Source organism: Beta vulgaris, chromosome 9 (genome assembly GCF_026745355.1).
Source record: "Beta vulgaris subsp. vulgaris cultivar EL10 chromosome 9, EL10.2, whole genome shotgun sequence".
NCBI lineage: Eukaryota > Viridiplantae > Streptophyta > Magnoliopsida > Caryophyllales > Amaranthaceae > Beta > Beta vulgaris.
The window spans coordinates 19,314,620-19,386,708 of record NC_079210.1 but is presented as its reverse complement, the minus strand read 5'-3'; the positions used below and the strand labels follow the sequence as shown (position 1 = coordinate 19,386,708).

General features: G+C 38.4%; 3 protein-coding genes and 2 long non-coding RNA genes across 5 annotated transcripts in view; 4 read left to right on the top strand and 1 right to left on the bottom strand.

The window, feature by feature from the left end:
- LOC125493153 (uncharacterized) overlaps nt 1–375 on the top strand; it is a 1,363-nt gene extending 988 nt beyond the window's left edge. The window contains exon 2 of the long non-coding RNA XR_007269623.2: nt 1–375. This exon is cut by the window's left edge and continues 42 nt beyond it. This is a non-coding gene — a long non-coding RNA (uncharacterized LOC125493153).
- An 11,405-nt stretch (nt 376–11,780) lies between these two features.
- On the bottom strand, nt 11,781–33,799 carry LOC104903328 (uncharacterized). Its single transcript, XM_010691344.4, has 3 exons — nt 32,770–33,799; nt 12,148–12,672; nt 11,781–12,065 (listed from the first exon to the last, which is right to left on the bottom strand). The coding sequence occupies exons 1-3, from the start codon at nt 33,535–33,537 to the stop codon at nt 11,952–11,954; spliced, it is 1,407 nt and encodes a 468-aa protein (XP_010689646.2). The 5' UTR covers nt 33,538–33,799; the 3' UTR covers nt 11,781–11,951.
- LOC125493150 (uncharacterized) lies at nt 25,234–31,596 on the top strand. The gene is made up of 3 exons (XR_008967486.1): nt 25,234–28,806; nt 28,976–30,526; nt 31,252–31,596. It is a non-coding gene; the product is annotated as an uncharacterized LOC125493150 (long non-coding RNA).
- An 11,902-nt stretch (nt 33,800–45,701) lies between the features above and the next one.
- On the top strand, nt 45,702–50,666 carry LOC104903326 (hypothetical protein). Its single transcript, XM_010691343.4, has 3 exons — nt 45,702–46,875; nt 48,858–49,391; nt 49,617–50,666. The coding sequence occupies exons 1-3, from the start codon at nt 46,108–46,110 to the stop codon at nt 49,725–49,727; spliced, it is 1,413 nt and encodes a 470-aa protein (XP_010689645.2). The 5' UTR covers nt 45,702–46,107; the 3' UTR covers nt 49,728–50,666.
- A 1,454-nt stretch (nt 50,667–52,120) lies between these two features.
- LOC130590171 (uncharacterized) lies at nt 52,121–52,942 on the top strand. Its single transcript, XM_057392191.1, has one exon. The coding sequence runs from the start codon at nt 52,121–52,123 to the stop codon at nt 52,940–52,942; it is 822 nt and encodes a 273-aa protein (XP_057248174.1).
- Nucleotides 52,943–72,089: the final 19,147 nt, after the last annotated feature.

The window sequence follows — 72,089 nt, the reverse complement described above, 5'->3', positions numbered from 1 at the left end:
TTGCAGCTTTTGGAGATCTTTTATGCACAGAGTTTTGGGAACAGATTGCCAGACATGATGCATTGACTATTTGGCTTAAATTACGATTCAGTTAGGCTTCGATTTTGCTATTGTCATAGTTGGTCAGGCTTAGTTTTTTGTAAGTAGGGGTCGCTCGCACATGATAGGCCTATCCATTGTGAACCCTTCCTATAAGGTGTCACCTGAGAAAGGCGTTTATGCATATTATGCTTTCTTGCCAGGACTGGTTATGTTAAAACCTTTTAGGTTATTATGTTTGGGGGATGGGAATTATTGTTGGCCATCTTTGGATAATATTTTGGATTGTGTACAGTTGTCACGATCATATAAATAAATATATCTTTCTTGAATAAATTTATAATTTCTTTATTTTATTTATCTTAATTTTCTTGTATTATTATGCAAAATAAATAAATAAATAATATTAAAAAGTACGTTTCATTATTAAAAGTCATTATATGATTCGGTGCATCTAAAAACCTATTTTATGAAATTTGACAGTTGCATCTAAATATAATTAGGAACAACATGTATTAATGTCCCTAAATATGTTTAAAACCTACGAATGTAATCGCCTCTAAATATATTTAGATGCAACAGAAGTGGTTGCCTTAATTAATAATCTGCGGCAAAATTTATAGTTGCATCTAAAAGTTAGAAGCAACCTATAATTAGTGACTGGCTTATGGCCGCCTCTAAATGTGAGTGGCATTAGCAGCACTTCAAGTTTTGTGCCTCAAAAAGATAGCATTAGGGGCAACCAACAATTAGCAACAGGCATATGGTTGCTTCTAAACATAAGTGTCTTCAACAACACCATAACATGTCTGCCTCTAAAAGGTGGCATTAGGGGCAACCACAAATTAGCGACAGGCATATGGTTGCCTCTAAACATAAGTGTCTTCAACGACACCCTAACATGTCTGCCTCTAAAAGGTGGCATTAGGGGCAACCACCAATTAGCGACAGGCATATACTTGCCTCTAAACATAAGTGTCTTCAACGACACCATAACGTATCTGCCTCTAAAAGGTGGCATTAGGGGCAACCACCAATTAGCAACGGACTAATTAGAGGCAGCGATAAGATTGCTTCTAAACACCTTTAGAGGCTATAAACATACATTTAGATGCAACTTTTGATTGGCTCTATATGTAACTTTTGTTGTTTGTAAATAACATTAAGTACAAGGTAAAGAAGTAATATAGAGAGGAAGTAGAATTGTATTATATGAATTTTGCTTGGCCAACTACCAAAGTACATGTATACATATCTATCTTTCTTCTTTAAGCCAAAGCACCTGTGTTAAAATCAATTAACCACAAGGTTTTCTTGACGACTCATATGTGATACTTCTTCAAGGTATTTGAGTTCCATATCCGTTGAATAGGACGTCCATTCGTGTTCTGGAGAAACGTAACACTTCGCACTTCTTGGACGATTTGATAGGGCCCTTACCAATTTGGTGTCAGCTTTCCCAATTCTTTGGCTCTTCCGACGGCTTGTATCTTCCTTAGGACCGAATCCCCCACTTTGAAGGTCGTCTTGCGACTCTCTTGTTAAAATCCCGACCATTCGAAACTTGTACAATTGCATTATTAGCAGTGCATTACCCTGGACCTCTGGTACTTGGTCTAGGGCTGTGCGTAGCGCAGCCCAGTTGGCTTTTTCTGTGTACATCATGACTCTCAAAGTAGTCATTACTTGGCTGGCCTTATGATTGAAAGTAAAAGTCTCCTATTTTTGGCCGCTTGCCTTTAGGAGATTGACGTTTCTCTTTTTAGAGATTATCAATGGAATGTCGTTCATCATGTAACGAATCTTATAGATCTGTAACATGTTTTGTCGCTCTCCTTATGGAAGCAATGTGCGTCAAGGAAATTAACATTTTCCTATTTTGCTGATATTGTGGACGTTTTTGCCTTTATTTACTTTGTTACTTAGTTAAAGTTACTTATTAGACCACTAAGCTGGCCGGTGGTAAGATGCCCCTAAGTAAATAACTTTAAGTATAAGGTAAAGAAGTAATATAGAGAGAAAGTAGAATTGTATTATATGAATTTTGCTTGGCCAACTACCAAGGTACATGTATACATATCTATCTTTCTTCTTTGTGCCAAAGCACTTGGGTTAAAATCAATTAACCACAAGGTTTTCTTGACGACTCAGATGTGATACTTCTTCAAGGTATTTGAGTTTCATGTCCGCTGAATAGGACGTTCATTCATGTCTTGGAGACAAAAAGTAGCACTTCGCACTTCTTGGACGATTTGATAGGGCCCTTACCAATTTGGTGTCAGCTTTCCCAATTCTTTGGCTCTTCTGACGGCTTCCATCTTCCTTAGGATCAAATCCCCCACTTCGAGCGGTCGTCTTGCGACTCTCTTGTTAAAATCCCGAGCCATTCGAAACTTGTACAATTGCATTATTATTAGTCGTGCATTACCCTGGACCTCTGTTACTTGGTCCAGGGCTGCGCGTAAGGCAGCCCAGTTGGCTTTTTCTGTGTACATCATGACTCTCAACGTAGGTTCTTCTATTTTGATGGGTAATACAGCTTTAGTGTCATAGACGAGCATGAAAGGGGTCTCTCTAGTAGAATTCTTGGTTTTAGTTTTGATGGACCATAATACAAACTGCAACTCTTCCACCCATAGCTCTTTAGCATTGTCAAGCTTCTTTTTTATATCGGTCGACAAGATTTTGTTGAATGCTTCTACCTGCCAATTGACCTGTGGGTGAGGTACAACCGCATAGTGAGCTTTAATCTCTCTTTCTACCAACCAATCTTTGAGTTTTGGAGTCACAAATTATGGTCCATTGTCAAAGACGATAGACTGCGGCATGTCGAGTCTTGTTATAATGTTTTTCCAAATGAAAACATTGACATCATTTGTTGTGATTCCCCGCATAGCTTCAGCCTCAACCCATTTAGTGAAGTATTCTACAGCTACAACCACAAACTTCTCCTATGCAGCTGCCATGGGGAAAGGTCCCAGGATATTCATGCTCCATTTGGCAAAAGGAAGTGGGAACAAAACTGGAGTCAAATAATTGGATGGCTTCTGGTGAATATGACCATGCGTCTTCCTTTAAGGTAAGCTAGTAATACGTGGTCCTTAAGGCTTTTTCCCCCAATGCTCTTCCTCCAATGCAAGAAGCACAAGCTCCTTCATGAAGCTCCTTCAATACATCCAATCCATCCTCTCTGGTGATGCACTTGAGAAGAGGACGGTTGAATGCTTTTTTGTATAGAGTCTCATCCCACAGCTCAAACCATTTGTCTCTCGTTTTCACATACTTAGCTTCTACAGGATCAGAAGGTAACCGACCTGTTTTCTTGAATTCTATAATAGGCTCCATCAAAAATGTCCCCCGGCTAAGGAACATCATTTGCTCTTGATCAATGCTTTTTTTCGATTTTACCTCCCAAAATACTGTTCTTGGTGCATCACACTCAGCCAAAGCTGGCCAATGTTGAGAGGATGTCTCCTTGGTGACTTTCTGACCTTGGAACTTGGTCAAGAACGAATCGCTTCAAGGGTTCAATCTCATCCTTGATTAGACGCATATATATTTGCTCATATATGTCTCCTTACTTTCAAATTCTCCACTGACTTGACTGAAGACCAAAAGAGAGTCCGACTTAGACTCAATCTCTAGAGCTCCAGCTGCTTAGCACATTTTTATTCCAGCCAAAAACGCTTCATACTCCGCTTCCTTAGTGGATGCTTGAAATTGGAACCTTAGTGCATACTCAAAATTATCTCCCTGTGGAGACTGACAAATTATTCATGCGCCACACCCATTGATGGTAGACGATCGATCCACCATGAGCATCTAATGCTTCCTTCCTTCAGCTGGATCTATTATAGATTTTATAGTTGGCCGAGTAAGCTCAACTATAAAATCCACCAAAGCCTTCCCCTTGATCGCCTTTCTGGGTTCTAAAGTTATGTCAAACATGTCCAACTCTACCGCCCATTTAAGCATTCGCCTTGAGGCGTCTATATTTTGTAGAACTTGCTTCAGAGGTTGGTCAGTACAGAGTAGTATAATGTGGGCCAAAAAGTACGGCCTCAATTTCCTACTAGCCATAACAAGCGACAAGCCAAACTTCTCTACCAGCGGATACCTACACTTCGCGTCTTTGAGCACATGACTCACAAAGTACACTAGAATGTTTATGAATTCCCTTTCATCTAGCAACACATCACTTACGGCTTTAGGCGAGACCGCCAGGTATACAAACAATTTTTCCCCCTCGGCTGGACTGACTAAGTGAGGCAATTGATAGAGGTGATCTTTGACTTGGACAGGAATTGTTCAAAGGCTGCTAACTACCCTGTTAGACGTTGTACTTCCTTAATCTTGGTCAAAGATGTCATATTCAAAATCGCCTACATCTTTTTAGGATTAGCTTCTATCCCCTTGATCGACCAAGAACCCTAAGAATTTCCCACCTACCACCCCGAAGACACATTTCTTGGGATTTAGTTTCAATTTGAATTTTCAAAGGGTTTCAAAGGTTTCCCTTAATATGACCTTGCTCATGCCGACTTTTTACTATCATATCGTCGATATAAGCTTCCATTGTTCTTCCCAACTGCGACTAAAAAAACTGTATTGATTAGCCGCTAAAAGGTGGCTGGTGCATTTTGAAGACCAAAAGGCATCCTCAGCCAGCCATAAAGCCATTTCTCTGTGATGAATGACATATTGTCTTGATCTTCCGGCCACATAGGGATTTGGTAGAACCCAGAGTAGGCATCCATGAAACTCATTAAAGCATGGTTGGCCGTGGAGTCTAGTAACCAGTCTAACTTAGGCAAAGGGAAGTTGTCCTTAGGACATGCCTTGTTAATCCAGGCACATTCTCCATGTGTCGTTGGGCTTGGATACCATGACAACATTTGAATCCGGGTAATGAGTCTCCCAAATGAACTTATTCAATAATTTATGCACTTCTTGGTCAAAGGACTGATTCCTGGCCGGGCCAAGGTGCATCTTCTTCTGACGAACCAGTTTTTTGATCGATATTCAGCTTGTGAGCTGCCACTTTAGGATCAATGCCCGACATTTCTTGAACGTTGTAGGCATAACACATCTTCGAACTCCTTCAACAGCCCTACTAGCTCACCCTTCAAACCTGAAGCAAGAGCAAACCCAATCTTCATTGTCCTTTCCGGACGATCATTGTTCAAACAGACATCCTCTGGTTTTTCTCCAAGCTCTAGAAGCTCAACTGGAGCGTCCATGATAGTCATTACTTCTTCTAACGAAGGTGTTTCATCTTTGACGGACATGTATTTTCTTTCTTGCCTGGTAAGAGGCTAAACGGTTTGCTTGGGGAAGCAAATTGCATCTGAGGTTATTCAACCACAATCCTCAAAGGTTCCACTTGGCTTTTTACATACTTAGTCGCTTTGCTTTCACCAGCTATCTTTGCCTGATCTGGCTTCTCCCCTTTCCATGATGAGGGTCTCAAAGTTATGAGATAGCATTCTCTGGCCGCCTGTTGGTCTTCATATAAAGACTCAATTTTGTCACCATCACTTTCAAACTTCATAAGTATGAGATGGGTGACTATCACAGCCTTGATATGATTCAATGTTGGCCGTCCGAGTATGACGTTATAGGCAGTCAAATCTCTGACGAACAAGAACTTAACAAATAATGTCTAAGACGCCTTCTTCTCTCCAACTCGAATTGATAATGTAATTGTTCCCATTGAATGTGTTACTCCTCCCCCAGACTCGATAATTGGGTGATGGACTGGGACTAAGTTACTTTCATCAAATTTAAATATGGAAACAATCAGCACTTATGATGTCCGTTGAACTTCCGGTATCAATAAAAATCCTTCATACTTTAGATTCGCTATTTTCATCTCCACCGTTAGGGGATCGTCATGGGGGTTTTTCAACTTTTGTAGATCCAACTCGATGACTACCACTTTAGGGAATGGATCAACCTCTAGCTGATTGGTTAGCAAAACTAAGCCAAGTTCCCAAAGTTAGTTCTTATGGCCTCTATTGGTCGGTTCCCCAGCAACAAATCCTCCTGATATTACGAGAACCCACATCCTCGTTAATACTTTCGTTTTCCTTCTTTGTGTTTTGACGATCATCTTTCTTCTAAAACTTACTTCCCCCTTGAGGCAAGTATGAATTCATCTTTCCTTTCCGAGCCTAGTCCTCCAAGGCTCCCTTGAGGTGCTTACACTCGTTAGTCTCATGGTCGCAATCCTTGTGAAAGTGGCAATACTTGCTTTTATCCCTGTTTCTTTAGGGAGTCTTCATCTCTGTCGGGGCCTTAGACTCATGCTAACTTTTGACCTCCATAAGAGTGGAGTATTGATCCTTGCTGAAGGCTATGGGTCTACCGAAGTTTCAGACTCTCTTCTTTTGCTTCGTCAGATTGAAGTTGTAGTCGAAGTCAGAGCCCATGTCTCGGCCTTTTTAGGGTTGTTTTTCTTTGGCGGAATTGCTTCTTCAACATTTTGGTCTTCGGGTGCTTTGCTTCTGCATAGACTTCAGTAGCATGAATGAATGCCTCAGCCTCTCTAAGAGCCTCATCTAAAGTAGCGATCTTCTTCTTCACAAGATCGCATATAAAGCTTCCCGGCCTTAATCCTCTGATGAAGACGTCAAAAGCCACTCCAACATTGAGATTCTGAATTTGTAAAGCCTCCAAATTAAATTTCTTAACAAAAATTCTCAAAGCTTCTTTTTGGTCCTTGGATAATCTTACCCAAGTGCATGCTAGTCTTTTGTTCTTGCCGATTTGCCACAAAGTGACTAGTGAAGAGGTAGCTAAGTTCTGTCACATTGTTCACTCAGTTAGGGAAATAATGTTAAACCACTTATGAGCCACACCTTTTAGGGTGGCAGGAAAATTTTTATACCATGTGGCATCATCCACAGCCTGGACATACATATAGTGCTTGTATGCAAATAAGTGATCATCCAGATCAGTGGTTCCATCGAAGGGGTCTATTGTAGGAAGCTTAACCTTTGGGAAAGGGGGTACCTCCATGATTCTGGCCAAAAATGGAGTCGGCCAGTTAATCTTGAGAGCTCCGACTGTCCCTCAGTGGGTGCTCCCTACGATATTCCTTTAGTATCGGGTTAGAGGAGGTATTTGCGACCCCTGGTCGCCTGTACACCATAGGTTGTAACACTGTTTTTTCCTGCCTTGGCCGAACAGCAGAAGGTCTCAAACTTGTCCCCTCGTTTTTGGATGGCAACCTCAACGTGGGATCCCTCAGATATGGGGTGGATCCTGTGGCCGGACGTTGTAAGGCTGCGGTCTTATTCACCTCCAGATACTCTCGAGCATCTATTTCCATCCGATGCCCGCTTGGATGAGCGTTATCTTGAGTTCTAACTAACAGCTTCTTGTCCCTCTTTTGTCGCTGCTCGCTAACCTCTAGCTGCCTTTCTTTGGTTGGCCTCTTAGACAGTTTATGACGAACAAGCCGACTTGGACCTGAACGACCTTCATGCAAATACTCTTTAAGAGGGTTAGCAGCAGCTGAATATGGGTTACTTGAAAAAGCAGCATATTGCTCCTGATTTTCTCCTGAACGACCTCAACCATCTTAGTCTTAAAATCATTCAGGATGTTTTCTAGATGGGCAACAATCACAGGACGCTCAAGGTTCTGCTGGACGACAAGCTCTCGACTTCGTCCAAGAATATTGACAAGAGTCAGAGGCTTATCCCTTCCTCGAGGTGGTCTTTCATCATCCATCGTGTCTTCTACTCGAACATCAAAACTTCCATATCTTGCTATATTAGATGAGTCACAGTCAGTCGTCGTTGCGTCTCCCCACAGACAGCGCCAAATTATACGTAGTCCTCGAACAAGTAAATATACAACTATTCCAACACAGGTTGTTCTATGAAGACTTGTGCAACGATATCCTGGTAAAATGATCTCGATCCTGAGCTTCGTTCCCGAACTTGCAAAAAGGGACCCACCTTGGAGGTTTGGGTGGTGGCTCCCCCTCCGATGCTTAAGTCATGTATAAGTTGTAATAAGGGAAAGTTTAGAGAGAGGAAGTAGAGAGAGAATTGTGACAAAGTAATAGTACACTGCATGCTCTGAAAAAACATACCTTTCTCCTAATTTCAAAAGGACTATTTATAGTGTTTGGAGTGATTATTGTACCTTGAGGTTACCCTAATTTAAGGTCACTTGATTGGCTAACGAATGGGAGCATGACACGTGGCAAGCAATGATTGGGAGGTACACATCATTCCATCATATGCAGATGTCTTTTGAGCTCCTAGGCCTGAGTGCATGTCAGGCTAAGAAGATGGGCTGGTACTTTCCTTGAATAGGGATTTGTACTTCAGCTAGCTCCTTTTTGCCTTGTACTCTTTATTTGTAGGCAGGAGACACATGGACGCTCCAGATGAGTCCACGTGTCCGGTGGAGAGCCGTTGATTTCCAGGGTACAATAGTTACTATACAAACATTGCATCCTTTAAAGAACAAAGAAAGTATTTTTTTTATATTAGAGTTGTAAAACAATTATTATTGTTATATAATTACTAATGAATTTTATTGTTATGGAAATTGCTTTTGCTTAGGGCCAGCCCTGGGGCGGGGCAGGTAGGGCTCCCGCCCAGGGACCAAAAATTTTGGTCATTAAATCAGCCTTGTTTCAAAAAAAAAGTTAAAACATTAATTTCCTCTTTATCTCCTCTTTCATCTTTTAATACGGATATCTCTGATTCTCTTTCCAAATCATTAATTAATTTCCTAATAAAATTTTCATCAAATCCCTTAATATTAGGGCTTTCCATATTCTTTATTTTCCCGAACTTTTCTCCTTGAATATTTTTCATGTGAACATAAATTATGTTGCTTTTACCTCCTTGATATCTCACGTTTCAGGTTTCACCCATAGATTTATTCTCGTTAGTTTTCAATTCTCAAAAAAATTGCAACTGCTGAATTTTGGTACATGTTTTGAAGCTATTAATTTATCTTTTTTTTGAGTAAGACTCCTATTTCCATATCCTTATTCTTGTTCTTGTCATATGTTTAACTATGATAACTGATTGAAGATATTTATTTTACATCCAATTTCAATTTCGTTTTTTAATTACTGATTTGTATAAGTAATGATATTCAAATGTTTGATGTCCATTTTGGCATTGGGTGATATTAAGCTTCTAATCTAATTCTAAATTTTAAATTTATGATTTTATTTAACTATTGATTAGAATTAAAATTTCTGATTACTTGTAATTGGTCAATAGTGATGCTGTGATAGTGATCAAGGAGTAATATATATGCTCTGATGCTAAAGGCGTTGATGTGCAGCAAAAAAGCAAATTGCAACTTGTAGTTTTTGTGACATTTCTTGTTTTAATTTTTTTAATAGTTATGCATTCATGATACATGCTTGGTTAATCGTTTTAATTTCTTTGTATACTTAGATGTCTTATAATTACATTTTATGTCTTAGTTGTATTTGTGTCATATGGAGTAGTTTCTTTCACATATGCTCTCAAAAAGTGATGTTAATGTGGCCTTCAAAATAGAAGTACGCATAAGCAATCAAGCAAATTGTATTTTTCCGAATTCCCATAGGTATCCCTCAAGACATGTACTTTGTTATTGATTTTTTTGGTTTGCATTCAATACACATTTTTTTTTGTTCTATTTAATTTCTGATTTAAATTATTTTTCTCTAATATTAAGTAAATACTTCTATTAGAATTTTTATATTGTACTCCATGTATCATTAAAACTCTAACTTGTGTTAAGGGCCTATTTTTATTATTTTGTCCCGGGCCTAATAATATTCAGGAACGGTCCTGCTTTTGCTTTAATGTACTACCACAAAATACAAACTCATTACTAGAAACCGTCAAAGTAAAATTATCATGTATTTTTTTCCTTTCAGTAAAAAAGGATCAAACTAAATTTGGTGACCAATATAAGAAGTTTCTTTATTTTAGAAAAAACATTAATCTATGTTTGCTATAAAGAATATTAACAAGGATAATCTATTTTCTTGGTTCATTATTTTATCCCAATATCAAATATTATTGTACATGTAGTCTGCAATGCTAATTGTGATGTCCACTAATATATTGGATTGATAGACTTTAAGACACATCACTAGTGGAAAAAGAAGGAAGGGTTGCAGTTAAAACAGGCCCAAGGGCTGCGTTTTTTTGCTAGCAACCCTTTCCGTAGCAGCCCTTCATTAAAAGTGAAGGGTTTCTTTTTTAAATCGCAACCCTTCACAACGAAGGGCTGCGGTTGAGGCCCAAAAACGCGACCCTTCCAATATGGAAGGGCTGCGATTTTGGGCGTCAAACGCAGCCCTTCGTTGTACAAAGGGTTGCGGTTTTGACAATAACCGCAGCCCTTTTGACACAAAAAAAAAATTGGCCTCCTAAAAATTAGGAGTTTTAGAGTTTCATGATACAATAATATCTGCTAATCTTGCACAAATAAAGATTACAACTGGAAGAATAATGAAAATTAATCTGAATCCATGCTCATATATAAACGGAAAAAGTGTTGAAATGAAAAAAAAAACGAACGAAAATAGAAAAAAAAGGGAACGAAAATAAAATAAAAATGAACAAAAATGAACAAAAATGAACAAAAAATGAAAAAAATAAACAAAAATAAACAAAAATGAAAAAAAACACTAAAATTATAGATCTAAAGTGGTAATATGTCAACGAACGAACGGAAATAGAAAAAAAAAAAGGGAACGAAAATTGAAAAAAATGAACAAAAATGAAAAAAATGAAAAAAATAAACAAAAATGAAAAAAAAAACCCTAAAATTATAGATTTGAAGTTGCTGGCAACGAACGAACGGAAATAGAAAATAAAAGGAACGAAAATAGAACAAAAATGAACGAAAATAAGAAAAATAAACAAAAATAAACAAAAATGAAAAAAAAAACCCCTAAAATTATAGATCTGAAGTTGCTATCAACGAACGGAGTTCGACCAACAAACAAAAGACAAGGCGCGGCAAGGCGGAGTTCGACCAACAGAGAAGGAACGGCGCAGCAAGGCGGCGCAGGTCAACGACGAACGACGAACGGATGGTGAAACTTTGAGAACGACGAACGAAGAAGGAACGAATGACGAACGAACGACGATCGACGAATTGAAGATTGAGCCGTGAAGATCCGTGAGGGAGTAAAGGACGGAGGTTTTTTTTTTTGAAGAGAAGAGGAGAGAGAGAGAGAGAAAAAAAATGGGCCAGCAGAAGAGTAAATGAGGGTGAGAGAGAAGGAAGAAGGAAGGACATTAGAGAGGAGAGAGAATGAGGGAGAGGAGAATGAGCCCGCTTAATATGGTAAGCCTGCGCTTAATTCTTTTCAAAATTATTTTAAAAAAAATCCCATAAAGGGCTACGTTTTTTTAAAAAACGCACGCCCTTTATCACATAATGGGCTGCGTTTTTTAAAAAACGCAGCCCTATAAGCCATAAAGGTCTGCGTTTTTTTAAAAAACACAACCCTTCACTAAAAGGACTTCGGTTTTCTTTAGAAACACAGACCTTCATAAAAGAAGGGCTTCGTTTTAAAGAAAACGCAGCCCTTCCAGCGCATCCCTTCCTTTTTTTTCCCTAGTGCATTAAGTTTTTTTCCCGATTCGCGGGTCTTCAACATGAACATTTGTTTCTCTCTTTTCTGGATTTACTTTACAAAAATCTAGCACTATAATCTAGTTGTCAATGTTCTAACTAAGACAATGTCGCTTAAGTGAAGATAAGGCATATAAAATTGGTTAAGTATGGTAGTACGTACATAAAATATCAACAAAATGAGAAATTGCCAAAAAGAGGGTTCCTAAAAGTGCCAATTTTGGGCAAGCCAAGCAAAGTCCCTCAACCTTGTATTTTCAAAGAGGTTTCCATCGAGGCAACTGGAAGATCTATGCATGCATCATTATGAGTTCGTCGTCTCTACATTCTCTAATTAAAATCTCCAAGCTGGTAAGAACTTTAGGAGGTAAGACATCACAACACTGCCTCCTTGGTGCCTGTAACTGAAGAAAAAAAAGGAAAATAAAAATTCATATATGTATACAAATACAAATTATGTATTTTAAGTCAAAGGTGTGCTTTTACCTGCTTTATGCTGAGATATCTTGAGAATATTGTGATATCCTTTAGTTTTTTAGGCGAAGTCATTGGATCATAAGTACAATTCTCAGGTAATACTATTTTGTATTTGCTTGTGGCTATTGTTCTCTTTTCATGCACTTCATCAAGAAAGAAAATTGTGGATCCTCGACATCTATCAGGATGAATAAACCTTGTGCTAAACAAATAGTTTCCCGCTGCTCCTTTTTTCCATTGACTGAATGTATCTTGAACACGTAATACATCATGCAAGTATAAATGTTGGTTGAAAACTTCTATTGCATAACCCCAAGAAACTGAAATTGTCCAAGAAAACCAACGATCATAGCATACAGTCTGTTGTAGAATCCTCCCAGAATCAATAGTAGCTGATTTAAAGAGATGGTGAAGAGCATCAATTACTGACTTGTTTGGATATATGGGATCAACTTCATCCAAATGTGAGAGCGATACTAGTGGTGCTAAAGGATGAGAAGCTAATAAACCAAAGATATTGCCTCGGACATCAACCTATAACAAATTCAGGAATCCTAAATATTATTATGTGAATTTTTATGCTTTTGGGCTTATAAAATTACATGCAAATGTGTCAATCCTTTTAGTTTCATGTCAGTGATATAATTAAGAAGACAAAAAAAAAATCTGGGAAGGGGGGGCATATGCTTCCTACTCACAAACAGTGGCGGAGTTAGAATGGGTCACGTAGGGTCACGTGACCCCGCGAATTTCAAAAAAAAATTAAAAGATTTTGGTAAAAAAAAAATAAAAATTAACAAATTTGTTGCTTTTGACGCAAACAGTACAATGCCAGAAAAGAAGGAAACTTTGGCAGACAAAATTAAAGTTATCTTGTATATTGTCTGTCAATTGCAGACTTACTTTAATTTTGGGTCCCAATTCCCATAATCCTCAAGCTTTTAATTAAAAGAACTTATAAAATAAAAAAATCTTTTAATTTTCAAAACTTATCACTTTCTCCCTCCTCCCTTTTTCCCAAATACTCATGTGAGACATTTCAGATCTCACCCTCACTGCCTCAGTCCTCCTCCGACCTCCGCAACACGCGTCCAACTCTCTACTTCTCCTCTGACCTCCGCGGCAACCATCGTCCATCAGGTATTGAAAGAGTTTAAAACTTTAAATTTTAATTTTTTACATTGTTAATTTCCTATTTCCTATATTGTTTATTGTATATTTAAAATCTTATTTGGTTGATATTACTTGTAATATTTGGATACATGTGTGAATTTTCAAATTTGTGAAGTGTGAATTTGTGATTGATGCACTTTGTTGAGATTTTCACTTTTTGTGAATGTGTGAATTTGTATAAATTAGGTAGTGTTAATTATTTTATAATTTTCTATGATGATTTAGTTTTCTTATGATGGTAATTTATTAATTAATTTTCATATAGTTTAATAGTTAGTTCATGTGTTAGTTTGTATTAAATTATGAATATAGGAAACAATGAGTGATACACCTAAATCAAAAATCAAAGGCAATGGGAAAACAACCCGATTTACCACAAGGTTTCCTTGAGTTGTAAAATTTTATAATATTGAATATCTTTTATCTTTTTTTGTGATCCCCGATTTTGAAATCCTGGCTCCGCCACTGCTCACAAAGCCCCCTAAGTAATCACATTTTTTATGTGGAAACACTTTTTGAATCACTATGTCATTACAATTGAACTTATAGAATTAATGGTTTCTTCTAAGTCATGCTCCAACATTGAGCGTAGTAGTCAATAAAGGGTGATGAAGAACTAAGAATCAATTTCCTAATTAATGCGAAATAAAGGGCATTTTATGTTGTTCGTCGCATGAAAGCGCAATTTAATACTTCCTCTGTTTTTTTATAATTGTAATATTTCACTTATTTGGAAGTTTCATATTGATTGCAACATTTTCTTAAATGGTAATATCTTCTCTCTATATCTGTTCCTATGACATTGGTCCTATATTTTATCAATCTCTTGTTGGAACATTTATGGTGTGATGGGTTTTCATGCTCATATGGTCATATACTAGAAGAGGAGGATGTCTAGTATGTTAAAGATTAGAGTACGCAAAAACGCAAATACACATGGAAAAACCAAGCAAAATAGAAGGTTGGTCGCGGGTCGCGACCAGTGCATTGTCGGGACTCGCGATATGTATCACGAGTCGCGACGGGTGTTCTGTTTTGGGGACATGAAAAGGTGCGTTGATGTTTTCTAATCGTTGTATTGTGTACGTTATTCGTTTAATGACTATGAGGATTCTTAATCAGTGGATTAAAGGTCCTTAATCAGTTATTAAAGGGGGGTTATGAAAATAACAACTCCAATCTTGAAGGGAATACATCTATATAACCTTTGTGATTCCTATGAGGAGAGGGTAGTAGAAAATAAGTTTTTCACACTCTAATCTACTTGCTTTGCTTGAGAGAAACTTTGCTAATTTCTCTTGAGTGTTCTTCATAAACTCTAAACACAGAGTTCTTGTTGATTCACTTAGAAGATCATCTAGTGAATTGTTCTCTCCATTGTATCTCATTAGTTGTTTCGTGTTAACCCGGTGATCCTAGAGGGGCGAAATTAAACTAATTGGAAACCGTAGTTTCCGTGCCTTTGAGTGGTATATCCGGTTCCGTTGTTGATCACACCTAACAATCTATTAGTTTAATTTCTTCTTTTTCGGATATGGCTCAATCACTCAGGGACATGACTATGAAATTCCAAAAGTTGGACAAGTTCGAGGGGGTGGGATATCGAAGATGGCAAAAGAAGATGCACTTCTTGTTAACCACTTTGAATGTGGTGTATGTTCTTTCAACACCCATGCCACCATTTCCGAAAGATGGAGAGGAAAAGTCCATTGAGACTACAAGGAAGAGACTAAAAGTCGGAGAATGATGACTACATTTGTCGGGGTCACATTCTCAACTCTCTTACCGACCCTTTGTTCGACCTTTACTAAAACGTGGAGAGTGCAAAGGAACTTTGAGATGCTCTTGAGGCCAAGTATTTCGGAAGATGCTTCAAATAAGAAATTTCTTGTTAGTAATTTTAATTCATTTAAAATGACTAATGATCGGCCTATTATAGAGCAACTTCATGAAGTTCATCATATTTTGAACCAAATAAGATCACATGGTATGGTGATGGATGAGGCAATTGCGGTTGCCTCAATCATCATAAATTACCAATCTTGGAAAGATACAAACATTCTTGAAACATAGAAGGAAGATATGTCCATGGAGCAATTAGGAACTCATCTTCGTATTGAAGAGGGATCCGGGCTCAAGATGGGGTTAAGGATACTACTCTAGTATTCCTAAGTCTACCGTAATTGGTAGAGGTTGGTGGGTCTAGTAAGACCAATAAATCCAACAATAACAATTCTAAAACCAATTTCGCAAACAAGAAGAGGAAGACCCTCACTTATTGGATATGCAATGGTCCTCATCTCATGAGGGTTGTCCTTCTAAGAACAAGAAGAAGACAAAGAATGAACAACCTAGTGTTGTTCAAAACCAAGGTAACATTGCACATGAAAATGTAATTGAAGAAATAAATTTTGTTGCTATAAATTCTGAAATTATGTTTGTGCAGTTTGATGATTCTTGGTGGATAGATTCAGGAGCCTCTAGACATGTGTGCAATATAAAGATTCTTCAAGTTTTTGAAAGATTTGGATGATGGTCCGATCTTGTATATGGGGAATGATTCTACGGTAAAGGCTAAAGGCATAGGCCAAGTAGAATTGTTGTTAACCTCGGGAAAGACTTTAACTCTCCGGGATGTTGTCTATGTACCGGAAGTTAGGAAGAATCTTGTGTCAGGAGGTCTTTTGAATAAGTTTGGTTTTAAAGTTTTTTTTAGTCGGATAAGTTTATTATTTCTCAGGGTGGTATTTTTGTTGGACAAGGTTTCTTTGTAATGGAATGTTTAAATTTAGTATTGTAATAAAATTGATACTAGTTCTATTTACATGCTTGATGTTTCTTCTCTATGGCACAATCGTTATGTCATGTGAACTATCGTAGATTATATGACATGTCTAAAGTGGGTTTAATACCTCCTTTCGATTTAAAGTTAGAGAAGTGTAAACATTGCTGCTAAATAAATTACAAAAATCCTTATCCTAGTGTGACTAGAAAACGGTATTGTTAGAATTGGTGCATAGTGACTTGTGTGACTTTCATAGTTCACCTTCTTTGGAAATAAAAAATATTGTAACTTTTATTGATGATTTTTCAAGGTTTTGTTACATATATTTATTATTTACTAAAGATGAAGCACTAGAAAAGTTTAAGACCTTTAAGACCGAAGTGGAACTTCAACTTAATAAAAGTTAAAAGACTTCGAACGGATAGGGGTGGTGAATACTATAATCCAGTTATTTTAGTTCCATAGGTGTAATTCATGAAACAACCGCCCATACTCACCTCAAAGTAATGGTATAGCGGAAAGGAAAAATAGGGTCCTAAAAGAAATGGTTAAACACATGCTTTCTAATTCGGGTCTTAATGACGGTTTTTGGGGTGATGCAATTTTAACTGCATGTTAATTTTAAATCGAGTTCCTAATAAAAGGAATAAGACTACCCCTTATGAACTTTGGTGTAAAAAAAGCCTAATCTCAATTACCTTAAGGTATGGGGTTGTAGGGCAATTGTCAAATTGACGGAACCTAAAAGGAAAACTTTAGGTGAAAAAGGAATTGATTGCATTTTTATAGGCTATGCGGTACATAGCAAAGCCTATAGGTTTTATGTCATTGAGCCCAATGACTTTGTCTCTATTCATTCTGTGATAGAGTCAAGGGATGCAATATTTGATGAGACTAGATTCTCATCGATTCCAAGACCAAAGGACATGATACCTAGTACTAGTTCCAATGTTGTGGATGACATTCAATGATCATGATACTACAAAACCGAAAATTAGGAAAAGTAAAAGAATTAGAAAAGAAAATCTTTTGGACCGGATTTTCAACTATATTTAGTTGAAGGGTCAAGGGAGTCAATTTCGACTCAAATTTCATATTGTTACAATATGGAGGAGGATCCTAGGACCTTTGATGAGGCTATGAAGTCTCATGATTCTGCTTTCTGGAAAGAGGCAGTGAATGATGAAATGGATTCAATAATGGGTAATCAACTTGGATTTTAGCTAATTTACCTCCGGTTGCAAACCCTAGGTTGTAAATGGATTTTTGTAAGGAAAAAGAAAATCGATGGAACCATACTAAAACATAAGGCCCGGTTAGTGGTCCAAGGTTTTAGGCAAAGATATGGTATCGATTATTTGATACTTATGCTCCGATAGCTAGAATAGCTACTATTAGACTTTGTAGCATTAGCTGCGATTCATGGTCTAGTAATTCACCAAATGGATGTAAAACTGCTTTCTTAATGGTGAATTGGAGGAGGAAGTGTACATGAATCAACCTGAAGAGTTTGTGGTCAAGGTCAAGAAACTAAAGTTTGCAAATTAGTTAGATCTTTGTATGGTCTTAAACAAGCACCTAAGCAATGGCATCAAAAATTTGATGAGGTTTTTTGTCTAGTGGGTTCAAAATAAATCAGTCGATAAGTGTGTATATAGCAAATTTGATAATAAACGGTAAAGGAGTTATAATTTGCTTATATGTTGATGATATGCTTATTTTTGGGACTGATTTGGAACAAGTGGAAAAGACCAAAGTCTTTCTCTCTTCTAGCTTCTCCATGAAAGATTTGGGTGAAGCGGATGTTATTCTAGGTATTAGAATAATAGAGAAAAGGTCTTTTCTTTATCACAATCTCATTAATTGAGAAAGTGATCAAGAGGTTAAATGAGTCAAATTCGAATCATTTTTGCTACTCCCATGGATCCTAGTATTCACTTGGTTCTGAGTAGTGGTACTCCTATTTCACAATTGGAGTATGCAAGCTTAATTAAAAGCTTGATTTGTGTTATGAATATCACGCGGACGGATATAGCTTTTGCTATTGGCAAGCTCAGTAGGTATACTAGTAATCCTAGTATGTTGCATTGGCAAGCATTGAGAAGAGTGCTAAGGTATTTGAATAAAACCTTGGATTATGTCATAACTCGGATGCTAGTTGGATTTCCAATCAGGAAGATTATTCATCCACTAGTGGATGGGTGTTTCTTCTTGACGTAGGTGCTATTTCATGAGCATCCAGGAAGCAAACATGTATAACGGATTCCACTATGGCATCGGAATTCATTGCATTGGCATATTGTTGCCAAGAAGCGGAATGGCTAAGGAATGTGTTGAGTGAGGTTGACTTATGGGTCAAACCTATGTCACCTCTTGCTATTCATTATGATAGTGCATCAACCATAGCTAAAGCTTATAGTGAAGTCTACAATGGCAAGTCAAGGCACATTGGAGTTAGACACAGCTATGTGCTGGAAATGATAAGGAATAGTTGTATAACTATTAAATTTGTTATGTCTAGTTAGAACTTGACGGATACGTTTACTAAACTGTTGTCAAGGGAAAACAAAATGAACAAAGGAATGGTCTTAAGCCTATTGAAAAACTTATGGTGAAGGAAAACTCTATTTGATGTCTAATACAACGTTAGATCTCAAATTCAAAGAGGATAGTACTTCTCTAGAAGGTTGGGAGCACTTGTTTAACACATCCCAAGGTTAGTGCTTGTTGCTACAATGTGGTATAGGTAGTTATTATTAATAAATGTTTGATAAAGTGTTCAATTGTAGGAGCATCTTCGTAAAGATTTACCTATATAAGCTAGAGGTTTGGCCACTTCACCAAGTCTAAGGCTTGACTTGGAACGCTTATGAATGGATATGGACACCAAGGCTTCACACGTGTTGGAGGTTAAGAACTTATTTTATGTTTATGTGTATTAATATCAAAAATTTGTGGTGGTTATATGATTTAAAGCTTTGTCTATCATTATGATCAATATTATTATAAAGTTACTTTTACTAAGTGGAAATTCAGTCGTAAGATATTTCCATGATGCATGAGCATGTTTGTTTGTGGTTTATAGCAAGTTGAAAACTTTTCAACATTACCTATAAATGGGAGGAGGATTGTTGGAACATTATAGTGCAATGGGTTTTCATGCTCATATGATCATATACTAGAAGAGGATGAGGTCTAGTATGTTAATGATTAGAGTACGCAAAAACGCAAATCCACGTGGAAAAATAAAGCAAAATAGAAGGCCATCGCGAGTCGCGACAGGTATTGCGGGTCACGACAAGTGCATTGTCGCGACTCGCGATCTATATCGCGAGTCGAGACGGGTGTTCTTTTTGGGGACGTGAAAAGGTGCGTTGACGGTTTCTAACCGTTGTATTGTGTACGTTATCCGTTTAATGACTATGAGGATTCTTAATCAGTGGATTAAAGGTCCTTAATCAGTGATTAAAGGGGGAGTTATGAAAATAACAACTCTAATCTTGAAGGGAATATATCTATATAACGTTTCTGATTCTTATGAGGAGAGAGTAGTAGAAAATTAATTTTTCACACTCTAATTTACTTGCTTTGCTTGAGAGAAACTTTGTTAATTTCTCTTGAGTATTCTTCATAAACTCTAAGCACACAGTTCTTGTTGATTCACTTGAAAGATCATCTAGTTAATTGTTCTTTCCATTGTATCTCATTAGTTGGTTCGTGTTAACCCAGTGATCCTAGAGGGGCGAAATTAAACTAATAGGAAAGCATAATTTTCGTGCCTTGGAGTTGTATATCCGGTTCTCTTGTTGATCACACCTAACATCCCTATCTTACGTTGTTCGTTGCATGAAAGCTTCATATTGATTGCAACATTCATGTAAAAGACAAGACGGAAGTTGGGCCACCTCTTGCTGAATCGTTCCTTCAGAAAATTGACGACACCTCCCCCCCCCCCAAAAAAAAAATCACTCCTGAAGGGTGTGAAAGGGTTAGTGAGTGCATTTGAAATATGAAGGTGGTTTTCATGTACCCACCCAAATTTTGTTCATCTAAATACCGAGGTCAAGGGCACCATAATGGTGGCTCTTAGAAGTCACTTATAGGATCGGTTGAAGCTTTGTCCCCATCAAGCCTATATGAAGGTCGATTAGCAACCCGACATGCATTTTAAGACATTTCATTGATGTGTTGTAGGAAATTTTGTAAATCCACTTGTGTATTGTGGAATATAAACCTGTCATGAAGCCCACAAATCATGTTGTTATAGAGGAGAATATCGTCGGGGCCTTGCAGGAGGACACTACCATTATCTTTACAAGCCCACATCCTCCGATAGATGAGACACCTCTCATCATAAGTCGATAAATTGCAGATCCTCGTGTGGTCTCAGTGCACCTGCATTCTTTGCAAAACCTAAACACTCCCTTATATATGAAGAAAACCCACACTATCCTACTTTCATCTAATTTCAAATACAAGAAAAACCCTTGCTTTAATTTTAGCAAACTCGAAAATATTAGAAGGCTTTTGGTTTGGAACGTATAATATCACCTTGTTCTTGTATTTGAAATTGTTTTAAGATATATGATTTAGAATAAATATTTCATCTCTATTTTACATATGCTATTTAGTTTAAAGCATAAAGATTTTGAAAAAAAAAAAAAAGTATATAATGTGCCATTAAAGAGATGTTATATTAAGGAAAGAGAAAAGACATATTTGATTGAACATAATGGGTTCTTCCTTTTTTTTTAGAGGGTAATGTTATATGTTGCCCTAAGGGCTATATATAAGCATTAAATGCATGTCTTAAAATGAAAATATTTAAGAATTCCTAATAATATTTCACATTATTTGAGGTAATAAATACTTGATTCAATTTTTTATTTCCATTTTAAGCACCTTATATATAGCCCTAAGGGATATGTATATCATTTCCCCTTTTTAAATACGAGTCGGGGGAAAAAAAAAGGTGTATGTTGTGCATAATGCTATAGAATTATATAATGCTTTCTTTTTTGTTTAACTTGCTATATATATCATTTTTAGAGGTCCGTATTTACTTGCTTCATATAAAGTACCTATGTTGGCTTTTTTTTCTTTAAAATAAAGGTAGATCCCATATTCGTCCACCAAATTTTCTCCCTATACTTTTTATACTAGTATTTTGGCCTTGACGATGCTTCGGATCAGTTATAAATATCATACATATTAGTATTCCGCCTAGTGAAAAATTAGAAAATGGGCATTATGGCATGATAAGTCATTTTAAAAAAACGAATACTGAGGAATTGGGGATAAAAGTAACAATTTCAATGGAATTGGGGTAAAATAATGTTATTACCTTGATAAAAATGCTCGAGATCAAAAGGTTTGTCTATGTCTTTATAGTTATATACGATTATAAGACTTTATCATGTTTTACTTTGAAACAATAAACATTGAAATTGTAGTAGATTGGATGTTAAACCTTTCATTTCATTTCAAAAGCCATGTGTTCGATTCCTTGTAGCTACACATTGTTAACATTTTTAAAACGAGATCATAAATATGCATATTAGAAGTTTCAGAAGAGTGCCATATGGCACATACATTTGAGAGTGTCATGTTGCACGTTTCTTTGATAGGAACGCCTGTTATTAATAGATTGTGTTCTTAATAAAACATGTATTAGGCATAATATCTCGAATTTTTTATGCAACATTTGCTTTTTTGGTGAATGGATTAGAATAATTAAATGTTGCATCTAAAAAAAAGGGAGGTAGCATAGTTGTGATGTGGTCGCAACACAAATCATAATTATGTAAAGTAGTTTCATTAGACATTCTACTGGAAAAATGGATAATGATTTTGAGTCGATGAAGTAATTTTATATTAGAGTGTATAATAAATTTTTAACTAAAACTTTAATTGATGGTCCAGTGTCTCTTATTTTGTCGAGGAACCATAAAATGCCACAAACAACCCTGGTTTCTCCCCTTTATTATTGTCTGATCATGTGACTTTCTTTTTTTATGGGAATTTCTACATGGTGACATCTTGTCATGGAATTTTTAGCGGATTGGAAATGAAAAATTAACACTCTCTCAGTTGACCCTATATCGTTGTGTTAAAGGTGACATTAATGACTTTTTCCATCCAAGTGACATTAATTTTAAAAAAAACAGCAAAAAGTTCCTTTTTTCGCTCCTCCTTAAACAACCAACCCCTTCCCACTGAACACCCCTTGACTCCCTCATCACCTATCTCCTCCTTCCTGCATTACCATGCACCTAACCCGCCCTCTTCCGTCGCATTATAAATCCATGAAGCTATCTCCTCCACCTTTTGTGTCGGCTCTATCGGAGCAATCAAACCTTTTGGAAGAATTATTATCCTCCCTAATGACCGCCAATCGCAAGAAACTAACTCCAACTGTTAGTAATGATGCAGAACAAAGCCTCTTCTTTCGCGGATAATTTTTATCCTCAAAGTTATCTCCTCCATCCCTCCTTCGCACTCTCCACCCTCCCCTTTACAACCCGACCCCCTCCTTTTTACCCCCCAGCCCTCCCTCAATCCTATGCTTTTCTCATCTCTCTCTCTCTCTCTGTCTCTCTCTCTCTCTCTCTCTCTCTCTCTCTCTTACTCGCATTCTCTCTGAAAAGGAGAATTCGAATATTCTAGAAGGTTCTTGAATTAAACTACTGCATGTGATGAGAGTCGTGTTGAAGAAGATATAATGTAGAGTTTTTGTAGGGGATAATGTTATGGTGGAGTTCGAATAAAATGTTGTAAAGGATTTATGGAGCAGGTCCACGGCCGGTGGAGGTTAGATCTGGGCGGTGGCCGACAAAATGGGAGGAGGGGGAAATACAAGATACAAATGGAGGTGGTTAGGAAGGGGATGGGGGTGTCGGGAATAATAATTTTCCCTTTATTTTTTAGTTACATAACAATTTGTTGTTGGCTCATTAATTTCAACTTTTTTTGTAAAACAACACTGGATCACTTGAGAGAACGTCAACTTTTGTTTCCACCGCATTGATAATTGCAAAGCAGCATGTCACCATGTAAATTTCTCTTCGTTAAAGAAGGAAAAGAAAAGAAATTCAAGTGAATCGCATGAAATCATAATTTTGGATGATGTATAATATCTTCAAAATGACGGGTGAATTTGGTAATTGATGAATGTGTGTCTACGGTTTCATATTCTTTCATTATCAATGGCAAAATTTGTGGTTTTATGTCTCCTGCTACAGGTTTGAGGTAGGGAGACCCTTTATCTCCCTTCTTATTCATCTTAGTGGCAGATGCATTTTCGCAGATGATTAAGTAGAAGGTTGATGCTAGGGTTCTCCATGGTGCTAAAGCTAGCAGAAATGGCCTGTAGGTATCTCATCTTCTTTTTGCAGACGATAGTTTTCTCTTCACAAGAGCCACCGAACAGCAATGCTTGCCAATAGTTGATATACTTAACCAATATGAAAAAACATTCAGACAAAAAATTAACTATGAGAAGTTAAAAGTGTTGTTCAGTAGAGTAGTTTGTAGAGAGCGAAAAGAGGAGTTGATTAATCTGCTCCAGATGAAGCAAGTTGATAAGCATCAAAAGCAAGTTAAAGCCCTAATATGTAGGTTCGTCCTTACTGTGAGGGAAATTCAAATAACATGATGTTTTATAGTGTCCTGGATTGAGTGTGGAAGAAGTGGCGTGGGTGGAAAGAGAAACTACTATCAAGAGCAAGGAAGAAAGTTTTGATTAAAGTATTTAAGCAATTTCCACTTATCTTATGGGGGTGTACAAGTTTTCTATAACTATTATTCATGAGAGTTCACTTATGGTTTGATTTTGATGGGGCGGCAAAGGAGAAGCTCGAAAAATGCACTGATTTTGAGCTCAGATGAATTGTGCAAACTGAATTATATGGGTGGGAAGATAAGTATGGCGCCTCCTTCATTATATAAATTCCCTTCATAGACGTGTCATGAAAGCAACATATCATCCCCATAGTGATGTGCTTATAACAAGTTTGGGACATTCGAATAGCTTCTCGTGGAGAAGTATTTGGAGTGCTAAAAGCTTTGGTAGAAGGTATCATGTGTGGGTTATAATGAGCAAAACATTGATATTTGGAGAGACCCTTGGGTCGGAGATGAGCAGGGGAGTTTTATAGAGAGTGAGGAGATTGATGGGTTAAGTGTAGTTGGGGATTTAATTGATTACAAGAAAATGGAGTGGCGAATTGATTTAATTGAGCAAGATTTTATTAAGAGAGATATGAAGTACATCCTAGCTATCCCTTTAAGCTCTCATGAAGGTATCGATGAATTCATGTGGGCATATTCGAAAAATGGGAGTTATACGGTCAAAATTGCGTACATGTTAGGGAATGGAGGGAATTTAGGTGACTTTTGTGGTGCTTGGTTAGAGCCCGCCACTTTATGTGGAGAGTGTGTACAAACTCATTGCATGTACGTGCAGCTCTCAATGCTCAACATATTATTGATGCAGCGCCATATCCTTATTGTCCTGACAAAGATGAGACATCGTACCATGCGTCTATGGAGTGTGTAGGTTTCGAAAATTGTGTAAATATTGCAGTTTGGAAAGATGATTGAGGTGCAAGATGGATCCGAAGATGGTGCAACGAGGTGGTTTCCTTGCGTGGAACATTTGGTTCGAGCGAAATAATTTTATATTTGAAAACAAAAGTGTGCCTCTTGAAGTTTGGGCTCAGCGAGTTTACCGTCAAGTTGAAGAGCACAATACTTATACCCAACGTATATATGTTGGATCGAAGAATCAGCATATTTCTAGCCCGAGCAAATGTTGTGCCCCGTCGGGAAAATTGGTGAAGGTTAACACGGATGCTTCGCTAAGTGAGGAAGGTTGGGTGTGTAACAGACTTGTTTTTAAAAGTGTTCATTAAATACTAATTATATTTATTAAGTTAATTATGATCTTCATATTCATATTTTATTTGGATTGGAAAACTATTTTTATTTGTTGCGTTTGTAATATATTTATATATTTAATTTTTGTAAAATTATTATCTTTAATTTAAAATTTTGTTGGATGGTGTTTGCCTAAACTACGAAAATTAATAGCTGTGATTTATCGATTTGGATTGGTATCCCTACTTTTTATTCTCTTGTCGGTTTAATTAGGAAACCAAATATCCCCAACCTTTTCCTCCTCCTGTCTCGTCATTTCCACGAAGACAAAAAAAAAAAAAAAAAAAAAAAACCAAACCCAAAATCTCTCTCCCGTGAAAACCCCAAAACCCAAATACCCCTACCCTGTTTCTCTCACCTGCGTCGACTCTCTTGCCGACATTCCTGAAGCTCGTCGGAGCTTCCTTTCTTTCTCCCTCGTGCGGTGTTGTTGCTGTGTTTCAATCCCCTGCTCGCGTCTTCTCACTCCTCTTCGTGGCGATTGTGTTGTGTGCGCTGCTGCTCGCTGCTCTGTTCACGGTTGTGTTGCCGCTCTCGACGCTGTTGTTGGGTGGTGCTCCGTCACCACCGCACGTTGCCGTCGCCACTTCTAGCCTTCCTTCTCTGTTCTCGCGTTGTTGTGTTTTTGCGCTGCCGCCATCGTGGCGTTGGTCCTGTAGCACGAGATGGTCGAGTTTCCCCCTTGTCGGTACTAACCCCGTTTGACCTCTCTTTTGAATTGGGTTTTGTTCTAATTGAAGTTTATAATATCAATAGTTTGTTGATTATGAAATTATGACATTAGTTAAATGAAGCTTTGTAGATTAATTGATTGATTAATTGTGTGGTTGTTCTGACAAAGAATAAAATGTACTTTATCTCTGGTATTGTTATTATTGTGGTTAGTATTGTTGTTGTGGTGTTTATTGTGGATATTATATGCTAGTGGTTTTGATATGGTGGTGGTTTATGATTATGAAGACATGGTTGAGTTCAAATCAATTTTGGGATCATGGTTCAATAATTCAATTAGCTTTGTTTTGAAAGTTTATTTTGTTAGATTGATAATTTCACTAAGGGAGTTTCCATTATATGATAGTAATTAGTTCACCAAATAAATTGTAGTAATGTTATCCTATGTGATAGTGTTTATATGAGTTATGACTTCAACTAGTTGGTGGTTTAATTCGTTTAGTGAATGAGAGTAATCAAGGAATTATAAGTAACAAATTAAATTTACATTGGTCTCCTTGTTTTAAAAGTTAGATATCTAGATCATTGGAGAAGTCGTTATGGAGTTCAAGTTCAAGTTGAGAAAGTTTTATTTATCTTGGAGATTGATGATCAACTATGTATGAAATAACTCGGAGGTGGTATTAATATTCATAAATTAGAGTAACATTATCTTAGAAAATTGATTTTGGATATTGTGACAACAAATGGTTCCTAAGTAGATTAATATAATTAAGTTAGATTAGTGGTTAATAATCACCATAATAGTTTAATATGTGGGTTTGAATCACTAGGTTGGATATAAGTTGTTAATTACGTAAATGAAATCTTAGATATATGGTTTAAGTAATCTTATTAGTGTTAAGAGGTGTGTTGAATATCAAATACATTATTGTAGAGATGAAATCATGTTCTTGGTTTTGTTTATGCGATATATGACAGTTGTTTCTATGTTGTTGTTGATGGAAGCTTACTAAATTCTGGAAAGGTGGCATACCTAATATATAATAAGAAGAGTATGTGTAATTCACCGTAATTTTATGGATTTTAAAAATATATTTTAGTATTTATATATTTATATTTAAACATAATTTAGTTGAAATGATTTATTTATTTAAAGAAGGTTGACCATTTTGAAAGTCATGCTTTGAAAATATTTTTGTTTACGCATGCTTTGAAAAATGTTTGAAATATTAATTGGATTTGAAAAATAAAATTTAAATGGGCTTGAGGAACCCAAATTCTAGGTGGATTAGGAAAATGATTTCTATTGATGTTAGGTTTTCTAAATCATTAATCCTATTCATCATAAAGCTCAAAAAGAAAAACCTACATATAAATATCTTAAACACAATTATTTTACCACACAAATTTTCTCTCTCCTCCTCACACTTCCCAAGGGTCGGTTCTTTCTTTCTCTCTCTCTCTTCCCTTCTTCACGTTTTCTATGTGTCTTCTTCCAATTCTTTGTGTCTTATTCAAGAAATATTTTCTTCTTCACCAAGAAACGTCACAATAACACCACAATTTCCACCACCACCACCATGTTGTTGCTGCTGCCGCCACTGCTAAGGGTTGTCGGCGCCCCTTGTCTCCTTTGTTCCTTTGATTTATTGGTTTAATTCTTTTCTTCCTCAAGTTTTGATTAAAGATTATGTTTTTATATTTTATTTTAGTACTAATTATGATTAATAACTTTAATTTACCATTTTAATGATGAATCTGAGATTATATAAAATATGTATTGAAAGAATAAAATTTTAGATTTGATTATTATCTTTAGATTGAGTTTCTAATTATCAAAGCATGAATTTTTAGGGTGTTAAAGATTGGAAAATCATAGTAGCATTTATAAACTATGAAATTGATTTAAACTATGAATTTAAGCATGTTTGAAGAGAGATTTAAAATTTTATAAGTTGTTGGAATTTTAGAAAGGGCATTATTAATGGAGTTTTATGGATTTAATGACTAGTATAGTAGTACTATGCTAGGTAAAATAAGTAATTGAAGTTTTAATGGTAACAACATGGGGACATAAAAAAAGAGAGAGATGGATGGGGTTTCCTTCGCTTTTGGCATAGTGGGCCTATATTTTTAAAGAGGATTTAAAGTATTGTTTTTGAATTATATTGGTTGTTTTAGGCGGAGATTATTCAGTAGATGATTTTTAAGGTGATTAAAGGTGATTTACCAATTTGCTCACAAAAGGTACTTACATATCTATGTGTTATGTGATGTAGTATCATGATTTTTAGGAAGAAAAGTTGTATTATGTATAGGAACTTTGTAAGTTCATATGTGATTTCTATTATGGTTAAATTTTACATGTTCTATGCCTGTGTGCAAATATGTTGATGACGAGATTTAATTATGAGTTGATTATCATGTTTGTATGGAATATTGATGCAAGCATGTTGGTTGGGAACTTAATTTAATTTATTAATTCACATGGGGGAATTAATATATTTATCATGTTGGATCATGTTGAATCATGTGTTCTCTCGTATTATTATTTTCACTATTTTATGAGGACTATGGGCCTTATTTGGTAACTTGATAAATTATGCCTTTGAAAGGTAAGTTGGTTGTTTGCTAGGTTCAACAAATAAGAAAGATTGGAATAAAAGGAATTAATCTTGGATTGTAAGTTGTGTGATCACTTATTTAATCCGAAGATAAAAATGACGGTCAGTTGTGAATGTTTGATCATATATGTATGTGTTACTTGTGTGTCATAACAAGTAATAAATTGTAAATCACGTAAAGTGTAACTTGGGTAGTAATAAACTTTAGACTGATGTACGTCTGAAGTTGGACAATTAGGAGTTGGAGTACATGGTGGTAGCCCGTGGCTTTAATCTGGGAAACAGATTGATCACTATTCCTATTTTTCAAAGGTTCATCGATATCGCAGGTCATTATGGAGTACGAAGTCATGCCCGTATTTCGTCTTCCGAGGTGAAGGCATGTTTTGGTAGGACAACTCGGTCCAATAACTATTCTATTAAAGTAATAAAAAGATGGTTAAAGTTAAGTTCAGTAAAAGTTATCTGCAAAAGGTTAGATTGTTATATTATTATTTATCCATGCTTATTATTTATTAGTATCACTTTAGGAATATTTATTATTATTACGTAGTACCCAGCTTTGCTAATTACGTGTTTTATTTGTGTATGTTGATCATGGTTTTGCCTTTTTGATTATGTGATGATCCATTTTGGTGAACAGAATCTTTAGAGCATTCACATCTACAGGTTTGGAGATGTTGCATCATGGGAATCTAGGAATGGAAAGTTTGTGTAACAGATTGTTTTATCTATTGTTTTAGTAGGAACATATTATATTAAATTTGGTTTTGAAGTTAACATATATAGTGTGTTGGTTTGCATACTTTGTTTATTAACTATATTAAAGTATGAAGTTTAGTTATATATGTTTTCCGCTGCAAAATTCTGAATAAGTCGATACATTATCACACGGATAATAATCCTTTGGTAATTCTCTATGTTTTTATGTTGAAAAAGTATTTTTGAAAAAGGAGATTTATCGGGGTGTTACAATATGGGAGTTATTTTACCTAACTATGGATTAAATTAGATAAGATGTGGTTAGTAAAGTATTTTAGTTCGATAACTATAAATGGAATAATATAATAAAGTCGGCTTATTTAACTAGTGAATCACTAAAGTAAATTAGTGCGTGTGTTTTACTACGTAAATTAATATAAGTTGTGACTTACTTTAGAGAAGTTTCACTTAGATAAGGAATGGTTTTCTAATTAGTAATGAGATAAACTTGTTCTCTATGATTATAGACATGGGCCGTAGTTGAATTTGTTGTTAAATCTGTTACTTGGAATTCCACTAATAGTATAATATGAATCAAAATTGATTGTTTTCATTAACCAACCTTTGATTAATGACCTGGAGCGTGATGTGTAAGTTAACTCTCCTTAGTTAATTTTAAGTGAGAGACCTATTGCGGATATTGTTGATGTTTGATAATCTTTATTATCATTATGGAGATGAGTGTACATAGATATTTGTCAAGTGGAAAGGAATATGAACTATCTATATGTAAAAAAGTATGTGATGTGTGGAATTGATTTAATAACTCTCATTAGTTAATTCTAGCTGAGAGACCATTTGTCATTATTGTTGATAGTTATCGAGCATGATTATTTGTTAATCTTTGAGTTCAAAGTCCTATGAATGAAATTGGATTGCATATAAAAGTATATATGTGTTAGTTTGAAATGCTTACTTGTAAAGATCTTATGTGAGACAATTATAGTTCTCTAAGGAGAAGTTATCTTGTTTAGTTTGTCGTTCAAAGATTGTTAGGAATTATTGTTAGGAATTATTATAAGTATGGATGAGTTGCAAGAATTAGCAGATTGAAATATTAATGATAATGAGAAGTGATCCATAGGGGAAAGTAGCCTCGTCTGAATCACCATGGATTGTTCACCATGGATTGTGAACCTTGGGGGAGCCCAAACAGGGAAACCTGTCCATTGCTCTGTGGGGCGATAACTAGGCGATATATCAGGTAACGTGAAACCTATGGATGACTGATTGAATCAGCGGAAATAGGTAATTCGGACTAGTCGCGGTTATTGGCCAAAAGTAAAGCGAATGGTTGGGTGACGACCCCCACTGTCGGAGTGTAAGCTTCGTCTCCTCCGCCGCGTTCTCTTTCCCCTTGATTAAAAAGAAAGTTATCTCAAATTATGAAAGATATATCGATATTGGATTCTCGATAAGGAATCGTATCGTGGTAAGTTATTTCGATATTGGATTTCCGATAAGGAATCGTATTAGGTAGGTAATGAATGTTTATTCAGTATTTGAATATGAATATGGATATTGGTTTCTTGATAAGGAAGCATATCATGGTAAGTTATATTGATGTTGGATTCCAGATAAGGAATCGTATCTTCTTATTAGATTCCTGATAAGGGATCATATTTTTGTATTGGATTCTCGATAAGTAATCATGTCATGGAGTGTTGTCTTATTATTGAATTCTTAATAAGGAATTATTTGTAGAAGTATAAGAAAATAACTGATATAGTATTTGAGAATCTAAGTTGGATTTCTCACAAGAAATAGATTTAAGGAAATAAGTCATATAACCTATATCAGAGTTGGTTAACTTAGATTCCTCATAAGAAATTGTGATATGTGGAAAGCTAATTAAATGAAGATATATAAAACATGTCTCCGTTTTGCTTGTTGTTACATGAATGATGGTGTGCTATGAATTGAATTGAATAATGGTATTGCATGTATGTGTCCGACATGACTAAGGACATACTTTGTTATGACTTGTGTGATTAATTTGAGCATCATGATTGTTGAGTCGTTTTCAAGTAAAAGCCACCAAAGCATGTGTTAAGCTTATTTACGGGTCTAGTACTCAACTTTGCTGATGTGTGTATGTTGTTTTGTCATTTATGTGACCTGTCACTTGGTGAATGGCAGTTTCCTTAAATGTTTCAGGTTGGAGCCCAGAGTTGTTTTTTCAAGAGTTAAAGGTATTATCCATTAGGAAGATTACTTGTGGTATTGTATTTGTTTTCGAGGCGAGGACACTTGGCTTTGTAACAGTTAGTTGTTAATTATGTATTTTCGATTTGATGATTTTAAGAGTCGTTAGTGCTCCTGATTTTCTATTGTGTTGCTCCGCGAGAGCGTTGAGGTGGTTGACTTATCGGATTTGGAAATATTTTATTTAATGAAATTGTAACAGGTGCATATTATTTCTCGCTTTAGAGTTATCCTATTTTCAAAGGAAACTTTGTCGGATTTTTTATAAAAATTTATTAGAATAAAGTCTGAGAATTAGGGCGTTGTTGTAATAGTTAATTAATTTGAATAGAATGGGAATTGAGTTCCATACTCTCTGATGTAATTCGGTGAGTGTAATGGTAATAGTCCGGGTTATCTTGACTAGAGTCTCTTTCGATGTGCTTAATCCATTGTAAGCTGGTCGGGGAAATTCGGGATATTACAGGGTGGGTTTGGGTGTTGTAGCGCAGGACAAGGATGGGAGGGTTTTGTTCTCGGCTGTGAGGAGATCAAGAGCTTGGTGGCTGCCCGATATTGCGAAGGCAAAGGCCATTCATTTGGATGTGTGGTGGGCTAAGAAGCAAGGTTTATAGAAGGTGATTGATGAGTCGGATTCACAAGTTCTCATTTCTCGCCTATCTAGAGTAGCTCTCTATTACTCGGACTTTGATGTTACCTTTGGAGACATCATTTCTCTTTGTTCTGATTTTCATGCTATTAGTTTTTATCATGCTAAAAGGTTGGGAATTTTGTATCTTACCACATTGTGAAAGTAGTGTCTTAGCTTTTGGTTATGAACAATGATGGTAAAACATTGTCCTTGTATTGTATCTCCTTATGTACTCATGGACGTTTTGTTCGTTGATTAATGCACTATTCTTTGTCCTTAAAAAAATATCTTCGAGGTGATATAAAATAATCAGGTGTCTCAAGTCTTGCTCCGACCTAACTCCAATTTAAGAAAAACTTCGTGAATATAATACAAAGGTAATAGACTAACCAAGCTTTAGATAAAAAACAAACTATTTATTAGACTCGGTATATACTCTGGACAAGGAAAATTTTCATTTATTAATAATTATACCTTAAAATGATAACACTAAATAATACTTGTTCTAGTGGTTAAGAATATAGAATATAAACTTAAAGTCACAGTATAAAAACTTATACAACGAAATTTCTCATTTTCTTAATTGTACGTGGATTATATGGAGTAAAACAGTCCTAGGTAGAGACGTAGAGTGTCTCGTGACGCCGTTCATTATTTAGGATGTCTTTTAATATATTAGTATAGGTTCTCCAATCCCTCAATAGCTCAATGAAAGCAAACTCGAAGCAAAGGAAATTAAAAGCTGTCGGCTAATTTGGGCAAGATATGAAAACCAAGACGAGCAAACACATAAAAATGCTGAAGAATGCAGAGAAAGCTAACCATTCGATTCATATTACCTGATGAAAACCACGTTCAGGTGTTAATCCAACTCCAAGCTCAGCTAAGCATGCATGAATCCTTCCATCACTTCCATAAAGATGATGATACCGCTCCAAGCAAGAATCCAAAACCTTAGCTAGAGCCTTAGCCAGAGGAGCGCTTACCGCAAATCCGGCTCCCCAAAAAGCCATATCAAATGAATTCACCTTATTTTGCTCATAAATCTCTGAGCTCGACCCAATGTAGTACCACAGCTCGTGATCATACTTAGAAAGTGTGCTAACCAAATTCTCCGGGAAGAAAATCGTGTGACCGTCTCCAAAGACATACCATCGGACATCCGAATGGTTTAAATTAACAGTTTCTGATACAATGCGTGCGACACGAATGGCAGAGCGGTACCCATGTTTATAGGTGTAGCGAAACCGTGAACTGTCCTGAGAAACACAAACAGGGGGAAGTAAAGAACTGTCATGGGTGTGATTTAGTTCCAGTGGTAAGCCGTCGACGAAAACACACCCTAGCATTCGATCAGGTTTCCACCAGATCTTCACAAACTCCTTTTGCTTCAGCCATGATGTTCTGGAAGAAGCTAAGCCAAACACTATATGTTCAAGAGAAAGAGGAGGTGACAAACGTGATGACGAAACAAAAACATTTCTGAAATCAGAGTTGGTCCACAGCAAGCTTAATGATGTGAGGAAATATAGCAGTATGCAGATACAAAATAATATTGTTAGAATGAAAATGACAGGTAGTGAAGAAGGAGATTTCATTTCCTTCATATGGAGTATAATATATGAATGGTAGATTTATTGAAGAAAAGCTTTACTGCAGGAAATGGTGTATTTTAAAACCTTTATGTGTAGTATATAATGGGAAACGAACGAAGTTCAACACACACAATTCATTATGCAAGTGCAAAGGTGCCTAAAAAATAAGAATTCCCCTAACTGGTGGCGAAAGCAAGTATCACATGAAGTGCCGTGTTTGTTGGTTACTCCACCAATTATTAAAGTGAAACGACGGTTTTCAAAGCGAAAAAGAACAATAAGCTCATTTCCTTTTTTTTTTCTGAAATTGCATTGAATTACTTTCTCGATTATTATTAATGTTGGAAAAAGTAAAAATTTGTAATATTTAACTTTATTCTTTTAAATAGCACCCAAAAAAACACAACGTCTATATAAGACTAATATTCTTTCAAATCAAGGACTCAAGATACATGAGTTATTTGATTTAGGTACGAAGTTTTGAAATGAATTATAAGGTACTTAATTATTTGGTTGATTTGAATCAAAATGGTAAAATTTTAGGTACACAAGTACACTTTCTTACTTGGCAGGACAGAGCAAGTCAATCGCAGGCGAATCATTAAAATCTAATGATATTTCGAGTCAAGACCAAACGGGCCAGGATAAAACTAGGCCCTGATCCAATAAAATCAAATTGGCTCATTATCTTACCAAGTGGACCATATTCTCTACTCTAGTATCATCATCACTAACTCTATAATTGATGTAGAATCTTGATATTAGCTTGGAACTTAAGTATAGAAAGGACAACAATTGAGTTTTCTTTTCAAATCTAAGTTTACGATCATGATATCGTTATCAACTGGTTAAAATAATTGTTGCAGCCATTGCGATATCAAGTGCATTTTATTGGCACGACAAAGATGAAAGTTTTTCGCGCTCTTGTTTTCTCTCAACGTAATCTCACGTTGTCGCCATGGCAGGATCTTCGAAAGCTAGAGCGAAGAAACAATCTCATCCACATCAAAATCAGAAGAGAGGTCCTACTAGAGCTACTGAAGGAAGGAAAAAGCAATTGCTGAGTTACATGGAGTTGCTTCTTTAGTTGTGGAAACCCCCAATCTTGATGAACCTACATCGCCGAAGAGTTCATTGAAACTTTTGCAGCAAGAGAGTAAGGAGAAGAATCAGTTATAAGAATGGTTAACGATAATGAAGAAGACTCGGACAAGGATGGATGTGATAGAACAGGGTAAGCTTCAATCTCGTAGTCTATTCAATGAATTTGAAAGAGTTCAGGATTTAGATAGTAGTATGAATTCTGGAATGGATAAACATGTGAATGGAGTTGAAATACAAATTGATTTTGAGGACGTGAAAGAAGAGATAGAATTTTGAGAGAATGCAATTGTATGTTATGTTATAGGAGTGAATCCACCTTTTCCAGTCATGGAGGGTTTTATTCGACGTATTTGGGGACATTTGGTATAACAAAATTGCTGCAATTGGAAAGGGTCTCTCCATTATAAGATTGGAAACAATGGAATATAGGGATGCCATTCTCAAGGGAGGGTTTCAGTTCTTTGCTAAGAAACTAATGGTAGTTAAAGCATGGCATCAGGACATGGAACTACAGAAGGAGGAAATAAGGAGAGTACCTATTTGGGTTCAATTACCTCAATTGGACCTAAAATACTGGGGTGAGAAGTGTCTTTCTAAATTGGTGTCTCGAATTGGTAAACCTGTCAAATTGGATCAAGCAACAACATCCAAAGATAGATTGAACTTTGCGAGGATATTGGTGGAGGTCATGGTGGAGATCATGGTGGATCAACATATCCCAACTTCGATTAGTTTTGAAAATGAGAAAGGATGTATTATTGAGAAAGTGGTGGGCTATGAATGGAAACCAACTACTTGTGAGAATTGTCATGGTATAGGGCATGAAGTGGAGCAGTGTACTCAGAGGCAGAGGAAGAAGAAACAAGTATGGGTTGAAAAGAATAAGCCAACTCTAGATGCTGATGGATTTCAGAAGGTCTCAATGGGAGAGATTCAAAAGAATCAAGATGTTGTACGTGTCAGAACAAGGAATTCCTTTGCAGTTTTGAGGGAAGTTGATGATCAAGTTCTTGACAGTATGGGTGAAGGAGGTGAAGCTAACACTGAGACATCAGGAGTCATAGTTGAAGATGAGGAGGATGTAGAATGCTAGGAGGGGGAGCCTCTTGACTCCCATGGATAATATCTTATCCTGGAACATAAGAGGACTAAATAACAAGAATAAGCAGCATGAGGAAAAGAATTTCAGCATGAGGTAAAGAATTTCATTCTTTCTCATAACATTAGGTTATTTAGTCTTCTTGAAATAAAGGTCAAATCACACAACATGGGTGATTTGTATCTTTCTCTTTTTCGTGGTTGGTGTTTCTCAAATAATAATGCTTGGCATAAAAATGGAAGAATAGTGATTGCTTGGCATCCCACAACTTTCCATGTAAATATAAAATATTGTAGTGCACAGATTATACACACAGAAGTAGAGGTGGTGAATGGAGGAAAGAAATTTCATTGTTCATTTGTATATGGTTATAATGAAAGAAAAGAGATGAAGGTTTTATGGGAGACCCTAGACATGTTGTCCACTAATGTCGTCTTAGGGGCTTGGGTAATCCTAGGTGACTTCAATGCCATAATGAACCTAGAGGAAAAAATTGGTCAGCCTGTTAGAGAAAATGAAGTGACGGATATGAAAGCATGTATGGTAAGGTGTGGAATGGAGGATGATAAGTCCAGTGGGCAATTCTTCACATGGAATAATTAACAAGAAGGTGTGAATAGAGTTTATTGTAAACTTGACAGAGTTGTGGGGAATAAGGCCTGGTTGGAGGAGTTTGTTATGGCTGAAGCAATTTATCTACCAGAAGGAGACTTTGACCACTATCCAGTATTATTAAAATCCTTTATTTCCACACAAAACAGAAAACCATTCAGGTTTTTTAATATGTGGAGTAGATCTGCTCATTTTTTGGAGGTGGTTTAGAGGGTGGCAAAGACATATCACTGGAACACAAATTTTCAGGGTTGTTAGGAAGTTGAAATGGTAAAAAACTGAATTGAAGCAGCTGAATAAAGAAGAATGATGTTTTAGTGGCTAATGCTAAGAGCTACAATTGTCTGATTACTGCTCAGCAAGAGCTGCAATCATACCCCACAAATGCAGAGCTCATTGAGAAAGAAATGAAGAGTAGGCAAGAGTACCAGGATGCTCATCACAAGAATTATGTGTCTTTTTTGAGTCAAAAGGCAAAAGTAAGGTGGTATGAAGAAGGGGATGAGAATACCAGGGTGTTTCACCATAGCATAAAGATGAGAATAGTACAAAATAGGGTGAATACAATCAAGAATGAGCATGGAGAGTGGGTCTCCAGTCCAAAGGGGGTAACAAATGCCTTCATTCACTTCTACCAAGGCCTGTTGAGTAGTAGTGGGGACACAAGATCTGTAGAAGCTGCAATCATAGAAAGGGGCAAGATCCTGAATGAAGAACAACATCAAATGCTTAATCTCCATTTCTCTGCTAAAGAAATTAAGCAGGCTATATTCTCCATCCCAGATGAAAAATCACCAGGTATTGATGGGTATACAAGTCATTTTTATAAGAAGACTTGGGATATTGTTGGCTCTGAAGTTGTAGGTGCAATCCAAGACTTCTTTCTGACTGGGAAATTACTATCTGAAGTGAATGTCACTGCTCTAACTTTAATCCCTAAAGAAATATGCTCATCTAATGTAGGTGATTACAGGCCTATAGCCTGTTGTTCAATCATCTACAAAACTATTACAAAACTCATTTATAATAGACTTGAATGCGTGCTACCTGATTTAATAGCCCCAAAACAAGGTGCATTCATCACTAGCAGAAGCATCATTTCTAATATCATGCTTTGTCAAGATTTGGTCAAAAGATTCAACCCTAATAGAAAGCAGGTGCCAGGGGTGCTAATTAAGATTGATTTAAGGAAGGCATATGACTCCATTGAGTGGAGTTTTGTGGAGGATTTGTTGATTGCACTTAAATTCCCTCAGCATTTTACTAAATTTGTTCTAGAGTGCATTAAGACACCCAAGTTTACCTTGCTACTGAATGGTGGAACTGAAGGTTTCTTCCCTGCTAAGAGAGGGCTTAGGCAGGGGGATGCAATGTCCCCTCTCTTATTTGTGCACTACATGGACTACCTCTCTCACATCATGAGTTACATTAGTGAAATGGAGGTGTTTAAACATTTCATTGGATGTGCAAACTTGAAGTTAAATCATCTATGCTTTGCAGATGATCTACTTCTATTCTATAGAGGTGATGTCAATTCAGCTTACCTACTACTACAAGGGCTTAAACTTTTTTCCGAGACATCTGGTTTGACAGCAAATAACTCCAAGTCTACCATATTATGCACTGGGATGCCAGAGGAGGAAAACACAAGAATTCTGCAGTTCTCTGGAATCAAGTCAGATAGCTTTCCTTTTAAATATCTGGGAGTGCCCATCTCTCATAAGAAGATTAAAGCTACATAATGTGATATGCTGGTTGATAAAATGGTGGCAAAGATTAATACCTGGAGAACAAGGAATTTGTCTTTTGCAAGGAGAGCTCAGCTAGTGAACAGTGTTCTTATGAGCATCCACAGTTATTGGGGGCAAATATTTAGCCTTCCAAATACCATTATGAGTAAGATAAACAATGTCAGTAGAAGCTTCCTCTCGCTAGTAGAATAAATGCTTATTGGTGCGGTCTTTAAGTGGCCTATTGTGGCAGTTTTGGCCGTGCAGCAATTAGAGGGGCAGCAATAGGTCATTAATATATTGCTGCGTTTTTAAACCGCAGCAATATTTGACCATATTGGGTTCTTATCCAAAACCGCAACAATATATTTATTTGTTTATCAAAAACGTACAATGTATTGTTGCAGTTTTGGCTAGAAACCGCAGCAATAGCTTGGCGTATTGTTGCGGTTGTTATCTAAAACTACAGCAATAGGCCCTGGTATAGGTAAATTTTTTTTTTTTTTTTTTGCATATTACAATCAAATTTGAAAGAGTAAAAGCAAGCAAGTAATCCATCCACTATCCACCAAATTCATAGACGAACTGAAAATAAAATGACATATGAATCAGATTAAATTTATATAAATAAAAAACTAGTTACATAAATAATACAAAAAATAAAAAAGTAAAATGAAAAAGCAAAAATAAAAAAACAGTTACAACTAAATGACTAATAACAAAAAAAATAATAAGAACAATATTAAAAAATAAAAAACTGAAAACAAAAAACCCTATAACAAAAAATAAGAAACTGAAAAATTAAACTAAAATATAGCCAAGAACTCGAGCGATTCAACGTCCGGCGAGCAGCGAGAAGGAGGACGAACGGCGAAAAGGAGGACGAACAAAATCTTGCAAAATAAACGTAAACATCTTAAATAATTAAAATAGTAAAATTCAAAGCAAAAAGGACAAAATATTGAAAAAAAAAAACAAGAAATTGAATGTCAAAATCAGAGAAATACCTGATTAAATAAGATCTGAACGACGAAGGCTTCGAGCGCGAGGAACAACAAAGGCTTCGAAAGGAACGACGAAGGCTTCGAGAGGAACGACGAAGGCTTCGAGAGGAACGATGAAGGTTCGCGAGGAACAATGAGCGCGGGCTTCGAAGGGTCGATCTGAACGACGACCGAGCGCGAGGTCTTCGACTGGTGAGGAAGAGGAAATCTCAACCAACGAGAAGAAATCTCGAGGATGACAAAAATTTCGACGAAGCCTTCGTCGGGTGAGGGAGGATTGAAGAACGAGAATGAGGGAGGAGAACGACGATGAAGAACGAGAATTTTTGGTGAGATGAGGAAAAGGAAATGAGGGAGACGGCAGTGAGAATGAGGGAGACGGCAGTGAGAATGAGGGAGGAGGGAAGGAGTGAGAGAGAAATAGTGAGCATTAAAAAAACCCTATTCCTAAAAAAAATATTTAAAACCCTAATAATTATATTACTGCGGTTTCTTTTAGGAACCGCAGTAATATTTCAAATAATATTTTTTAATATTATTTTAATATATTGCTGCGGTTTCTGCCAAAAACCGAAGCAATATGTTTGGTCAATAGTAAAAAAATTCTGTTGAAACCATATTGCTGCAGTTTTCGGGCGAAACCGCAACAATATGGTTATTTTATATTTTTTGTTTTCTTTTAACGTGATATATTACTGCGTATGGGTAAAACCGCAGCAATATCACCGCAGCAATAAGCAATTATTCTACTAGTGTCTGGAATGGGAAGGCAAGTGATGTCAAAGAGGGGTATGTTAATTGTAGTCAGGTATGCAGGCCAGAGAAACAAGGGGGGCTAGGCTTTAGAGACATTAAGAAGTGGAACATAGCAGCTGTTGGGAAACTAGTCTGGCATATTGGGACTAATAAGGATGAGCTCTGGGTGAAGTGGATGTATACCATTTATATTAAGCAGCAGAACTGGTGGGACTATAATGCCCCATCTGGTGCTAGTTGGGTGGTTAAAAACTTGTGCAAGGTCAAGGAGGAATTAAAAAGATTGCATATTCAGACTTGGGCTAGGAGTAGCTCATACAAGATCAATCACATGTATAAAATGATGACTGGTGAGTACACTTGTGCTCCATGGGCTAAACACAAGTTCGTTATGTGGCTAGGAGTCCAACATAGATTGCAGATCTAAAGGAAGGCTTCACAAGTTTGGAGTGTGCTTAAAGGAAAAACTTACCTCTGCAGCCAGTTGAGACATGTAGCCAACATGTCCTGATGAGGCTCCCCTCAAACCCTTGATAAGGTTCAGGGAAGCATTGGAAAAGCTCCAGCTTGAGCTTCTCTCTGTCAGCCGAGTTCATCTTCGAGAAAGCGGCCGAAGACTCATCGTCAGATAGAGTTGGAGAGCCGGCTGGAGCTTCTTCAGCTATGCCCTTCCCCTTATCTGAAAGAGGTGACTCGTCAGTATTTCTGATGGGTATAACGACAATCTGACGGTTGGAGGGACTCATTGGCCGCCTGCCGACGCGCAGGGTTCTAACTATATTCTAGTAATAAGACTCACTAGAGAATCGGGAGGCCGTTCTGTATGCCTCCGGCATCTGGGAAACCAGTTTGGCAACTGGCCCAGAATAGGCAGACCCGTCCGTAGTCGCGTCCGGCATGGCAGGTTGGGTCCCTACTCCGTCCAAAAGAGCAGCAGCGTCCGGATGCTCAGTAGCCAGTGGGCCGATAGGGCCCGTATAGGTGACCAAGGCCATTTCCTCGGTCTTGGGAGGGTCATCCACAGCAGGAATATCGATCACGACCTTGGGAGCAGGCCGTGATGGTTTCTTCTTCTTTGCTGTGAACCCCTTTGATTTTTTTGGAGGAGGAGCATCACTGGTGGTGGCCGGTCTTTTCTTGGAGGCCGCCTTCTCCGCCAACGCCTTGGACGTTGGGGCATTTTTCTGAAAAAATTAAGTAAAATGATTAGTCAAAAGAGAAGACTGGAAGAAAAAGGAAGCCGTCTAAATAAGCTCAAGAAGTTCTATCCTTCGAAGAAGGAAGACATCCAAAAACAACTTTGGACGTTCTGGTCCACGAAGAGGGAGCTCGTCCAAATCATCCCAAGACGTTTTGTCCTTAGAAGACGAAAGTCGTCCAGAATCAACTTCGGACGTTCTCCCCCATAGAGAGGGAGCTCGTCCAGAGTCACTTCAGGACGTTCTAGTCATTGAAGGCCGTCCGAAATCAACTTTGGACGTTCTACCCCCCAGAGGGAGTGCCCGTCTAGAGTCAATTAAGGACGTTTTTCTCTTCAAAGAAGAGACTCGTCCAGCAAAAAAAAAAAACAGAGAGAGAGAATAAATAGGACGAGGGCATTTACTTGAAAATTATTACAAGGTATACCTCTATCCTCGGCCCGCCGCAAGCCGGCCGCGACCAAGAAATCGTCATTGTAAAACATCTCCTTGAAAGGGATCCAATTGGACGGACCCTTGAAGGAGACGTTGTTGATGGAATACTCCGAGATTTTGAAGTATTCCACCAACTGCTCAGCCGAGCTATTTTCAAGGTCCAGGAAGGACGCTGTTCGTCCAGAATTGGTAGCAGCCCGGCTAGTGTAGCGATACTGTCTGGCCACCGCCTCGTTGGGAGCTTGGACGAACAGGAACTCGGCTTTCCAAGCATGCATCTTGGACGTCTTGTCCCAAGACGTCATGAAGCCTTGACGATTACAAACACTGAACCATGCCCCATCTAAAGCCAGACGTAGTGTATTTTCGAAAAAGCAGCCATGGACGAATCAACGCCCTTAAATTCGCAGACGGCTATGAAGGTCAAAATGTTTTGCCATGAATTTGGGGTAAGTTGGTTGAGTCCTATATTATAGTAATAAAGGAGGCGGCTGATGAAGGGGTGCAATGGAAAACGCAGCCCGACATCTAAAGCCAGACGATAAACAGCGAAGTGGCCAGCAGGAGCACTAAGTATAGTGTCTCCCCGGGGAAGAACAAACCGATACCCCGGCATGGGTATGGCTAAAGAAAGATGTTCAAGGTGAGGACCTACTCGTCCTAGCTAGCCGCTTTCGGCCAGGATGTATTTAGGGTCAGACAAGAGGCCAAGACGCCGCCTTATTTCAGAGGAAGTTGTGGACGGCTCGTCGGAGTCGCTAGCCGGGTTAGAAGAGGTTTCGGCTTCGTTCGACTCATCTGAGGTCGCCCTTGGCTTGGACGGGCTGGGGTCTGGAGAGCCCCGAACTTCGGACTCCTCCTGGACGAGTTCAAGAAAAGGACTTGGGTTAGCAGGACGAGCGCTTTGGACTTCTCGCTCTCCATCAGCGGGAATCCGTCCAGTAGATACCTCCATTTCTGAGCTGGAGGCCGGCAGGTTAACCCTCGTCTGATACGAGCTGTTTGCTTGACGCGCGCCAGATTACCCTGCACAGGTAAAGACTGGGTCGTCTGACTTTGCCAGCCATGACTAAAGAAAAAGAATGCATGTCCGGCCGAGATAGGTCCAACTCTAGAAGATGCCGAGGAAGACAGGCTCTCTGTTCTAGGGTTAGTACCAACCCCTGAGCGGCCGGGATTGTTCGATGAAGAGGACGAATCCATTTTCTTAAAATATTCTAGAAAATACAAAAGAAATGAATGAGGAAATACTTGTAGAGAAAGTTCGGACGAATCTCAAAGACGAATGAAACTTTGGACGAACGGAGTAGCCGAATGCAAGAGCTTGGATGGGAGAAACTTCTCTCTCTATAAAAGATCAGTAAAAATTGCGGAGTCTCTCTCTCTAGAAAAATTTCTCAGCGATGTTAAAATGATTTCAGAAACGACAAAGTCACATATTTATAGAGGGGTGAAAGTGACCCCCTCATCCGGTAAAAGTAATTGTTACTCTTGAGGGTTGACCTGTGAAGACCGGCAAAATGGCGCCTCTTTTTTCAAAAGGAGAAGGACAGTTCCAGGTCGGTTAAAAGAGGAAATCAATCGTCTTAACGCCTAAATGGTAACTTCCTCTTTTAAGGGGCAAATGTTGTAGCCTGAAAATCAGTGGCTACAATGATGACACATGGCACCATCCCAGCCTTACATGTGGCATTCGCTTATGAAAAGAAAGTACATAGGTCTGCAGGTTATTTGGGCTAAAGTACACTTTTCTGAGGAAAAGGTGTACTGAAAAACTCTCTTGTGGCCCTGAAATTGTACTTAGGCCCAATGCAAGTAAAGCCTGATTCAGCAATAGAGTAAAATTGTATTCACAAATCAGCACTTGCCACGTGCCATGATATTATTTCTTAGCCAATCAGATGCTCCCAAATTAGGGTGACATCAAGGTACATCAGTCATTTCAAACAGTGAAAATAGTCCTTGAAATCAGGGGAAAAGGACGTTTTTCAGAGCATAGTACTGTTATTCTGCCATAAATTATCTCTCTCTACTCTCTCTCCCTCTAAAAGTTCGTTCATATCCCTTATATCTGACTTAAGCATCGAAGGGGGAAATACCACCCAAACCTCCTGGGTGGTCCCTTTTTTGCAGGTTGCTGATCGGAGTTCAGTATCGGGATCCGAGCCCAATCAATGTTGCACAAGTCTCCAAATTAAGAACCTGAAGTTAGAGTTGTCGTATTAAATTACCAGTTTTACACTACGTAACAGCTCGTATCTGGTGTTTATGTACCCATGTTGTGCATCGCATTCCTCTTTACATGCGACACAAATTACGTTATTGCGTCATTTTGCCTTACATGCGACGTAAATGGGGCGACGCAAAACGCCCTTTTTCTACTAGTGAATCCCTCCAAAGGACAAAACCCTAGAACGAGTCTAGACCAAAACTCTCCAAGGAAACCTATATGGACTCTAAAAAATCCACCTTTTTGGATGGATTGTACTTAGGATTATGTAATGGGTTTATTGTGACTCTTAGGTGTACTCTAATGTTGGATATGCTTTAATTGGATGTTGTAACACCCCTTACTTTTCCAAATACTAGAAATTTTGATTTCAATTTTGACATTCCAAATTTCATATTTGATTCATTGTTTGAATTTGAAATGATATACATATTGCGAGTATTTGCCTGAGACAGTTTTGGTGTGAAAAAAGAGGTTTAAGATGAATATAGAGGTTTGACTAGTCCAATTTTCTAATGGGAGTGTTTGATAGAGAGAGGATTGCAAGAGAGGTTTCAACTCAAAATGCTAATTTTATAAAAGCTACTAGTATGAGCTTTTTGGAAGAGAGGTTTGTGAATTTAGTTGTGTAATGACCAATATATCTTAAAGCTGGTCATATTCTACCATTATAAAGGAAAGCTCTATCAATAAATAATTATTCCAATATCTTTAGTAGTCATTTCATCTAAGCTAACAACTATCTTCCAAACACTTTCACACAAATAACTAATATAAACAACTAGTCAGCTAACTGCTAACAACTAATACAATCAGCTAAATGCTAACAATTAATACGAACAGCTAGCCGCTAATAGTTAACCTCTAATTATCAACAAACTCGCGAGGTTCATTTACCTAAAAATGGGAAGGAACTAAGTTAGATTCTTCAACTAAAATCATATCTTCAAAAACTACCTTATCAGTTACTACCTTTGATCTTTATTAGTTTATCTATATTTCTTTTTGGGATGTCCCTTATTAGTTTACAGATTTCTTTTGTTTCTATTTTTGAAATGGGATCACTAACTTTCCATCACATATACATTTCAATTTAACATAAAAGAATTTTTCTTTTTTTTTTATGTCCCACAGAATTATTTCTCCTAAAACTTTCTGCAAAAGAAACGAATTAACTAATAAAGATGGAAGGAAATATAAGTAATCATCGTTGGATCTCTTACTCAACAATCTTTGCCAAACATATATTCTCTTAAAATCTGGGTACTCGTGGGTCGTAGTGGGCTGGGCTGAGATTTCACGGCCCAGGACCGGACCGTGAAATTCATGGGTTGGGCGGGTTGGTCCGCGGGCTGAAAAATCTTGGCCCACACCGGTCTGTTACCGGTTTTCACGATTCGTGGGTCTGGTGGGGTGGACCGGGCTGATGGGTCGACATGAGATTTTGTTTTTCAAAATTATTTAATCATTAAAATTATTCATTATTATTACTTAAAATCTAAAAAATGAATTAAAAATATATACAAATATTAATATTAATGAATAATGTCGTTATTTTTAAATTTGATTGAATTATAATGTATGCAATTTGATTAAATTATATACAATTTGATTAAAATATACACAATTTGGTTCAATATTTACTTGAATTGGGCTGGTCTGTATTCATGGGTCGGGTTGGACCAATTTCATGGTCCGGGCTGAGCGGTTTTAGTAGTGAGCTTTAGTGGGTTGGGCTTAAGAAATCTGGCCCACGATCCACCCACCAATTTCACGTTTCGAGTTGGGTTGGACTGGGCTTTTTGCTGGCCCGGCCCACACGGCCCATGAGGTGGGCTGGGCTGGATTGACCCGCACTTTTGGCCATCTCTATTAACAACAGCTAGCCGCTAATAATTAACCTCTAATTATCAACAAACTCATGAGGTTCATTTACGTAAAAATGGGAAGGAACTAAGTTAGATTTTTCAACTAAAATCATATCTTCAAAAACTACCTTATCAGTTACTACCTCCAGTATTTATTATTTTATCTATTTTTTTTTTTGAATGTCTCTTATTAATTTACAGATTTCTTTTGTTTCTATTTTTGAAATGAGACCACTAACTTTCCACCAGACATATATTACTTTTTAACAAAAGAATCGGGTAAACTAATAAAGACGGAAGGAAATATAAATATAATCATAGTTGGATCTCTACTCGACAATCTTTGCAAAACCTATATTCTCTTAAAACCTGGGTACTCGTGTCCACTTTTTCATTAATTTACCCAAGCTGTGACGATGTGATCTTTCCTGACCCACCGGGCAGGCGGCCACCACAACTCCAACCTCAATTCAACATCCACCCTTTCTTACTTTTCAGTTTTCACCCCCAAAAAACACACAACCACCCAAAAAAAAAAAAAAAACATGCGAGTTTCAGCGGTGAAAATCCCAGCTTCTCGGCTAAAACTGATCCTGATAACCATCTTCAGCATCTCCACAATCTACCTCCTAAACCGGCAATCCCTCCTCCTCCTTTGTCCTTCTTCTCTCCCCCCTCCCGATCTCTTCCTCCGCCAATCTCTCTCCTCCACTCCTACCACCATTCCCACTACTCTCCATCACCTCTTTTTCTCCATCGCCTCCTCTTCCTCTTCCTTCCCACGTCGTCTTCCCTTCCTCTCTCTTTGGTACTCCCCCAACTCCACCCGCGCCCTCCTCTTCCTCGACAAACCCCCTCTCTTCAAACCCCCTCTCCCTTATTATATCTCCTCCGACACCTCCCATTTCCCCTACTCCTTCCCTCGTGGCCATCGTTCCGCCATCCGTGTCGCTCGCATTGTTAAAGAAAGTTTTGAACTTTATGAACCAGATGTCCGCTGGTATGTTTTCGGGGACGACGACACTGTCTTTGTCCCCGAGAATTTGGTGGCTGTTCTTAGTAAGTATGATCATGAGAAGTTGTTTTATATTGGGAGCATTTCCGAGAGTTTAGAGCAGAATTTAAAGATGTCTTTTGGTATTGCTTATGGTGGTGGAGGTTTTGCTATTAGTGCTACTTTAGCTAGGGCTTTGAGTAAGGTTTTGGATTCTTGTTTGATGCGCTACCCGCATTTGTATGGAAGTGATCATCGGATTTCGTCTTGTATTACTGAGCTTGGTGTTCACTTGACTCTTGAATCTGGCTTTCATCAGGTTACATCCTTTTTTTGTTTATATATAAATTGATTTTATTTCTCAGAACGACTATCAACGCCCTATTATCTGACTATGTTTTTTAAGGTGTTACTTTTTGTTTACGCTACTTTTTGAGTGACGTATTTAACTTCTCTTTATAGACCAAGTAATTAGAAATGGTTAGCAGCATCTTGAGAGTTGAGACTGGTAAGGCTTAAAAATATTTGCAGGGGGCATAGATTGATAGTATAAACACCTAAATTTTGTAGGTAATGGGTTGTGTTGTCTGGGATCCATGGGTGGCAAAGTGTGTTGTTTGTGAATACAGAATAATCAGACAAATAAACAGGGGACTGTTTTAGATACTATAGAACAAATCTTATATGATGTTTAGTCTTGCACTTGCATTTGAAAGAAGATTCCTTGCGCATTTGATGCATTTAGAATGCTTTTAACTCCCTTGATGACTAAGGCTCCGTTTGGTGGGACGTAAAACATTTTTCTGGAAAATTCTATTTTCTATTTTACATTGTTTGGTAGGTAAAAGAGTGTAAAACCATTTTCCCTTGGGGTAAAATTACTCTCACAATGAAGGAAAACCATTTTCCCTTCAAAATGAAGGGAAAACTATTTTCCTTATCTCTTTTGTACATTCTTCTCCCTACCTTCTTACTTTTCCTTTCATTTTCCTTTAACTCCATCATTTTTCTAATATGGAACCAAACAACGGAAAACTAATTTTGGAATTGTGTTTTACATTGTAAATTGTTTTCCATGAAAATCATTTTACACTGAAAACTTTTTACACCCTACCAAACGGAGCCTAAATGTGGCTAAAATCCAGGGCTGCTCATTACTTTTGTTCATATGACAAAGAGGTAAACTAGATGGAAAGGGGTCTAGGTTGTGTGGGGAGACAGGCAGGGTTTACGGAGATTGTATTGGGAAGGGGCAGTAGTGGAGCTAGGAATGGAGGCAATGGAGGAGGGGAAGGGTAAGGAAGGAAGAAGTCGTTGGAGGGAAGAGAGGGAATGGACTGTTCAGTTTAGATAATGGAGGGGATATATTATATAAGAAACAGGATGGAAATTGAGCAAACAAAGCTGTCGTGTGAGGTATTCCTAAGGGGTCAACACTGGAAATTTGGTCAAGACACCGGGTTCCGGCATTTGGTATTTTTGTAGCTCAAAATCTATCTTAAATGGGAGTTCCCAAGAACAAAATAACAAAGTAGTTTTCCACAAGTAACTTAAAGGACAGTGAATGGCGTATCTAAAATTTTCATTTTCACTTGTTATTTTTATTGGTTATAGTCAACAGGAGTCTAGACTTCTTCTAAATACAATGATCATTTTGTATGCTTGTGACTGCTGCCTTTATTATTATTCTTTTTTTTCATTTGATTGGCTGTCTTGTAATGATCAAGATACGAGATTCTTATGCAAATAGGGCTTCCATGTTCCAATTTAATTAAGGGGCGTCTACCATTGATTAGGTGAGAGACGAAGAGTCCTTATCTAGCCCTTCTGGCTGTTATTGTCAATACAGAAGCTGAATATCATAGAGTGATGCATACTTTTTGTTAGGAGGGGGCGGGGGGATCAGTGAAGAGGTGATACTAGAGTGTTGGTATGATATCTTAGGGTTGTGAGGGGTAGGTTTATCCTCCTTTTTGCAAATATGATAGGAACATTGAGTTGTGTTTGAAGGCAATAGTTACTTCTTAGCTTTAAAGATGCTGTTTTTCTAATAATGGAGTTGCAGATAATAGCAACACAATTATGTGGGAGCGCTGCAGCAGCTTTGGTGGAAAGTGATTTCACCATACAATTTTAGTTGTGTTATATAAACCAGTTCGAATGTAGATGTTTTGGGGGAATGTTGCTGTTCATAAGCTCTTACTGCCTTGTATCATTTTCAGAAAGCAGATTCTTTTGTATTTCATTGGGGGAACTGCAAAACAATTTGATTGATAGTCTTTTTCTTATTTCATATATCAGGTTGATGTGAGAGGAGACTTGTTTGGTATGCTTACTGCTCACCCATTGTCACCTTTATTATCTCTTCATCATTTGGAGCTTGTGGAGCCTGTTTTTCCTAGCAAGAATCGGACAGCGGCAGTCCAGCACCTTTTTAAGGCTGTGCGTGTTGACCCTGGTAGAGTTTTGCAACAAACTGTTTGCTATGACTACACAAGTAATCTGACTGTTTCAGTTGCTTGGGGCTATGCCGTTCAAGTATATGAAGGCAATCTACTTCTTCCGGATATTCTTGCATCACAGAGAAGTTTTACACCCTGGAGGAGGCGAGGCATTAATATTCCTGGCCAGTATGTATTTGACACTAGGGACTATCCTCAGGATCCATGTAAAAGACCTCTGGTTTTCTTTCTGGAAGATGTTGCTTCTGGGACAGGGAGAGTCTGGAGCAAATATAAGAGGCACATTACTCACAGTTGTACCCGAGTTGCTGCTATTGTGAACCTGAAAGACATAAGAGTGTTTGCCAAGAAGCTGCAATACAACGTTGGACAGGTATTACTTCTTTCATTATATAGGGAAAATTTTCATGCTCCCGTACCTTTTGCTGTGGCTTTTTTAATTTGGAAAGTAAACCTTGGTGTTCGGCCCCTTCTGTAGGTCCAATGTAAGTACCTAACACATTAGTATGCATGATATTATCCAGGCTCTAATTATAGCTCAATTGTAGTTGTGATATTGGTTTTTGCTTTCTTATATTACAGACTTGTCTCATTTCAGGTTGGGGCACCCCGTCGTGAATGCTGTGACATAATACATCCCTTTAATAAATCAATGGTCATTGATATCAGGCACTGTGGCTCTAATGAGTTGATTGCCATGAATGCATAACTGCAGGATCACGTATTACTACGTGTTCCGTGTTTTGATGATGTGGTGGTGGAAATTCATGTATACCTGCTTTTTGAAAGACTACATGATTTCATTGTCAAGGTAATGACTTTCTTCTTGCCACCATTGTACTGTCCGGCATTAGTGGGTCATTTGTCAATGATGGCATTTTATGCAGCTTAGTTATTTGTAAGATGCATACCGTTAATATCTATCCATGTAAAGTTACGGCTACTTGTTCAATGATGTTAGTACTTCAAACAAATCAGCATGGTGGTTTTGAGAGGAAATTACAAATTTGCGAAATTTGACGGTTGACTCGGCTCTATCTGGATCCAGCACTTGATTCGTTTATGCTTCATCCCCTGTGGAGGAGGGTTCCAACTTTTTCAAGGACTGGAAGAGCTTCATTTTAGATCAAAAACTCGATAACTATCAGCTTAGACTTTCTTTCTGAATAGGCAGATAGGCTTGCATAGTTGCATGCCTGCCAGTCTGTTATCAGTCCTACAATTAAACTTACGAAAGGGGTGAATTTTGGAGCGGCTTAAGGGTATCTGTCTTCAATTCCCACGCACCGAGGCAGGTGAAGACATGCAACTTCCATTTTCAATGTATGCCGTCCTATGTTACAAGAAATTTCAAGATGAAGAAGCTAGCCCAAATCTTATAAAATATTTTTGTAGTTAGGATATTATCATTGGATGTGTATTAATTCTCTTGAAAAAATTTGGTTTAGGTGGAAAAGTATGTAGTGTTTCAAAATAGCATGCTGACTTGTCAATTACCTTAGTCCCCATATAACGTTGTTGATACTATCCTATATGGGTTAAGAGTATGAGTAGAGGAAAACAAATTATGTGGTTCTCCACTTCTTCTCACATTGAGGAGCTTCATTTTTCTCATAACTCTCCCAGAAAGTTGAGCAACTTATTTGTCGGTTTTTTTTTAAGATAAGATGAAGGTGATTTACTTGAAGGGGATAAGGGGAAATCCTCAGAAGAGTTCAGTAAGGTTTGATCGTTGAATCTCAGAGATATGAGGTGGGAAGTGATGTTCACCACCTCAACCTCGAAGTGATGTTACTATTTCACCACTTCAATCTCTTAATGACGATTAATTGAATGTTTCAAAAGTGTAACATTAATTGGATTTTATAAATTGAGGCTTATGATGTTCACTATTCCTTTGTTCTTTTCTTATATGTTACTACATTATTTGAAACTTTGAGAAAAGAAAAGTATTGCAACTAATTAGGAATGGAAGAAGTGAAGGATGTGTTTTTCAATCAAGTTGGCAAGTACTAGTAATAGAATAGGATAAATTATTAAAATTCATTAATTAAAATATTTAGGTGATTTGTGTTTTAATTTGCTAGAAACTAACTATAATTTGTACTCCCTCTGTTTTTTTTTATCCTTCCTACTTAGAATCTTGCACAAATATTAAGGAAAGGGAAGATTCTTGCACATGGGTTGGAATCTGTTTTACTATTAAACAATTTAAAAGGAAAAAAGTACAATGCAAGTGGGTCCTTTATAATTAAATATTATAAATCCAAAAAGGTTGAGTACTTTACAGAACTAGACAAAACAGCTGTACACAACTTTAAAATTGAGGCAATAATAAAGGAGGGAAACAACGAAATCTGTTTTATACAACGAAATTTCAAAAACTAAAAATTCCCTCCAAACTGAGGCAACAATAAAATTTCAGAAACTAAAATTTTCCTCCAAACTTGAAATTTCAGATATCTCAACTATATATACCCCTCAACTCATCCCAACCACTTGCTGACTTAGAAAAAAAAAACAGAAAGATTTGTTTTTAAAAAAATGGCATCATTGCCATTAGAGGCCTCAGGCTTGATGTGAAAGTAGTAAATGAACAATCGCCCTTGTAGTATCTGATCAACAGCCACATCACGGGCCTAGGCTCAGCAACGAAAAGCGCCAAATCATAGCTGAATGGCTTCTAAGTCAGACAGTGGTTGGAAATCTTCCATGGGGGGCGAAGAAGAAAGCTGCACAGAAGTTCAACGTCACCACAAGGACCATTTACAGCATCTGGAAAAAAGCCATACATCAAGTAGCTCAAGGGCAGCCCATCAATGTCAGAAACAACAAACACAAATGTGGAAGACGGAAGGCAAATGTCACTCTCCATCAGGTATCCTCTGACCTTTATGTCAAAGGACAAGTTTAAGAGTATTAGCTCAAGCACTTGATTTGCATTACACAACATTATGGAGGATAGTTAAAAGGGGGGGATTAAGACCTCATACAAGTCCATTAAAACCAGATTTGGACATGAAGAAAAAACTAAGAAGGTGTATGTGGGTCATCAGTTTACTTCAAAGAAACACATTGTACACAAACCCCACTTACGTAGATATGAGAAATGTTGTTCACATAGATGAGAAATGGTTCTATATGACACAAAAAAGAGTCAGAGCATATCTACATCCAAAGGAAAAAACACCATGGAGGAAGATAAAAAACAAAAACTTCATCCCAAAAGCCATGTTCATGGCTGCAGTAGCAAGACCAAGGTGGAACCAAGATGGTTCTTGTGCATTTGACGGGAAGATTGGCATATGGCCTTTCACAAAACAAGTTCCAGCACAAAGATCATCAGATAACAGGCCTAGGGGAACTCTAGAAACAAAGCCCATTGATGCAATAACAAAAGATGTTATTAGAGACATGTTGGTAAACAAAATCATGCCTGCCATCAGGGAGAAATGGCCAAATGACCTTAGCAAGGTCATATACATACAACAAGATAATGCACCATGTCACATAAACAATGATGATCCAGTATTTCAACAACACAAACTACTACATGGATTTGATTTTAGGTTGATACAACAACCACCAAACAGCCCAGACATGAATATTTTGGATTTAGGTTACTTTAGAGTACTTCAAACATTGCAATACAGAAAATCACCAAGGAAAACTGACCAACTAGTTGCTGCTGTTAATGAATCATGGGAAGAACTACATCCAAAGACTCTAAGTAATGTATGGATGTCACTTCAATTCTATCTAAATGAAGTTATAAAAGTTTGTGGAAATAATGAATATGATGAATCCCATGCAAAGAAGTCACAACTTGAAGATTTAGGCTCGCTGCCAGAAGAAGTTGGACCAGCTGTTGAAGATGTTCACAAGGCAGTTCAATTTATTGCAGAACATATGAATGGCAATTGAACATCTTACAACAAGAAGATGAAGGATATCTACAAAGTTATTATGAAGAATAGGTAGAAAGCTTTTGTTAAGTTATAAAGTTTTTGTGAAGAAAGAAAAGTTTTTGTAAAGTTACAAAGTTATTGTGAAGATAGGAAGTTAAATGGAAAACATACAAGTTTTTGTAAACATTTTGAAAGCTTATGCATATTATATATATTCTGTTTGGGCTGTCATATAATTCAAATGTCTGTATTTATTGAAATGAAGTCATCATGTTACGTTGAAATGGAGCATATCAATGATAAAATGAACCTCTCACATAATTGATCATTGAGGTTGTCAAACGAGGTGGCAATAACACAAGCATAACCCACTTAGAATCAAGCTTCATGCTACTGTGGTGGCTACTATGAGCCGCATCACAGAGCTATCCATGATTCTAAGTAGGATACACTTAGTTAGCCGCACTACGTTTGACTAAAACAATGGCCATATGCAACTCATCATCATCACAGGCACCAACATGACCCTAATCCAACACTACTAGCAAGAAAACAGAGAAACCCCTAAGGTCTACCAGTAGCAAAAACGAACATGAACCAAAACATACACAAACAAAACAGATGAAGAAACAAAAATTCAGTAGCATAACAAAATTAAACAAAGCAAAAATCTAACATGAAGACCAACATGACCCTAATCTAACACTAATAGCATGAAAACAGAGAAACCCCTAAGGTCTACCAGCAGCAAAACCAACATGAACCAAAACATACACAAACAAAACAGATGAAGAAACAAAAATTCAGTAGCATAACAAAATTAGACAAAGCAAAAATCTAACATGAAGACCAACATGACCCTAATCTAACACTAATAGCATGAAAACAGAGAAACCCCTAAGGTCTACCAGCAGCAAAAACCAAAATGAACCAAAACATACACAAATAAAACAGATGAAGAAACAAAAATTCAGTAGCATAACAAAATTAGACAAAGCAAAAATCTAGCATGAAGACCAACATGACCCTAATCTAACACTAATAGCATGAAAAATCCAACACTAATAACACTAACAGACAAACAAACAGACCTTAATCTAACACTAATAACACTAACATTACTAGCATGAAGACCAACATGACCCTAATCTAACACTAACACCAGCAGCAAAATCCAACATGAAGAAACAAAACTTCAGTAGCATAACAAAATTAGACAAAGCAAAAATCTAGCATGAAGACCAACATGACCCTAATCTAACACTAATAGCATGAAAACAGAGAAACCCCTAAGGTCTACCAGCAGCAAAAACGAACATGAACCAAAACATACACAAACAAAACAGATGAAGAAACAAAAATTCAGTAGCATAACAAAATTAGACAAAGCAAAAATCTAACATGAAGACCAACATGACCCTAATCTAACACTAATAGCATGAAAACAGAGAAACCCCTAAGGTCTACCAGCAGCAAAAACCAACATGAACCAAAACATACACAAACAAAACAGATGAAGAAACAAAAATTCAGTAGCATAACAAAATTAGACAAAGCAAAAATCTAACATGAAGACCAACATGACCCTAATCTAACACTCATAGCATGAAAATAGAGAAACCCCTAAGGTCTACCAGCAGCAAAAACCAACATGAACCAAAACATACACAAACAAAACAGATGAAGAAACAAAAATTCAGTAGCATAACAAAATTAGACAAAGCAAAAATCTAACATGAAGACCAACATGACCCTAATCTAACACTAATAGCATGAAAACAGAGAAACCCCTAAGGTCTACCAGCAGCAAAAAATAACATGAACAAAAACATACACAAATTAAACAGATGAAGAAACAAAAATTCAGTAGCATAACAAAATTAGACAAAGCAAAAATCTAGCATGAAGACCAACATGACCCTAATCTAACACTAATAGCATGAAAACAGAGAAACCCCTAAGGTCTACCAGCAGCAAAAACCAACATGAACAAAAACATACACAAATAAAACAGATGAAGAAACAAAAATTCAGTAGCATAACAAAATTAGACAAAGCAAAAATCTAGCATGAAGACTAACATGACCCTAATCTAACACTAATAGCATGAAAAATCCAACACTAATAACACTAATAACACTAACAGACAAACAAACAGACCTTAATCTAACACTAATAACACTAACAATAATAGCATGAAGACCAACATGACCCTAATCTAACACTATCACCAGTAGCAAAATCCAACATGAAGAAACAAAAATTCAGTAGCATAACAAAATTAGACAAAGCAAAAATCTAGCATGAAGACCAACATGACCCCAATCTAACACTAATAGCATGAAAAATCCAACACTAATAACACTAATAACACTAACAGACGAACACACAGACCTTAATCTAACACTAATAACACTAACAGACGAACAAACAGACCTTAATCTAACACTAATAACACTAACATTAATAGCATGAAGCCCAACATGAGCCTAATCTAACACTAACACCAGCAGCAAAATCCAACATGAAGAAACAAAAATTCAGTAGCATAACAGACGAACAAAAATAAGTGGAACATGAAAATCCTAAAAAAAGACGAACAAAAAAAATTCAGTACGAACAAAAAAAAAAATTCTACAAACATGAAAATGGTAATAGCAGAGGAACAAAAATCAGACGAACAAAAAAAAAAACAAACAAAAATTCAGTAGCAAAAAGATTTAGGGTAACAGACAACGCAAAAATCATAAAAACATGAAACCCTAAAAACAGAGGAACAAAAATCAGACGAACAAAAAAAAAACACAAACAAAAACTCAGTAGCAAAAAACATTAGGGTAAGCAAAAATCCTAAAAACAGAGGAACATAAAAAAATTCAGTATTAACCTTAGCAACAAAAATTCTACAAACATGAAAATCCTAAAACAGAGGAACAAAAATCAGACGAACAAAAAAACAAACAAACAAAAATTCAGTAGCAAAAAAAATTAGGGTAACAGACAACGCAAAAATCATAAAACCATGAAAACCCTAAGATCTACCAGCAGCAAAACCACATTCAATCATGCATAAAAATTAATTGGCAAAACACAAAAAAAAAAGGAAAGTTAAGGTAACTCCCTCGAAGGTTGACAATGCTTAAGTTTCACCGCCGGGAAATAAATTTTCAAATTGTTGTAAATTTCCTCCGGCGACGGTAATGGAAATTCTTCAAGTTCGACCTCAGATCTAACACTTCTCTGTCAGGAGTATGGAACAATTAGCTTCGTCTTCTTCATTGTTGAAAGACTCGTTTGAAGGACTTTCAGGGCTCTCTGAGTCTGGAACAAAGAGTTATTAATTGTTCAAAGACTCGTTTGAAGGACTTTCAGGGATCTCTGAGTTTGGAACACTTTGAAATTCCTCACAAATCTCTAAATTCGACTTTTCAGCCATGATCTTTATACAAAGCAAACCCAGAATTTAGGTGTTTGAATTTTGCAAGAAATTGATAACCTTTAAAATTTGTGTGAGAGAGAAGATGAAGAACAATTTTAGATCTAGGGTTTGAGAGAGAGTGAGAGTGAATTATGAGAGAGAGTGAATTATGAGAGAGAGAGAGACGTTGGGAGTATGAGGTTGAAGAACAGTTTTAGATCTAGGGTATGAGAGAGAGAGAGAGAGAGAGAGAGAGAGAGAGAGAGAGAGAGAGAGAGAGAGAGAGAGAAATGAAGGATCCAGAACATGAACATGAGATAAGAAGAACAATTTTAGATCTAGGGTGGTTGACTGGTTGGACAATTTATTGAATGAGATATTTAATGGGTGGTTGAGAGTAATGAAGGATCTAGAAAATAACGTGAGATAGAAGAGAGAGATTGAAAAGTTTGAACCTAATGGAGATATTGGGACCCACTATAGATTAATTTATTATTTTAGTTAGGGTATTAGATGTAAATATTAGGTAATAGATGAGGGTAATATAGGAAGATTTCAATACCTTAAATAGATAGATTCAAAGTGAGAAGATTAAAAAAAAACACACTAAAACGGAAAGTGAGAAAGATAAAAAAAAACAGAGGGAGTAAGTCTTAATGTAATTAAGTTTACTACTAACTATATCTGAATCCTAATAGGTTAAGAATTTTAAGCCATTAGGGATAATTTTTGGCCAAGTAAAAAAGAGGAGGCTGGGTTAATTTGTTTTCATTTAGGTAAATCTGAAGTTTATACTTCCTCCGTTCTTTTAATTTACTCACTTCAGTTTTGGGGATAACAAAGAAGGAGGTCCAAAAGTGAAAGAGAAACTAAAAAGTTAGAGAAATCATAAAGTGAGTTATAAAAACAAAAAAGTGGACCACATAGGTGGAAAAAAGGAGAAATTAGATGAGATGTGTTACCATAAATAGAAAAGGTAATAATGTGTATATTAAAAAGAAATAGATAAAAAATGATAGTTTATGCATTGCAAGAATGTATACATTAAAAAAGAAATAGATAAAAAAAATGATAGTTTCTACATTAAAAGAAAACGAAGGAAATATATACTAAAAAATAATGTAAATGGAAACATAACAAAAGAGGAAAAATTATTTTGTAATACTTCTGCCAAAATTGGCGGCTCGCATAGCTACGTGTGAGAGAGAAAATTGGATCTCTTCCTCCATTATTCTAGCAGACACAATTGTGGGTTCTAGTTTGTTGCTTGATGGACTTATTAGAGGCATCACAAGGTCCTAGTTCTTCGTTATTGGTCATGAAGCATTTAGAAAGTTAGTGGAATTCACGCTTCAAGTATTATTTACTATATGATTCATAGTAATATATGCATGACATCATGTGGACACCGACACCTAATTGTGTCTCTCCATCATTAGTATCCCATGTTGAAACATGTTCCGGTATGGGACAAGTTTAGGGTACAAACTGGTATGCCTCGTAGTCACTCGAATCGGTTTGAGTTCCTGCAAGAAAGAACACGTAAACTAACCTCGGGGATTGATCCGAGGAACGCCCCTCCGATGCCTAAGTCAGTATTTGGTAAAACCGGTAGCTCTCAAGTAGAATGTATTGGGATTCGTGAACGTACCTTATGACTCAGATCAACGGTTTATTTATAGGGACCCGAATAAGCCCATGTCTGGGTTGGGCCTGATATTTGGGGGAGATATCCTTAAGAATATTCCCTTAGGATATATTCTTATCTTCTATCAAAAGTATATCTTTTAGGCCCATAGGCACTGATGAGGTGGATTGGATCACGCCCAAGCCCTTAGACTTAAGCCCACAGAACGCTAGCCGTGGTTAGACCGGTATAACCATCAGGTTTAATTTAGACCGGTATGGAACTTAGTCAGCCCCCATACAACTAGCCCCCAAGCCGGTATGTCTAGCATGGACGTATCCCACTTAGTAGGTTTTAAACCGACATGGGTGATGCTGACTTAATCTTGATGAAGGAATGTGAAACGCTGGCCAGAGAATTTCAATCATTGCCTAGGTCCGCGCACCTGCCTTTAGAGCTCATCAGGAGTGATTGCTTCACAGCTGGGTGGCACTTATTAACACGTGGCATGATCGGGACGGGAAGACGAAGAGTCGTTCGATCTCGACCGCAATTCCCTCTATAAATACTCTTTGTGCGCCCTCCGTTTCTCATTTCCCACATTCTCTCTCTTGCGATTGTGCTTATAACGATCTTCTTCTCTCTACACTACCCTTCAGTGCTCTTGACGGTTTTGCTTGATTTCCTCTTCCGACCTCACGCTCATTGTTGATTCCGGTGCATTTACTCCTCGCATCCCTACTTCCAAGTATTTCATCAAAACTTTTTCCCATCTTTCATACCGTCTTATTTATAATGTCTTCCAATTCCGAATATTCCGATTCGCAAAATGTCTCTGGGACTCCCTCCGTCATGACTCACCCATAATTAATCCATAATAAATTCCGATAGTACTTCCATCAGGTCTGTAGAGGTTAATGACTCACCCATAATTAACCCCGCTTCGGAACTTAGGGCCAATAGCCAAGATGACTGTAGTACTTCCGGTAGACAAGAGAATGAACCGGCACTTCACGCCTCACCACTAGGGATGGTATTAGGGCAAGCTGAGGCTCTAGAACAATATGGGACCATGAGAGGTTTAGCTGAGCGCTCCCCTGACTTGTTTCCTCCCGGTAAGCCCCCGGTACACAGATCAACCTTCGAGATTGGTGAGACTTCCAGTAGACCTAGACCCAGAGAGGCAACTGTGTCCCCGGTGCATTCAGATGCCGTGGAAAGTGTGGAGAGACACCTAGAGGAATCGGACGAGGAATCCACTACCCTAGAGGCTGAGGATGACTCTGACCGGGAAGGTCCTCTAGAAATAATTCCCGAGGAGTCAGATGAAGAGGACCTGGCGGACCTATATATGCCACCTAGTGATACCGGCAGTGCCGCTGGTGTTCAGTTAGATAGTAGTTGGGCCAGTATTTCGCCTTTCCTGAGGGGTACCGACTTGTACTCCCGGCTGAAGGGAGCCGTGTGACCGATTGCCCTGCCGGTCATGTGGCCATTTATGCCCATATGCTTGACTTTGAGATGAGATTCCCCTTAGACCCTTTTTTTTGTTAAGGTTTTCAAGGCCTGGAATATCCGTCTGGCCCAACTGACCCCCCTTGGATGGCGCAATTTGATGGCTTATGCCTGGGTGGTCCGTTACAAGGGCTTTCCGGAAACCTTAAACCTGTTCCGCAAGCTGCATTGGATTAAGGAAGATGGTTATGCCAAGGGAAAAGGGGCCGGGAGGAAGAAGAGATCCCGGGACGATGAACTCGAGGGCCGAGGTGGATGGATGTCCTTGTACACCAGGGCCGGTAAATTGACGGTATATCCTAAACTGAGCTCCCTCAAGCTTTAGAGAGGCCGATTTTTCTGGGTGCATGTACCCGATGACTTCCTCCTGAGGCGCCAATGGACCAAACCCCGCTCCCGGATGGAACATATAAGGGACAGGGGTTTAACTCGTCGGGAAAAAGTTGCGTTTGATTACTTTGCTTCTGACTCCATTCCAGCCCTGAGAGGCAAGAAAAAGATATCGGTTCCCAAGTACTGGCTCCCCCACACCACTTATGTCTTTACCAACCCCGCCATCTCGGCCTTAGGCTTCTGCCAGTCTGACCCATATGGTGTGTTTATGCTTTTGCTTTAATTTTTGTTATTGCTTTACTTTTTCTTGTCTTCAGGCCGAGATTTTTTAATACGTGAAGCTCTTCACGTCGATCACAAATACCGGCCGCTTAGCAACATGTCACCGAAACCTCCTCGTCGCTTTGTCCCCATTCAGGTGACTGCTGGCGGCCGAGGGGCCCGAGGAGGTAGGGGAGGCCGGGGACCGGGTCGGAACTCTAGTCCCGAAGAGGACGAAAGGGATGATATGCCCCTGGTGCGACGACAGGCTGGTCTGACTGCTCAGAAGAGGAAATCTGAGCAGACCACGGAACAGCCGCCGTCAAAGAAGGCGGTTTCTAAGGCCGGCACCGTCGTCCCAGCCTCTACCCCTGTTAACCTTATTACCGGCCGAGTTGCCGAAGTTGGTAGCTCTTCGCCGCGGCTGAAGAACTACAAGCAGCTGACCCTGCCTGAAATGGTGCCAGGGCTGGAGACTTTTGCCAAGCCCAGAAGGTGGGCTTCCTAGAGCGAAACCGGATAGAGATGCCGGATATAATGAACAAACGCTGGTCTCGCTCTCCGGTGAAGGATGGTGAGAAGTTCGATCCTAAGCTTAATGTCTTGGACGACGAATCGCTGCTCCTGGACCGTCCATTGGAGGGCGGGAATCTGGGATATCGTATTTTAAAAGCTATGCAGCTTAAATACGATATACCGGTGGATGAGGTTTATACGCTTGCCGCGACGCATGCGCATAACTTGGCCACGGTAAGCTTTTAGCTATTGCGCTTCTTCTTGTACGCTATCGGCCTTTTTCTTATACTGACCTCTCTGTTGTTTTGCTTCTTTGCAGTCCGCCCAGTCCGGTAAAGAGCTTTGCGACTTCTACCGGTACTTTCAGACCTCCTACTTCAATGAGGTGAAGGACCATAAGGAGCTGAAGGGCCGGATGACCGCTAAGGAACAAGAGCTTCATCTGGCTAACACCGAGAAGAATGATGCTCTTGCTGTTGAGAGCAAGGCTGATGCCACCCTTGTCAAAGCGGTGGAGGGCCACTCCTTGGCCCTGTTCAATAAGGATGAGGAGATCCGGCTACTCCGGGAGCAGATCGCGGAAGCAAAGGAGCTGGAGCGCGAGGCTGTTAAGGAATACTAGAAGAGCATGGATTTTGTGGACCGTCTGCTCAACCGGTATAATGGCGGCTGGTCTGCGGCCATGAGGTGTGTCTGACATACCTTCCCGGATTTCGACTGGTCCAAAATTGAAGAAGCCCACGTCCAGCTTGTCCATGGGCTACCGGTTGAGGGCGAAGTCCTGGACTAAGGTGTTTCCGAGGGCCGACATTGCCAACGCGAATCCCAGGGTCGAGTTTGAAGAAGAGCAGGAGATCGTCAATGATGCTGCTGTAGTTGCCAGCCCTGCTACCGGTCATGACAATCCGGAAGAGCCAGTGGTCATTGTTGACGGTTTTGAGGAGGAAGAGCCTGCCAAGTAGATTTACGGCCTCCCTCCTTACCCTTCTTGTACTGGGCCACTTTGTGGGTTTCAAGCTTTTCGCGATCATAACGTCTTTTTCCTTGGGCAGCCAAACTATCTTTATCGTTCTGAACATATGGTCGTCTGTGACCGATTAGTGTTTTGCAGTTGGCCGTTTGTGGCCAACTGTTTTAGGAGTGTAATTCGTCTTTTTGACTATTAATACAGATCCCTTAATCATTGATGTCGTCTTGTTAATTATTTACATGTTTCTGTTTTATAGTTAATTTAAACCGGCTTACTTATCGAAGGTCATTGATCGTTATCACAACAAGATTTTAACCAGCTTAATCGCGGGTTCCTGAATTAACTTTTAACATGATGCAGTCACTATTACTCAGTAGATTCATTAAGGTCATTGACTGAGTAATTGGTAATGCTTTTTTAACTTTATCCGGCAGATCCACGAAGGTCCCAGTTTCGCACTTTACTCTATTCAGCAGATCCAATAAGGTCATTGACTAAACGATAATGCTCGTCCATTTTATCCGGCAGATCCACGAAGGTCATTGACCGGTTTCACACTTTATTCAGCAGATCCTATAAGATCATTGACTGAATGATAGTGCTTGTCTGTTTTATCCGGCAGATCCACAAAGGTCATTGGCTGGTTTCACACTTTATTCAGCAGATCCAATAAGGTCATTGACTGAATGATAGTGTTTGTCTGTCTTTAACCGGCAGATCCATGATGGTCATTGACCGGCAAGTTTAAACAGTTAAAAAGTTGTATGCAGAAGATGCTCATTTTATTAAAATGAAACGGCTCTTCCCGGCTGTGTCGGATTTATGGCCTACAATGATAAAAACAAGAATGCTAGGAAAAATTAAATCCTACTGGCAACAATGCCTGTTATATTCACTATGCATAGTATCTTTTGAGGACAGTAGCATTCCAACTATTTTTTAGCAGCTTGCCCGACATGTCTTCCAACCGGTAGGACCCGGGCACGATTTCCTCCTTGACCAAGTATGGTCCTTCCCAATTGGCGGTAAGTTTACCGTCCACGTGTGCCTTACCGGTTGCCGCGGTTCGCCTGAGCACGAAGTCCCCCTTGGAAATGGGTTGACTTCACACTCGCTTGTTGTAGGCCTTGCTTATCCGGTCCTTGTATGCTGCTGATCTTAGTTCTGCTGCCAGCCTCACTTCTGGGAGAAGATCTAGGTCTTCTTTGTGTAACTGTTCGTTCAGATCTGGTTCGTAATTTAGAATTCGCTAATTAGGCAAACCCACTTCTATCGGCAGGACTGCCTTTACTCCGAAAGCTAGCCAGAATGGTGTTTCACCTGTGGCTTCTTTTTCCGTGGTCCTGTTTGACCATAACACGGCTGGAACCATGTCGGCCCACGCTCCCTTTAGTTCGTCCAGCCTCTTTTTTAGGGCGTTGAGGATCTGTTTGTTAGCAGCCTCTGCCTGTCCATTGCTTTGAGGATGGCAAACCGACGAATAAGCAAACTTAATGCTATAGGGGCGTAAGAAGTCGCGTATAGGGCTGCAGTCAAATTGGACGCCGTGATCCATCACTATCCCCATAGGAATGCCGAACCCAGTGATGATGTTTTGCCAGATAAACTTTTTTACCTGACTGGCCGTTATCTTTGCCTCAATCCATTTCGTGAACTAGTCAATGCCCACAATCAGGAACTTCCTCCCTCCGGATGCCTGTGTGAAGGCCCCTATTATGTCCATCCCCCACTGAGCGAAAGGGATTGGGTTTAATATCGGCTGCAGGTCAGTGCCGGCTGGTTGATTACCAGCACAAATCGCTGGCATTTATCACACTTTTTGACGTATGCCTGGGCGTCCGCCAACATACATAGTCAGTAGAAGCCTGCTCTCAATGCCTTTAATGCCAGCGCCTTTCCGCCGATATGGTTCCCGCAGATCCCTTCATGAATTTCTTCAATTATCTTCGTTGCCTCGTGGGCTGTTACGCACCTTAAAAGTGGGAGTGAGAGCCCTTTCTTGTACAATTGGCCCTGAAATATGCAATACCAGGATGCGTCCCTTTTTCAGTTTCTGGGCCACAACCTTATCTTCTGGGAGGGTTCCTGCCAGTTTGTAGGCTACAATGTCGTCATACCACTTTGGAGTTTTGTCTATGACATTGATATTTGATGCCGGCGTGTCTATGCTGCGTTCTCCCAAGGTTTCCACCATGACGCTTCGCTTTTTGTCACTGGCGCTCGAACTTGCCAGCTTTGACAGGGCATCAGCCGCCATGTTTTCTGTTTTTGGGACAAGTTTGACCTCAAAACTCTGCAATTCTGCTGTCGCGCTCTTGACCTTATTGAGGTATTTCTCCATTACCGGTTCCCGAGCTTCATAGGTTCCCTCGATTTGGCTGGATACCAATTGCGATCATGTCATCATGATAATCTTTTTCGCACCAACCGCTATGCTCAGACTTAGTCCGGCCAGGGCTGCTTCTTATTCTGCTTCGTTGTTAGATGCCTTGAAGCTAAATCGTATGGCATACTCAAAGATTTCCCCTTCTGGGGACGTCATGACTACTCTTGCTCCAGCTCCGCTTTGGGCTGCTGAACCGTCAACCTCTATCTTCCAGACGCCAGTGGATTCAGCTGGCTCAGTATATGTAGTCTCGACTATGAAGTCAGCCAGTGCTTGAGCTTTGATGGCCGTGCGAGACCGGTATTCAATGTCGAACTCAGATAGCTCTATTTCCCATTTGAGGAGCCTGCCGGTTGTATCGAGCTTGTGTAGAGCTTTTGTAACACCTCGAGAATTCATAACCTTAATTACTCATGATTGGCAGCGGAAACAGAACTTAAGCTGTGGGTTATGGGCCCATAAATAAAATAATAGCCTTAAAATGATCTCTAAAAATATACAAACTCTCAAGTAGAGTAATAATGATTACTCATAATACATAGTATTCTAAACATCCCAAATATGTGTAGAGTTACATCAACATAATCCATAATATCACCCTTGCATATGCTTTGCCATACCTAAAACAGAAAACAAAACGTCATGAGCCGAGGCCCAGTAACATACTACTCTAACATCGTAAATTCATTTCAACTCATTTTATTTGCAAACAGAGAGGGGAGAATATAGTTAAACCATTTCGCAATTCATATCAGGGATTTAAAAGAAAGATACGTATTGTAATTCAGCATTATATCATATTAATTATCAGAAATCTTCTTTTGGTTATTTGGCGAGTACAACAGAAGGCTAAGCCACCGAGGACATATGTCCCCCATCAGAAGGTGGCATAAAGCCATACATCATAACATAAGGCAAAGCCACCGAGGACCTTTGTCCCCCATCAGAAGGTGGCATATGGCCATCATAACATAAGACAAAGCCACCGAGGACCCTTGTCCCCCATCAGAAGGTGGCATATAATGCCAAACATAGTGCGGGTACCACCGAGGATGTTGTCCCCCATCAGAAGGTGGCGTTGCCGCCATATAACAGAATGACAAGTGCACGGCCCAGAGAACATAGTACTGCCATAAACCATCTTTCACTTTCATTTATCATGTTTCGTTATTTTTATATTTATGTCATAAAACATCTCTTAAGCATCATGAAACCAATTTATCATCATAAACATCATTTAGCAAAACATTTCATATCCCGCAATCCATAAATACATATCATCAAAATATTATGTAAAAGCGTCATAAAACGTAGTTAGAAGGGGAGTGCGGGTGTTAGCAGTAGACGTTACCTCGAGTCGCGATTATTATACTTGATAGCCGGGGGAGGCTTGTAATATCTCTTTCCTTTCTAATCTATTCAAGGATTAATAAAAGATGACTTATTAATATTTTATTCTAGAACTTTAAACTCTATGATCCATTTCCATCATGGCATCATGTGTCCATTATATGAAGTACTTTAATATAACTTAATAGTGAGTTTCTAAAATTAATAGTTATGAAACCTCATTATCACCATTTATTACTTAAACTATAATTCCTGAATTTAGTAACTTGGTCACTAACTTATGTAAAACTATTTAATTAGTAATAACCACTACTTATAAGATTCATGGAAATTCATGTTTAATGACTTGAAGGTAAGATTATAGAACTTTCATATTTTAATTAGACTTTTAATAGTAAAGTGATATCTAACTCATTGTTAAACTCAAACTTGTATTAGTGATATTTCATACTAATTGATACCCATGTATAAGTGACTTATTTAATCTACAACTTAAGAAGTGATAGTCATATCATTAAGCTAAAAGTGGGACTATAATTATACTTTAAGCTTACTAACATTATACTTATAATCCAAGTTTACTTAATTAGTACTTATAGTACATAAACTTAAGTAATAACTATGTGAGCATGAAACTATAATTTTATTAATCAAAAACACCATTTATATAGTTAAGGTGTAGTAATAATGACTATGTCAATCTCTTTTAAACTATATAATTAGGTTGTATGATTATTTTGTGAAGTAAAATGGACCTTAGAACAATATAAACTTACAGAGGGTCTAACTCTTTAGTCCGAACTCCGAATCAGATGATATTTAGGTCTAAATTCAATAACTTTTCACGATCTACACCTTTCATGAAGGAAGTATATGCAGATTCTGATTTTAAGAAGACGATATTGGGGAAAAACAGTACGACAACCTAAAATTAAAGGAGAAAGAGAGTGGGTATTTAGGGCCATTCATGGGTACTCAAAAAGAATAAGACACATAAATGGAAATTCAGATTTTTATTTGATGGTGTAAATGGAGGTTGTGGTTATAGTTTGTAATTTTCAAGTGGATGAAAAATGGTGAAATTAACACACTATTTAAAGTGGTTTTAGGAACAAAAACTCCATTAAACTAATTAAGACTTAATGGTGAAGAATACTTGGGGAGCAAGGTGTTCTAGAAGCCTTGGAGAGCAAGGTCATGAAGCTTGAGGAAGAAGATGAGTTGTGTGGTCATGGTGATTTCCATTTTTAGGAAAATATTAAAACTATATATATATAAGTATTGCCACAACAAACATTGCTTCTAAAGTAATTAAAGTAACCATCTTTTAGAAAATAATCTTAACAATGATGGTTATGAAAAAATTTAGGACACAATCAAGCTAATAAACACAATTAGTAAATAATAAAATTAGTTAAAAGTTCGGGGTATTACAGCTTTTTCCAGAGGTTGATTGGTGAGCACTTGGACGGTATGGGAGTCAAAATACGGTCGTAGCTTTCTTGCTGCGATCAGGACGGCATACGCCATCTTTTCCAGCAGCTCATATATATCTTTGCTCTGCTCCAATCAGTACATGGCTGACGAAGTATATGGGACTCTGCTGCCCTTTCTTGTTCACCAACAATACGGCCGCTACCGTTTTCTGTGAGACCGACACATAGAGCTGTAACTTATCCCCCAGATCTGGTCGAGTGATTGTCGGTAGCTTTTTAAAGTGTGCCTTCACCTCCTCGAAAGCCTGCTTCTGCTCATCTCCCCACTCAAACTTTTTGTTGCCTCTAAGGATTTTAAAGAACGGTAGGGCTTTCTCATTCTTCCCGTCAATTTCTGAATATCTCGGATGCTCTTCGGCTCCGGGAGGTCGTTGATGGCTTTAACCTTATCTGTATTGGCGTCAATGCCTCTCTCACTTACCATGAATCCCAGGAACTTGCCGGATCTTACCCCAAATACACATTTTTTGGGGTTTAGCTTCATTTGGTACTTTCGCAATGTAGTGAAGGTCTCTGCAAGGTCAACAACGTGTGCTTCTTCAGTGAGGCTCTTAACTATGATGTCGTCCACATATACCTCGACATTCCGGCCCTTTTGGTGCTCGAAGATTTTATCCACCAGTTTTTGGTAAGTAGCACCGGCATTTTTGAGCCAAAAGGGCATGGCTTTGTACGAATATACCCCGGCCTCTGTGATGAAGGCTGCTTTGTTCCTATCGGATTCTAACAGGCTGATTTTATGGTACCTGGAGAAGGCGTCCATGAAGCTAAGTAAAGCGTGCCCGCTTGTAGAGTCTACCAGCTGGTCTATTCTGGGTAACGGGTAACAATCCTTAGGGCAAGCTTTGTTGAGGTCTGTGAAGTCAACACAGATTCGCCAGGAGCCGTTTGCTTTCTTTACCATGACCACGTTTGCAAGCCATTCAGGATAGTCGCAGGGCTCGATGAAATCCGCTGCCAGCAGTTTGTCGACCTCTTCCTTGATGGCTGCGTTCTTTTCGCTGGAAAAGTTACGCTTCTTTTGCTTTACCGGTCTTACATCTTCGTTCACATTAAAACGGTGCACCATGAACTCTGGATCAATGCCCGGCATCTCATCCGCAGAGAAAGCGAATATGTCGGCATGGTCTCTCAATAAGGAAATCAAGTTTACTTTTACCTCCTCTGTCAAATCTGCACCAATCTTCACAGTCCTGCTCGGCCTTTCCAGCTCTAGGCTTATTTCCTCCGTTTCTCCTTCTGGGCTAGGTCTCGACAGATCTGCCAGCCTTCCCTCGAAATTCTCCATTGAAAGGTCCTTTTTGGCCTTGTTTTCTAGCCGGCGCTTCTTTCTTTCTGACGGTGGCGTTTCAGCAGGTCGCTTATGGTCAGAGTGCCTGAGAGCCGTCAGATAGCATGACCTTGCCGACTCCTGGTTTCCTCGGAGTTTCTCGGGGTTGCCGTCATTTGAGGTATATACCATTGTGAGGTGGTAAGTTGAAACGACGGCTTGAGCGTCATGGATCAGAGGTCGTCCTATGATGGCGTTGTACGCTGCCGGTACATTAACCACTAGGAACTCTACTAGCAGGTCTCTAGAGTGAGCCCCTTCCCCTAGTTTGACGGCCAGCTTGATGGTTCCCTCTGGAACTACAGAGGCTCCTGTGAAACCGATAATTGGGTATGAGATCGGCTTTAGGCTTGAGGCTTCAAAGCCCATTTTTTCAAATGTCTCTTTATATAGTATATTTGCAGAACTTCCCCCGTCCACCAGCACGCGATGAACCATTGTGGTTGATATCCGCAGAGATATTACCAGGGGGTCGTCATGGGGGTAGACTATCCCCCTGGCATCCTCCTTCGTAAAAAGCATTGATGGCATGGCTGGAGGTGCCGGCCATTTTCCTGCGTTGTTGAAGTTTACTTGGTGCCTAACTTCCTTCAAACTGGCTTTGGCACCATGTATGCTACCCCCCTGGTCGGTCCTCCTGATATGACATGGGTTTCAGTGATCCTGTCTTTAACTGGCCGTCTATTTCCATCTTCATCCTCCTAGGATGGAGACTTGCTTTCGACCCTCGCTTGGTACTGGGTGAAGTATCCTCTTCTAATGAGGTCTCGATCCTGTCCTTTAGGTCTTTGCAGTCTTCAGTTATATGGCCGTGATCCTTGTGGAACTCGCACCATTTTGACTTATCCTGGCCTTTGTAAAACATTTTCCGAGGCCTACGCCACTTGTTGTCATCTTTGTGCAGCTCATATATTTGGGCACGGGATGTTGTGAGAGGAGTGTAATTGTGGTACTTGTCTGGTCGGCCTTCATGCCCCTTTTTCACAGAATTATTCTCTTCTCTTCTATTGGAGGCGTCCGACTTTTTATCTTTCCGATATTTATCTTCTTTACGGTCTTTTTCTTTATCCTTTTCCTCTGCTGCAGGCCTCTTAGTGTTTGAGGCATTGTCAAACACCTCTCCCCGGATATAATCGTTGGCCTTGCCTAAAACTTCTGTGAGGCTGGTTAACTTCTTCCGGCCAAGATAGTTGCTGAAGGGAGTCCCTTCCTTCAGTCCCGTCATGAGAGCCAAGACGGCGACTTCCTGCTGGAGGGTCGAGATGGTGACAGCCTCGGCGTTAAAGCGTCCGACATAGTCCCTTAAGCTTTTTGTCTCTCCCTGCTTGACCGACATCAGCTCGCCGGTGGTTTTTTCCCTTCGATTGTTGCTAACGAAGTGTGTGACAAACATTGATGTAAGCTGTCGGAAGTCGAAAATCGTTGCCGGCGGTATGCTTTTGAACCATGTTTGCCCTAGCCCCGTCAATGTAGCGGAAAACACCTTATACTACACCGAGTCAGTGTCGGTGTATAACAACATGTGTCCCTCATAGGCTGATATGTGGTCCTCCGGATCTGTTCTGCCGTCATACTTACATGTTGGCATTTTTATTTTCTCCATGGGCTCCTGAAGGATGGCAGTAGAGAATGGTGAATTCCGCAAAGATAGCGGTGCCATACGCCGATATTCGTTCCCTTTTCTTTGATGAGAGGATTGCTGCTGAACCTCCGTGTCCTGCGCCTCCTCCTCCTCTTCTTCTTCATTCCCCATATGCTCTGTGGGAGTTTTAGAGTTGGCCACCTGATCCTAATCCTGCCGGTCTCGCTCTCCCTGGCGGCCCGTCCACAGTGAGCGGGGTTTTCTCACTGGGCTGTGGGCTGTGCTCATAGGTCGCTTAGCCGAGGGACTGGTCGGTGGGGTGCCACTAGCCATCGCCTGGAACACTTCCGCTGCACTCTTATGTTGTTCTGGGGTGAACATGTTTTGCAGAGTGTGGAAGATGTCCTCCTGGGGAGTCTCAGGAGTTTTTCTACCTTTGTCAGTGGGTGGCCGGCTTTGCCTAGTAGCCGGCAGCGAGGTTGAGAATCCTGGGGGGCGCTTTCTCAATGGGAACATTGTTTTCGTCCGTTTCCGGCATCCCAAATTGCTGCTTAGGATCCATGAGGGTTTTGTTTGCAAGAAATGGCTTTGACTACAAGGTATTGTTCGCCCCTCCTTCTAGCCCCAATTGTTCCAGTATGGGACAAGTTTAGGGTACAAACCGGTATGCCTCGTAGTCACTCGAATCGGTTTGAGTTCCTGCAAGAAAGAACACGTAAACTAACCTCGGGGGTTGATCCGAGGAACGCCCTTCCGATGCCTAAGTCGGTATTTGGTAAAACCGGTAGCTCTCAAGTAGAATGTATTGGGATTCGTGAACATACCTTATGACTCAGATCAATGGATTATTTATAGGGACCCGAATAAGACCATGTCTGGGTTGGACTCGATATTTGGGGGAGATATCCTTAAGAATATTCCCTTAGGATATATTCTTATCTTCTATCAAAAGTATATCTTTTAGGCCCGTAGGCACTGATGAGGTGGATTGGATCACGCCCAAGCCCTTAGACTTAAGCCCACAGAACGCTATCCGTGGTTAGACCGGTATAACCGTCAGGTTTAATTAGACCGGTATGGAACTTAGTCAGCCCCCATACAAAACATATTTTTGTCCTAATTGGTGTCATCAAAGGAAGAACAATTCAACAAGCTAACCCCAAAATAATTTTTAGAACATATAGTCTATTTATTTATTCCAAATTCAGTTTTAGAAACCCAAGTAATTATTCATGATAATTAATTGTATTTTTAAAGCCCGTTTTTTAGAATCGCAATTAATTATTCCTGATCATTAATTACTTTTTTATAATTATTCCTAATAAATAATTATATTTTTAATATATTGATATAATAGAGTAATAATTATATAGAATTCTAGTTCTGTTAGGATTCTATATAAAGTAGGGTTTTATTTTCAGTTTATTTTAAGTAAATGTTTAAATGATAAAGGAATCCTATTATGAGTAGGAGTCTAATTCCTTATCATGGAGTCTTAATAAGTAGTATTTATTTTATGTTAGGCGTGTGAAGTAGTTAGGTTTAGGCGTGTGATTAGGAAGTTATCTTTTAGAAGATATCTTTTATCTTTAAGCTTTCCTAGTTCTAGTAGGTTTAGGAAATCTTGTATTATAAATACTTGTTTTCGGCCATAATAATAGTTAGTTGATGTTTTGTGAGTTTAACCTATTCCTTGTGGAATTAAAGTTTTAGGAGTGAATCCAAAGTTTAAGCAGTGAATGCAAACCCAGTTATTATCAAACCTTGGTTAGGAGTTGATAATTTCATATCCTTGATCTTCATGTGCGTGATGCATAGGAATTTCGAACCTATCTCTTGAATTAACATTCAAGATTCATTTTCTTTATTAAAGAATCCATCAAGAAACAATAACAAAATCCATTCTTTCATTCAAGAAACCATAAAGAACCTATCTTTAAATCAAGAACTTAAATATAGCCTTCAATTTCACATCAATTGATGTGAAATTGAAGGCTATATTTAAGTTCTTGATTTAAAGATAGGTTCTTTATGGTTTCTTGAATGAAAGAATGGATTTTGTTATTGTTTCTTGATGGATTCTTTAATAAAGAAAATGAATCTTGAATGTTAATTCAAGAGATAGGTTCGAAATTCCTATGCATCACGCACATGAAGATCAAGGATATGAAATTATCAACTCCTAACCAAGGTTTGATAATAACTGGGTTTGCATTCACTGCTTAAACTTTGGATTCACTCCTAAAACTTTAATTCCACAAGGAATAGGTTAAACTCACAAAACATCAACTAACTATTATATGGCCGAAAACAAGTATTTATAATACAAGATTTCCTAAACCTACTAGAACTAGGAAAGCTTAAAGATAAAGATATCTT

Excerpts from the sequence above, each read along its gene's own strand:
- LOC104903328 (XM_010691344.4), bottom strand. The coding sequence starts at position 33,537 with ATGAAGGAAATGAAATCTCCTTCTTCACTACCTGTCATTTTCATTCTA. Across the intron at positions 12,673-32,769 it reads CTGAACGTGGTTTTCATCAG|GTTGATGTCCGAGGCAATAT; the intron begins GTAATATGAATC and ends AATTTGTTATAG. Across the intron at positions 12,066-12,147 it reads GATATCTCAGCATAAAGCAG|TTACAGGCACCAAGGAGGCA; the intron begins GTAAAAGCACAC and ends TTTTTTCTTCAG.
- LOC104903326 (XM_010691343.4), top strand. The coding sequence starts at position 46,108 with ATGCGAGTTTCAGCGGTGAAAATCCCAGCTTCTCGGCTAAAACTGATC. Across the intron at positions 46,876-48,857 it reads TTGAATCTGGCTTTCATCAG|GTTGATGTGAGAGGAGACTT; the intron begins GTTACATCCTTT and ends TTCATATATCAG. Across the intron at positions 49,392-49,616 it reads TGCAATACAACGTTGGACAG|GTTGGGGCACCCCGTCGTGA; the intron begins GTATTACTTCTT and ends GTCTCATTTCAG.
- LOC130590171 (XM_057392191.1), top strand. The coding sequence starts at position 52,121 with ATGAGAAATGTTGTTCACATAGATGAGAAATGGTTCTATATGACACAA.